The 72,089-nt window shown below is 42.7% G+C and overlaps 3 protein-coding genes and 1 long non-coding RNA gene across 6 annotated transcripts; 3 read left to right on the top strand and 1 right to left on the bottom strand.

Annotated features, from left to right (window-relative positions):
• Positions 1-11,617: 11,617 nt before the first annotated feature.
• Positions 11,618-23,276, bottom strand: rpa3 (replication protein A3). The gene is made up of 4 exons (XM_034234008.1): positions 23,080-23,276; positions 22,918-22,992; positions 15,213-15,324; positions 11,618-11,785 (listed from the first exon to the last, which is right to left on the bottom strand). The coding sequence occupies exons 1-4, from the start codon at positions 23,176-23,178 to the stop codon at positions 11,703-11,705; spliced, it is 369 nt and encodes a 122-aa protein (XP_034089899.1). The 5' UTR covers positions 23,179-23,276; the 3' UTR covers positions 11,618-11,702.
• A 472-nt stretch (positions 23,277-23,748) lies between these two features.
• Positions 23,749-35,852, top strand: umad1 (UBAP1-MVB12-associated (UMA) domain containing 1). 3 transcript variants are annotated; one of them, XM_034234009.1, is made up of 6 exons: positions 23,749-23,910; positions 28,764-28,854; positions 33,144-33,232; positions 33,417-33,449; positions 33,606-33,638; positions 33,973-35,852. In XM_034234009.1, exons 2-6 carry the CDS (start codon positions 28,773-28,775, stop codon positions 34,240-34,242), a joined length of 507 nt encoding a protein of 168 aa, XP_034089900.1. In that variant the 5' UTR covers positions 23,749-23,910; positions 28,764-28,772; the 3' UTR covers positions 34,243-35,852. The 3 variants fall into 3 exon arrangements, with proteins under 3 accessions (XP_034089900.1, XP_034089901.1, XP_034089902.1); XM_034234010.1 differs by lacking the exon at positions 33,606-33,638; XM_034234011.1 differs by lacking the exons at positions 33,417-33,449; positions 33,606-33,638.
• Positions 35,853-44,293: 8,441 nt separating this feature from the next.
• Positions 44,294-53,804, top strand: LOC117558047 (glucocorticoid-induced transcript 1 protein-like). The gene is made up of 6 exons (XM_034234007.1): positions 44,294-44,380; positions 44,579-44,631; positions 46,779-46,919; positions 47,813-47,969; positions 48,368-48,488; positions 49,242-53,804. The coding sequence occupies exons 3-6, from the start codon at positions 46,791-46,793 to the stop codon at positions 49,462-49,464; spliced, it is 630 nt and encodes a 209-aa protein (XP_034089898.1). The 5' UTR covers positions 44,294-44,380; positions 44,579-44,631; positions 46,779-46,790; the 3' UTR covers positions 49,465-53,804.
• A 16,895-nt stretch (positions 53,805-70,699) lies between these two features.
• On the top strand, positions 70,700-71,306 carry LOC117558050. Its single transcript, XR_004570791.1, has 2 exons — positions 70,700-70,969; positions 71,078-71,306. It is a non-coding gene; the product is annotated as an uncharacterized LOC117558050 (long non-coding RNA).
• The last annotated feature ends 783 nt before the right edge of the window (positions 71,307-72,089 follow it).

The following is a 72,089-nucleotide window of genomic DNA, read 5'->3' as shown; positions in this document are numbered from 1 at the left end:
AATCATTCAATAAATAATGCCTGGAAAACATTCCTGCACAGATGATCTGCTTTATAAGAAACTGGATGGCCACCGCTGACCTTAAACACATTTTTAAACACACTTGACGGTATGTGATCTGGAGAAATGAAAGGTTAGATGGATTCTAGCTTCCTATTAAGACCCTGAGATATTCCTGTTGAGTGAAAGAACTGGAAACTGAAGAGAAACAAACCTTTAAGAGGTTTTTTTCTGAGCCTTCTTAACAAATGTCCCTCCTGTTATTCACGCCTCGCTATCCTTATTGTTAAAGAGCCATGTCAGCAAACAGTGCACACGTCTCTTTAAAAGCTGCATTTACACATTTACTTTGAGCTGTTAGCGCAACATTAGCATTCATTAGCAGATGTATTTGTATCAAAGGAACATTTTAAAGGTCATTATACCTGCATTCTCTCTGGTGTCCCGCAGGGGGCAGCAACACGAGAATACATTGTGTAGAAGTCTATGAGAAAATGTTCCTACTTCCTGCAGTTCCCTCTTTTCCTGATCAGTGTATGGTCTCAATCTCCAGCTTGAGGAGAGTGGAAGCTGTCAGAGCCGAAAGGACCAACTTCATATTAATGCCGAGTCATTGGAATGGGACGTCATTAAAGCTCCAGTCGGTGTAATGTGTCGGGTGGTAAAAGTGTGACAATGACTGTAGAGAGCATCCTAGATCCCTGCTGCTGCCCTCAGTCTGCAGACACACACACACACACACACACACACACACACACACACACACACACACACACACACACACACACACACACACACACACACACACACACACACACACACACACACACACACACACACACACACACACACACACACACACACACAGATCTGTACTAACACACACACAGATCTGTACTAACACACACACACAGATCTGTACTAACACACACACACACACACACACACACACACACATCTGTACTAACACACACACACACACACATCTGTACTAACACACACACACAGATCTGTACTAACACACACACACACACACACACACAGATCTGCAATAACACACACACACACACACACAGATCTGCACTAACACACACACACACACACACAGATATGCACTAACACACACACACACATATCTGCACTAACACACACACACAGATCTGCACTAACACACACACACATATGGGCTCAGAACAGTCTCATAATACACACATGCGCACAGAAAGATTCACACTTGTATTTCATGATCTGCAAAAGGATTCAAACTTGTATTTCCGGATCCACACTTGTGTTTTTCAATGCATACACAAATGTATTCCGTTTCATATACATGTAAATAAAATCCAAATACAGAAAAAAGTTTTACATGTGTATTTTTGATCCTCACTTATTAGTTTCCCGTTTAAAACCTCTGAACCTGCAACACAACCCGCTTTCTGTGCACGGATCGCTGTGCATTCGTGTGTGGGTTTTTTGAGACTCCCCTGACGGTCAGCCGATTCCTACTTGTAATTATTTCTATCTATAGCCAATCAGATGTCTCCTCAATTCTAAGCCAATCACATGAGCGCGCCCCCACGAGGGTAGATTTCTTGCGTTCATGACGTAGCGCTTCATGTACGCATTTTGCGCAGTCCGGAGCTGACAGCTCCATGGAGCCTGCAGGCGCTAATCTCAGGACACCTCCACTCTCAGTACAGCGCCATTTTCCGAACAGGAAATGCACGCAAATACAAGCCTTTATATTATTAAGGTACAGCGCCACTTTCCGAACCATTGATGAATGCTTGTGTACACAAAAACGGCAGGCAAACCCGTTTTAAATGTGTGTTTCCTGTGTGGCGAATACAGCTGCTTTATTTATATATGTATGAAGTTGTTGTGAGTGTGGAGGGAGCAGCTACAGGTTAGCTTAGCCTAATCGATCAGTGCACTACGAAGCCAGTGCTAGACAGTGACCTGTTAACGGGGGGGAGCCCCGCCGGTCATTATCGGCCGATATTCACTCTTAATAGTTTGATCGGTGCTCTCTATAAAGGCCGATCAGGAGAGCTGGATCTGATCGATATGGACATAAACGCGAGTGAAGTGTAACCGGACGCGAGAGAGATCAGATCAGCTGCTGAGTGAGTCTGATGGAGACACACTGCTCTGCATGATCACCTGATGCTCCGCCCTCTGTTTAGCAAGCTGACCGGACTGCGCAAAATGCGTATATGAAGTAATCTTACCCTCGTGGGGGTGCGCTCATGTGATTGGCTTAGAATGAAGGAGACATCTGATTGGCTATAGATAGAAATAATTACAAGTACGAATCGGCTGACCGTCAGGGGAGTCTCAAAAAACCCACACACGAATGCAAAGCGATCCGTGCACAGAAAGCTGTTTGTGTTTGCAGGTTCAGGGGATTTAAACGGGAAACTAATAAGTGAGGATCAAAAATACATATATAAAACTTTTTTCTGTATTTGGATTTTATTTACATGTATATGAAACGGAATACATTTGTGTGTGCTTTGAAAAACACAAGTATGGATCCGGAAATACAAGTTTGAATCCTTCTGTGTGCATGTGTGTATTATGAGACTGTTCTGAGCCCATAAACACACACAGATCTGCACTAACACACACACAGAGATATGCACTAACACACAGAGATATGCACTAACACACACAGACACACACACACACACAGACACACACAGATCTGCTCTAACACAACACAGCCGACGGTCAGCTTCCTGTCGTAGGTCAACATATGTTCATAAGAGCTTTCTCCAGCAGGAGCACGGCTGCCAGAGACTCTCCGAAAACACACAAAATAAGAGGGAATTCATTCAGAAAGAGAGACAGAGCCTGGGAACAGCTGACCCCCACCGACACATTCCTCCCTCTCTTCTCTGTTGCATGTTTAGCTCTTGAGCCTTTTGATTGGTCCACAGAAATGTCCCCACTCTTTGGCGGCAACAGCTTTTGCCCTCATCGAGAACCCCCATCATTTGAGTGGTTCAGGAATGAGTCCTGAAACCAGGAAGTGAGTCAGCATGTTACCACTTCCTGTTCCCTGGTCTCTGAGCCAATGGGATCTCTCCATAGGGTTTGAGGAACTATCTGAACTAAGGTCTGCGGTTGAGACGCATTGAAGAGACGGATCACGTTTTGTTCTACATTAAATCATCAGCAGTGACCCCACTGGTGATTTCTGAAGAGTGGACGTGTCTGAGAAACGATGGTTGTTACCAAGTGGCTGAACAGGACTACAGAAGTCGTGGAGGCCGTTGTACGTCATTACGCCGAACACGTGAACACTCCTCTAAGTTAGTTTCTGTTCTGCTTGAAAGCAAGTCCCTGCCTCCTGCAGACTGTTCAAACAAACGCTTCAACTTGTTCCATCTAGAATCTGTGTGTTTGAATATGGATCTGAAGTCGGCGTGACGTTGAAGTCGTGCTGCTGGACTCGCCTGTAGCTCCTTTATAGCATCACGTTAGCATTTAGCTTCTGGACATTCGATTTATGATTGGAACATTATAAAAGTAGACATGTGGAGATTATCCTGAACAAAACGTGCATTCATCAAACAGGTTCGTTTCCACAGACCTTATTTTTTACAATATTCCAAAATCCTATGGAGAAATCCCATTGGCTCTGACACGAGGGAACAGGAAGTGGAGAAATGCTGACTCACTTCCTGGTTTTAGCACCTCTCTATATGCAAACACTGTTGATGCTCAGCATGCCAGCATTTGATAGCTGTGAGCCGCACCGCTAAGCACATATTACGATGACGCAATACAAAAGCCTTCCTCAAGTCTAAAACATGTTATTTCATTTCTCACATAGTATTTTGTTCAGCCTCCATTGCAGCAAGGCTTTCTGATTCCTCTCCCAACACGACACCATCAGTCTGATGTCTCTGATGTGACGAATGTCTCCAGCAGATCTGCTTTGTGCTCGAGGCCCACATGGATCTGAACCCTATCCTTCAGAGAGAGATCATTGTTTTAATGTAACTTCAAAGTGCCTCTCTGCTATATATCCTCCACAGAGCGTGTGCAGACAGCTTTAGAGGGTGTGGAGTCTGCGTGACCCCGATCCTCTGCAGCAGATCCCCAGGTGCTTCAGACTGAGCAGAGGAGAGAAGAAGACTGGCCTGGGAGATGACAGGAGACATGTTGGATCACATTGCACCAGGGCGGGAAAAGTCACATCAACTTTATGTCAATCTTTCAGTTTGTGTACAGACAGAGATCGAAATACCGTTTCCCACAATCCAGAGGAATACAGAATACAAATATATATATAAATATGTAGATCCATATGGAGGTGGGAAGTAGTGGAGTACAAATACGTTGTTACTGTATAAGTACATGTTTCTGGTATCAGTACTTTACTCCACTACGTACTTTCTACTTCTTACATGTTGAACTCAAATACCTGTACTTTCTACTTCTTACATGTTGAACCCAAATACCTGTACTTTCTACTTCTTACATGTTGAACTCAAATACCTGTACTTTCTACTTCTTCCATGTTGAACTCAAATACCTGTACTTTCTACTTCTTACATGTTGAACTCAAATACCTGTACTTTCTACTTCTTACATGTTGAACTCAAATACCTGTACTTTCTACTTCTTACATGTTGAACTCAAATACCTGTACTTTCTACTTCTCACATGTTGAACTCAAATACCTGTACTTTCTACTTCTTACATGTTGAACTCAAATACCTGTACTTTCTACTTCTTACATGTTGAACTCAAATACCTGTACTTTCTACTTCTTACATGTTGAACACAAATACCTGTACTTTCTACTTCTTACATGTTGAACTCAAATACCTGTACTTTCTACTTCTCACATGTTGAACACAAATACCTGTACTTTCTACTTCTTACATGTTGAACTCAAATACCTGTACTTTCTACTTCTTACATGTTGAACTCAAATACCTGTACTTTCTACTTCTTACATGTTGAACTCAAATACCTGTACTTTCTACTTCTTACATGTTGAACACAAATACCTGTACTTTCTACTTCTTACATGTTGAACACAAATACCTGTACTTTCTACTTCTTACATGTTGAACACAAATACCTGTACTTTCTACTTCTTACATGTTGAACACAAATACCTGTACTTTCTACTTCTCACATGTTGAACTCAAATACCTGTACTTTCTACTTCTTACATGTTGAACTCAAATACCTGTACTTTCTACTTCTTACATGTTGAACACAAATACCTGTACTTTCTACTTCTTACATGTTGAACCCAAATACCTGTACTTTCTACTTCTCACATGTTGAACTCAAATACCTGTACTTTCTACTTCTTACATGTTGAACCCAAATACCTGTACTTTCTACTTCTTACATGTTGAACTCTAATACCTGTACTTTCTACTTCTCACATGTTGAACTCAAATACCTGTACTTTCTACTTCTCACATGTTGAACTCAAATACCTGTACTTTCTACTTCTTACATGTTGAACTCTAATACCTGTACTTTCTACTTCTCACATGTTGAACTCAAATACCTGTACTTTCTACTTCTCACATGTTGAACTCAAATACCTGTACTTTCTACTTCTTACATGTTGAACTCAAATACCTGTACTTTCTACTTCTTACATGTTGAACTCAAATACTTGTACTTTCTACTTCTCTCATTTTCCAAACAGCTGGTTCCTTTAGTCTGAATGTGTGTTTGATGCGTGATCATTATTCTTTAGAGTCATTGCGTGCCTATTGATTTGAACACGATCCGTGTATCCATCATTTCCTGGTCTTCTCTAAAGAAGAGGGACCAATGGAAACGTTGTCATGTTGCCGTTGTTCAGCATGGAAACATTCATTAGCTAACAATGACATTATTGTTCTATTAATATAAAGGGAGGTCAGGTACTCTTTAAAGCAGCTGCTAGTTATGGGTACTTTTTACTGAAGTACATTTCAAAGTTCTTTACTTTTACTTGAGTAAAGAAGTTTAGTCAGTACTTCTACTTTCACCAGAGTATTTTTAAACAGGAGTATGTACTTCTACTTGAGTGAAGGAAGTGTGTACTTTTGCCGTCTCAGTATATATAAACACAGACACTGAGTTTTAAAGAGCTCGGTATGTGGGGTATGAACTAATAACCTCCAGAAGTACTCAGTACTTAGTTACTTCCCACCTCTGCTCCTGAGGTATGATAATGGCTCATAAACTCAGGGAGCTTCTGTGGTCATCGACCGGTTAACAAGCAGAACCATAAACATCCAGACCTGCAGACAAAGACTCAACGTGAAGAAGAGAAGAGACGTTATTCTGACGGATGACGAGAATATAAATAAATGTATGCTTCTCAGTTAACATTGAGCTGTGTGGCTCGTTGCTGCTGTAACAATGTGCATGTCTCCTCCGTGGGACGGATGAAGGGATTCTGATTCTGCTTTTTAAAGGGTTTGTTTTCGGCCTAAAGAGGATTCATGTGTTGGACAGTTTGAGGGTGGGCTCTCTGCAACGTGCCTCACTTCGCCCAGAGCCGTTAACTCACCAAAGAATTTCACCTAATAGTTTAGAAATCCCATTAAAGAGTCAATCACACGACGTGACGTTTAGATAATAATATAAAGCATTTATTATCAGAATATACGGGAGAGGAGATGAGGAAAGTCTGATTTCATTTTTTACTTTCAAATTGTTTCAGAGTTCTGAGTTTAATAAAAAAAAAAAAACGACAACAAAAAATCAACAAAATGTTTTCTCATAATTCTGAGAAGCAGATTTTTTGTATTTCTGAATTTTGTTCTCAAAATTCAGTGAAAAAAATCTGACATATTTTCTGAACTTATTGTTGGGGAATCTTCTGAAGCAATGGGAGTCAGGACTCAGAGACACGAGGAGAGCTGGAGCTCTGATGGAGTCAGGACTCAGAGAGACACGAGGAGAGCTGGAGCTTTGATGGAGTCAGGACTCAGAGACACGAGGAGAGCTGGAGCTCTGATGGAGTCAGGACTCAGAGACACGAGGAGAGCTGGAGCTCTGATGGAGTCAGGACTCAGAGAGACACGAGGAGAGCTGGAGCTTTGATGGAGTCAGGACTCAGAGACACGAGGAGAGCTGGAGCTCTGATGGAGTCAGGACTCAGAGAGACGAGGAGAGCTGGAGCTCTGATGGAGTCAGGACTCAGAGACACGAGGAGAGCTGGAGCTTTGATGGAGTCAGGACTCAGAGTACACGAGGAGAGCTGAGAGCTCTGATGGAGTCAGGACTCAGAGAGACACGAGGAGAGCTGGAGCTCTGATGGAGTCAGGACTCAGCGAACACGAGGAGAGCTGGAGCTCTGATGGAGTCAGGACTCAGAGAGACACGAGGAGAGCTGGAGCTTCTGATGGAGTCAGGACTCAGAGACACGAGGAGAGCTGGAGCTCTGATGGCGTCAGGACTCAGAGAGACACGAGGAGAGCTGGAGCTTTGATGGAGTCAGGGACTCAGAGACACGAGGAGAGCTGAGCTCTTGATGGAGTCAGGACTCAGAGGAGACACGAGGAGAGCTGGAGCTCTGATGGAGTCAGGACTCAGAGAGACACGAGGAGAGCTGGAGCTTTGATGGAGTCAGGACTCAGAGACGACGAGGAGAGCTGGAGCTCTGATGGAGTCAGGACTCAGAGAAGACGAGGAGAGCCTTGGAGTCCCCGAGGAGAGCTGGAGCTTTGATGGAGTCAAGAGACACAGAGGAGAGCTGGAGCTCTGATGGAGTCAGGACTCAGAGAGACACGAGGAGAAGCTGGAGCTCTGATGAGAGTCAGGACTCAGAGAGACACGAGGAGAGCTGGAGCTTTGATGGAGTCAGGACTCAGAGAGACACGAGGAGAGCTGGAGCTCTGATGGAGTCATGGACTCAGAGAGACACGAGGAGAGCTGGAGCTCTGATGGAGTCAGGACTCAGAGAGACACGAGGAGAGGCTGGAGCTCTGATGGAGTCAGGACTCACCCGAGAGACACGAGGAGAGCTGGAGCTCTGATGGAGTCAGGAACTCAGAGAGCACGAGGAGAGCTGGAGCTCTGATGGAGTCAGGACTCAGAGAGACACGAGGGAGAGCTGGAGCTCTGATGGAGTCAGGACTCAGAGACACGAGGAGAGCTGGAGCTCTGATGGAGTCAGGACCTCAGAGAGACGAGGAGAGCTGGAGCTTGATGGAGTCAGGACTCAGAGAGACACGAGGAGAGCTGGAGCTCTGATGGAGTCAGGACTCAGAGAGACACGAGGAGAGCTGGAGCTTTGATGGAGTCAGGACTCAGAGAGACACGAGGAGAGCTGGAGCTCTGATGGAGTCAGGACTCAGAGAGACGAGGAGAGCTGGAGCTCTGATGGAGTCAGGACTCAGAGAGACACGAGGAGAGCGGGAGCTTCTGATGGAGTCAGGACTCAGAGAGACACGAGGAGAGCTGGAGCTCTGATGGAGTCAGGACTCAGAGAGACACGAGGAGAGCTGGAGCTTTGATGGAGTCAGGACTCAGAGAGACGAGGAGAGCTGGAGCTGTGATGGAGTCAGGACTCAGAGAGACACGAGGAGAGCTGGAGCTCTTGATGGAGTCAGGACTCAGAGAGACACGAGGAGAGCTGGAGCTTTGATGGAGTCAGGACTCAGAGAGACACGAGGAGAGCTGGAGCTCTGATGGAGTCAGGACTCAGAGAGACACGAGGAGAGCTGGAGCTCTGATGGAGTCAGGACTCAGAGAGACACGAGGAGAGCTGGAGCTCTGATGGAGTCAGGACTCAGAGACACGAGGAGAGCTGGAGCTCTTGATGGAGTCAGGACTCAGAGACACGAGGAGAGCTGGAGCTTTGATGGAGTCAGGACTCAGAGAGACACGAGGAGAGCTGGAGCTCTGATGGAGTCAGGACTCAGAGAGACACGAGGAGAGCTGGAGCTCTGATGGAGTCAGGACTCAGAGAGACACGAGGAGAGCTGGAGCTTTGATGGAGTCAGGACTCAGAGAGACACGAGGAGAGCTGGAGCTCTGATGGAGTCAGGACTCAGAGAGACGAGGAGAGCTGGAGCTCTGATGGAGTCAGGACTCAGAGACACGAGGAGAGCTGGAGCTTTGATGGAGTCAGGACTCAGAGACACGAGGAGAGCTGGAGCTTTGATGGAGTCAGGACTCAGAGAGACGAGGAGAGCTGGAGCTTTGATGGAGTCAGGACTCAGAGACACGAGGAGAGCTGGAGCTCTGATGGAGTCAGGACTCAGAGAGACACGAGGAGAGCTGGAGCTCTGATGGAGTCAGGACTCAGAGAGACACGAGGAGCGCTGGAGCTTTGATGGAGTCAGGACTCAGAGAGACACGAGGAGAGCTGGAGCTTTGATGGAGTCAGGACTCAGAGAGACACGAGGAGAGCTGGAGCTTTGATGGAGTCAGGACTCAGAGAGACACGAGGAGAGCTGGAGCTCTGATGGAGTCAGGACTCAGAGAGACACGAGGAGAGCTGGAGCTTTGATGGAGTCAGGACTCAGAGAGACACGAGGAGAGCTGGAGCTTTGATGGAGTCAGGACTCAGAGAGACACGAGGAGAGCTGGAGCTTTGATGGAGTCAGGACTCAGAGACACGAGGAGAGCTGGAGCTCTGATGGAGTCAGGACTCAGAGAGACATGAGGAGAGCTGGAGCTTTGATGGCAAACACTGACGGTTTATTTGGAGCTTCGGCCGGAGAATTCACAAAACATGTCACGGGTTGACCACAGGTTGAGATGCCACATCACATCTGAAGAACTCTACCCCAGCCCGTGTGTTCAGCTAGTTCAGAGAGAATAATCCACATTGTGCAGAACAAGATAGAACCATAACACCTCTATCACAGGGAGACAGAGCACTGAGAGCACAGCAGCCCAGGTGCCTGAGCTCAGTGAGGAGAGCATGAGCTGATACACTCGGTCACAGTTAGGGGAACAACTAAAACCTCTGAGATTAGATTTTACAATTCTGAGAAAAAGTTAAATAGAAACTTCAACAACAAAAATATCTTGACTTTTTTTTAAAATCATAATTCTTTGTGCTGTTCTTTTCTGAACAGCAAACATTAAATACACTTTTGGACATTTTGTGCAAAACATTTTTTTTTTACTTTCCTCGATAATCAGTTCTTTTTTCTATTTTTCCCAAACATCTTTTTAAATGTATTTTTCTCAAGATTATGAGAAAAAAGTCAGAATTCGGGAAAAAGTTACATTTTTCTGAGAAAAAATATATTTGTATGATATTTTTAGACTTTTCTCAAAACTCAGATGAAATCTTAGGATTCTGAGAAAAACAAAAAATGATCCGTCTTTTAAAATGTTTTAAATTCTTTGTCCTATTCTTCTCTGAACATTAAACATGACATTTATTTCCCCCCCCGATGTTTTCCACACATATTTTTCTTTTAATGAGTTTTTTCTGACTTGTTTCTGAATAACGAGAAAAAATAAGACTTTTCAGGAAACATTTTGAATTTTTTTCAGATTCCTTGGAAAAAAAGCAAGAAAATATTAATCTTTTGGGATTTAATGATAAGAATGAGTTTATATGAGAGTGAGTGTGAGCAGATATCTGGGCTTGCAGCAACATGCCCCCCCCAGGCTATATAGAGGCTTCTTGTACCCCCTGACAGTAACCCCCCCCCTCTCTCTAATGATATACAGTCGGTTTGCCGAACAGTGATATTTTCTCACAGCATCATTTCCTCTTTGATCAAATCTAATGTCAGAGTAGAGGTCATCAATCATCCTGATGGACGAGCAGATTGAAGCCTCACATCGTTCACACGGCTCGGGAACATTTGGGGAAATCGTGTTGCATCCAGACTCAATATATCCATACATTCATAGACTCAAACTGTGGAAGAGGATTAAAGCCACACGAAAAACCTTCTGGGGGGATTTTCTTTTTTTTGGAGAGAAAAGTCAGAATTCTGGCTTTTTTTCTCAGAACTACAAAAAATAAATGTTTTTTTTATATATGTGTTATAGAAGGAAAACCTCATTCACTTCCTGAAACGGCTGCAGCGCCAGGAACTGCCCGATTACTGGTTTTATGAAGGAGATGTCCGGTCACCAGAGTGCATGATGTGAGTCTGTTAGTGCTCAGCTCGCTCAGTGTGTGTGTGTGTGTGTGTGTGTGTGTGTGTTCAGAGTGTTTGTTTTCCTTCTATAAACAGCTGCGGGCAGCAGAGACTCTCAGAGTCACGGACATGAATTCATAGATCAAGGCAGACTGGTTCAGACTCTCCTGTTTTCCGGTGCTTGAACAAACCGCTCTACACCGCTGGCCGACATGTCCCTAAAATGAAGTCCGAATGCATGCGCTGTCATCTCCCCACACAAACACAACAGCCTGCAATGCAACGGCTCTCTCCTGTGGGCTCCACTTCCTACTTAGCGCACCGGTGACTTTCTCAAACTAAAATGAATAAAAAAGGAAAAAAAAAATATATATTTTAGTTCTGATCAAAATGAAATGTTTTATTCTGAGAGAAAAAAAATCAGAATTTTGACTTTTTTTCTCCAAAAATTATTTTCTCAGAACAAAAATTAAAAAGAAAAATTAAGAATTTCCTGCAAAATGAAATGAAACCGTGCGACTGGATGTTCTGGTCTTTACACATTTTAATTTGAATGACAGAAGTTATTTAATAAAACACATTTTGTACAACAGAAGAACAGGACAGAACTCATCCGCTGAGAGCCATCTGGAACGGGTAGTGCTGCGGGAAGTCATGGATCACTTTCAGAGCCTCAGTGTACAGCTCCAGATCTGAAGAGGACAGAAGACACGATGAGGACACGAGGAAGACATTAAGAAGACATGAGGAAGACACGATGAAGACATTAAGAAGACACGATGAAGACAAGAAGACATGAGGAAGACATGAGGAAGACACGATGAAGACAAGAAGACATGATGAAGACACGATGAAGACAATAAGACATGATGAAGACACGATGAGGACATGAGGAAGACACGAGGAAGACACGATGAAGACATGAGGAAGACATTAAGAAGACACGATGAAGACAAGAAGACATGAGGAAGACATGAGGAAGACACGATGAAGACAAGAAGACATGATGAAGACACGATGAGGACATGAGGAAGACACGAGGAAGACATTAAGAAGACATGAGGAAGACATGAAGAAGACATTGAGGAAGACATGAAGAAGACATGAAGAAGACACGATGAAGACAAGAAGACATGAAGAAGACATGAGGAAGACATGAGGAAGACATTAAGAAGACACGATGAAGACAAGAAGACACGATGAAGACAAGAAGACACGATGAAGAAGACATGATGAAGACATGATGAAGACAAGAAGAAGACACGATGAGGACATGATGAAGACATTAAGAAGACATGAGGAAGACATGATGAAGACAAGAAGAAGACACGATGAGGACATGAGGAAGACATTAAGAAGACATGAAGACACGATGAAGACAAGAAGACATGAGGAAGACATGAGGAAGACATTAAGAAGACACGATGAAGACAAGAAGACATGAGGAAGACATGAGGAAGACACGATGAAGACAAGAAGACATGATGAAGACACGATGAGGACATGAGGAAGACACGAGGAAGACACGATGAAGACACGATGAAGACATGAGGAAGACATTAAGAAGACACGATGAAGACAAGAAGACATGAGGAAGACATGAGGAAGACACGATGAAGACAAGAAGACATGATGAAGACACGATGAGGACATGAGGAAGACACGAGGAAGACATTAAGAAGACATGAGGAAGACATGAAGAAGACATTGAGGAAGACATGAAGAAGACATGAAGAAGACACGATGAAGACAAGAAGACATGAAGAAGACATGAGGAAGACATGAGGAAGACATTAAGAAGACACGAGGAAGACACGATGAAGACAAAAAGACACGATGAAGACAAGAAGACACGATGAAGAAGACATGATGAAGACATGATGAAGACAAGAAGAAGACACGATGAAGACATGATGAAGACAAGAATAAGACATGAGGAAGACATGAAGAAGACAAGACACGATGAAGAGAAGACATGATGAAGACATGATGAAGACAAGAAGAAGACACGATGAAGACACGATGAAGAAGACATGATGAAGACATGATGAAGACAAGAAGAAGACATGAGGAAGACATGAAGAAGACAAGAAGAAGACATGATGAAGACATGAAGAAGACATGATGAAGACAAAAAGAAGACAAGATGAAGACAAAAAGACACGATGAAGACACGATGAAGACAAGACATGATGAAGACATGAAGAAGACAAGACATGATGAAGACATGAAGAAGACATGATGAAGACACGATGAAGACAAGAAGAAGACACGATGAAGACAAGACATGATGAAGACATGAAGAAGACATGATGAAGACACGATGAAGACAAGAAGAAGAAACGATGAAGACAAGACATGATGAAGACATGAAGAAGACATGAAGAAGACACGATGAAGACAAGACATGATGAAGACATGAAGAAGACATGAAGAAGACACGATGAAGACAAGAAGAAGACACGATGAAGACATGAAGAAGACATGATGAAGACACGATGAAGACAAAAAGACACGATGAAGACACGATGAAGACATGAAGAAGACACGAAGAAGACACGATGAAGACATGAAGACATGAAGAAGACACGAAGAAGACATGAAGAAGACATGAAGAAGACATAAAGACACGAAGAAGACATGAAGAAGACACGAAGAAGACAAAAAGACACGATGAAGACACGATGAAGACATGAAGAAGACACGAAGAAGACACAAAGAAGACATGAAGAAGACACGAAGAAGACATGAAGACACGAAGACATGAAGAAGACACGAAGAAGACAAAAAGACACGATGAAGACACGAAGAAGACATGAAGAAGACACGAAGAAGACATGAAGACATGAAGAAGACATGATGAAGACACGATGAAGACAAGAAGACACGATGAAGACACGAAGAAGACATGAAGAAGACACGAAGAAGACATGAAGACACGAAGACATGAAGAAGACACGAAGAAGACAAAAAGACACGATGAAGACACGAAGAAGACATGAAGAAGACACGAAGAAGACATGAAGACATGAAGAAGACATGATGAAGACACGATGAAGACAAAAAGACACGATGAAGACACGATGAAGACATGAAGAAGACACGAAGAAGACATGAAGACACGAAGAAGACACGAAGAAGACATGAAGAAGACACGAAGAAGACATGAAGACATGAAGAAGACATGATGAAGACACGATGAAGACAAAAAGACACGATGAAGACACGATGAAGACAAAAAGACACGATGAAGACACGATGAAGACATGAAGAAGACACGATGAAGACATGAAGACATGAAGAAGACACGAAGAAGACATGAAGAAGACACGAAGAGGACATGATGAAGACACGATCAAGACATGATGAAGACAAAAAGAAGACACGAAGAAGACATGAAGAAGACATTAAGACATGATGAAGACACAAGGAAGACATTAAGACATGATGAAGACACGAAGAAGACACGATGAAGACATGATGAAGACACGATGAAGACATGATGAAGACATGAAGAAGACACGAAGAAGACACGATGAAGACATTAAGACATGATGAAGACACAAGGAAGACATTAAGACATGATGAAGACACAAGGAAGACATTAAGACATGATGAAGACATGATGAAGACATGAAGAAGACACGATGAAGACATGATGAAGACATGAAGACACGATGAAGACACGATGAAGACACAAAGACACGATGAAGACACGATGATCCACGTTAATGTCTCTTAAGAATATAGATCTGTTTTAACCTGAATTAAAAATCGTGTCCTTTGATGTAATGTGTGCTTTGTTGTTAATGCAAACTAAAATAATTCCAAGTTCTGAGTTCATTTTTAAAACTTCAAAAGTCAAATGTTCTATTTCTGAAAATGTTTTTTTCAGACTTTCTTTTCTCATAAATCTGTGAAAAAACACTGATATCTTTTCCAACATCCAACATGTTGATGTTTTAGTAAATAACATCCAGAGTTGATCCTTCAATTAATTCAGAAACAAGAAGAACCATTTCCACGTCAACATGTTTAACATTTGGCTTCTTCTCAAAACTCTGAGAAAAAGTCTAAATGAATAAAAGCTTCAACAAAGAACTGAATATGAAAGCTCACCGAAAGGAACGCCCTTGTCGTCTCGCAGCAGGTTGTAAGTCGTGGCCATGATGACTCCTTTATTGGAAACCATCCCGATCACCTCCACGACTCCACTCAGCTCCTCGTCCAGCTGCGGGATCGATAACACGTTTTATTGACTGGATAAAAGGTATTTGTACCATTTGCATTATGTATAAAGATGAGATACACTTCGTTAAGCCCGTATACACAAGTACTGGATATAAAATGCACTGTTTTCACACAGACATCTAAACAGTGTTTCCCATACATTGATTTGTACAAGTAAATATCGTCCGCCACAATTGGATCTCATTTAATTTTTATTTTGGTGGTCTACTGCAGTGGTTCCCAACTTGGGGGCGCCCAGTAGTCTTCAATAGGAATGTGTCTTCTGCCGTAAAGTGTCCACACCGGGCTTTTCTGCATGTTTAAAACACCGTCATTGTCCATGCCGGTTTCAGTTGGATTATTTGTCAGTTGCTCCGATCAGATCGGTCTCCTCCATTTTGTAGATTATTTACGACTTTTGAATCCACAGAAACACATCGGCAAAATCCGGCTTACTTTGAGCACGTGTTTTAAACAGTTTAATCCCTTTGTGAATTGTTTCCACTTGCGCCGTCCTTTAATGTCTTCATACAGCGGGAATCCAAATGAATGAATCCTGAGTCCAATAACCATCAAAGTCGCTCCAATAGTGCTCCTTGATTACGCTTTCATCCTCCTTTAACAACATACTTCACATTCATCCAGTTTGAGACAGCAGTTGATGCATTTTGAGACTTTGAAACTTTAATTACCGCTGTTGCGATTGGGATTTTTGGATGGGGGTGCATTTGTGTTAATTTTTTAATGAGTGGGGTTTGGGGGGGATGAGTAATATTTAACTCAACATTCCTGTTTTCGTTCTTCAATTAAACAAATAATTGTTCAATTAAATAATTAAAACTTGTTCTGTTCTACAAAATCTGTTGAAATGTCATGTTTTTTTGTTTAATCTTGCATCGAATATTTCCAAAATTCCCAGGAAACCGGAAACTTTCCGAAAAGCTCAATCCAAAATATAACAAACAGGAAATATAAAAGTACACTATTGGATCATTTTCTATTTGTTTATTATCTAACCTTTTTTACCTCCTTCCTAGAATTGTAATATTACGTTCAGAAGCTGCATGTGTGCAAAAAGTTTTTTTTTTTTTTTTTTTTTAATTCTTTATTTATTTGGGGTCACATTATTTTATAATACAAGTACAGTTTTTCAAATCATATATCTTTAGAGACCCAAAAGTGACAAATGAAATAGCAAACAAAATTAGTCAAAATAAAATAAAAACGAAAAAGTACACAGGGGTTGTTTGAAATAGCAAATGTCTACACATGCATTCATATCAACATGCATATATGCATACAATACACACACACATACATGTGTCCATACATACACATCTATATACATTCAATCGGTGTATAGGAACAGTCAAACAAGGGATGGTCGTCTTTGGGATATGTCAATTCTCCACTTTTTCCATATTTCCTCAAATGTGTTTTCCTGTAGCCTCATTGAGAATGTGATTCTTTCCATGATATAGATTTCGTGGATTTTGTCATACCAGTTGTCAAGAGAGGGGATGTCTGCTTTGAGCCATTTTCTAGTTATTGCTTTTTTTTGCTGCAACAGTAAGAATTCCAAATAATTGTTTGTTTTTAAGTTTGAGGGGATTGAATGTACGAGCCCAAATAGAAATTCATCCCAGTTTAATGGGATTTTTTCCTGTAGTATTATTTCAATTTCTACATGGATCTTTTGCCAAAAAGTTACTATTAAAGGGCAAGTCCAAAACAAATGGTAGTGATGTGCTAACTGAGAACCACATTTCCTCCAGCAGCTGGGGGGCCCTAGCTGATGTGATGACTGGGCAGGGCTGAAAAAATACCTGCTCAGCATCTTCCAACTAAACATTCTGTAGGTGCCTGAGCTAGAGATCTTCCATTGAAAAGTACAGTAGCTTGTCCAAACTTCGTCAGGGATGGTTTTTTATGTTTCGTTTTCCCATTTGTGTTTTATATAGAAAGTATTTTCCTTTTTAATATCTTGAAGAGCTTGGTAAAGTTTGGAGATTACTTTCATCCCTGTGTCTGATGTGTATGCACTGGTGAAAACTATTAATAAAGGGTTTTCAAGGGCCTTCTGGCTGTCTGACAGGGAACTATTTAAGTAATGGCGTACCTGTAGAAATCTAAAAAAATCACCGTTATTCAACCCATATCGTTTTTTTAATGTTTGAAAATCAAACATAGTTCCTTTGCTGAAAAATGTGCAATATGAAGTAAGTCCATGTTTGGCCCAGCCTTTAAATGTTGTATCTAGCTTGCTTGGGGTGAAATCAAGATCATGTGAGCACCATCTTAATATCTTCATTTCCTCCAGCAAGTCACTCCTGGTGATGGCCCTCAGCCATAGTTTTAAAGAGAGGTTGATCCAGCGGTTATCTTTTTCCAGTAAGTTTTTAATATGTTTTTTATCCCCTAACCTTGCCTCGATTGGTACTTCTCCTGATACATTATTCTCAATTTCTTTCCATCTAGCTCTGTAGTCTGGCTTGCACCAGCAGAACAAGCTTCTTAATTGGGCTGATATATAGTAGTCCTTCAAGCAGGGGAGCGCTACTCCTCCCTTGTTTTTTGCTAGTTGAAGAGTACAGAATCTAATCCTTGGTTTCTTCCCTTGCCAAATGTACCTTGATATGGTTTTATCCCATTCGTTAAACTGCTTGTCTGTGATTTCAATTGGTAGATTCTGGAAAAGGTATAAAAGTCTAGGTAGGATGTTCATTTTCACTGATTCTATTCGAGATTCAAAGCTCAGCACTGGGATCAAGTTCCATCTATTTATGTCTTCTTTTATTTTCTGATTTAGAGGGTTGAAGTTTAGTGTATACAAGTCCTCTGAATCTTTAGAGATGTTTACTCCCAGATATTTTAAGTGGTCCAGTTCCCAATTAAGAACAATGGTCGAGTTTATATGTTGGCTTGGCTTGTAATTAAAGCTCAGTATTTGGGTTTTTGTTATATTGAGTTTGTACCCTGAGACAGAACTATAAGTATCCAAAAAGGTCAGTAAACTCAAGAATGATTCATCTGGGTTTGACAGGTATATTAATATATCATCAGCAAATAATGATAATTTATGTTCCTGGCCATATACTTTTATGCCGGTAATATTGTTATTTTGAGTAACCCCCAAACTCAGAGCTTCGATATAAATTGCGAATAACAGAGGGCTAATTGGACATCCCTGTCGTGTCCCTCTCTCAAGGTTGAAAGAATTTGATATGGCTCCATTTATTTGTATTCTTGCATAAGGGTTGTCGTACAATGCTTGAACAGTATTAATAAATGTCTTGTGAAAGCCAAACTTTTCAAGAACTTGGTATAGGAATTTCCAATTAACTCGATCGAAGGCTTTTTCTGCATCAAGGCTCAAAAGTACTGCCTGGAGTTTGTTTTTGGATATATGTTCAACTATATGTAGAGTTCTGCGGATATTATCTTGAGTTTGCCGTTGTTTGATAAATCCTGTCTGATCTAGATTTATTATCCGAGGGAGGATTTCTTCGAGTCTTTTTGCCAAAATGTGGGTAAAGATCTTATAGTCTTGATTTAGCACACTTATTGGACGATAACTTCCACAGTCACATTTGTCTTTCCCTTCCTTTGGTATCAGGGAGATTACTGCTTCGCCCCATGAGGGGGGAGCTATACCTGTCTGAAGCACGTGGTTAAAAGCATCCCTCATTGTTGGGATCAGTAGATCCATCATTTCCCTGTACCATTCAGAAGGGAAACCGTCTGGGCCTGGGGCTTTATTGGGTTTTAAATCAGCGATTGCCTTTTCTATTTCTTTTCCCGTAATTTCTCTAATTAAATTGTGATTTTGCTCATCCCTCACTTTAGGGAAAGTGATCAAGTCAAGGAAACTCCTGATGTTGGTTTTATCTATTTTAGGCTGTGTGTATAGGTTTTTATAGAAACAGACAAACGTTTGTTGTATGTCTTTTAGATTACTATGTATAATACTTGTTTCAGGGTCTTTTATTTTGTAAATTGTGTTTTCTACCTGTTGTTTTTTTTAGTTTGTAAGCCAATAGTTTTGCTGATTTACCTCCTACCTCATAGTAACTTTGTTTTAGAAAGATCATTTTATTTTTTATGTCGTTAGAGAGGATTTCATGGAGTTCGTTCTTTTTTTTATCTATTTCCATTTTAGTTTTTGTATTTAGGGTTTTCTTATGTATATTTTCTAGATGTTTTAGTTCTGTTTGAAGCAGATTTGTTTTCTCTTTTCTTTGCTTATTTATGTTTGAGGAATAGCCAATTATTTTTCCTCTTAGGACAGCTTTGCATGCATCCCACAAGATTATTGGGGACACTTCTCCATTGTCATTGTCGTTCAGATAATCTTTTATATCGGTCCTGATTTGAGGCCTAATTTGGTTAAGAATTCCTGTGTTCAATCTCCAGATTGTGCTTTTCCTTTCTAGTCCTAGATTTAGTGCCATGGAGACCGGGGCATGGTCTGATAAGTCCATGGTCCCTATACTGCAATTTTGGACCCTGTAAAAATCTTTCTGATACATAAACAGATAATCGAGCCTTGAATATACTGAGTGTGGGTGTGAGTAAAAGGTAAAATCTTTCGTAGACGGATTTAGGTCTCGCCATATATCTGAGAGCCCTAGGTCTCCCAAGATCAATGTAATGTTCTTGGTGATTTTTTTCCCTCCTGAGGGAAGGGGTTTTGATGTATCTAAAGTTGGGTTAAGTCTAACATTGAAATCTCCCCCACAAATTAGAATTCCTTGGGCCTCCAATGTTATTATTTCAAAAATGTGTTTGTAAAATGACCATTCAGATCCCGGGGGGGCATATACATTCAGGAGGGTAACTAAAGTACCCTCCAAATTTCCCCGAATCAGTACATATCTCCCATCTTTGTCCTTTTTTTCACATGTGCATTCAAAGTTTAATTTACTGGAGATTAAGATTGTTACGCCCCTCCTGGATCCCTTTCTGTATGAGGATGAATATGAACTGAAGTTCCACTTTTTAAGTTTTTGGTGTTCCTGTTCTGTTAGATGAGTCTCCTGAAGGAGGGCTATTTCAACTCCATCTCTTTTTAATTTTGACATGACTTTATTCCTTTTAATTGGGTTTCCCAGACCGTTCACATTGTATGTAATTACTTTAATTGACCCTTTACTCTGCATGCTGATTATTTGCCTTTATTTTAAATCCATGAGTTCCTACATTTAAATCATTTCCAACATCCCCTGTTGTATATATAACATTAATAAAATACAAAACTATAACCAAAAAAAATGTAACAGAATAATATCCACAAACATAAATGACATTGACTTCCAGATTTAAGGCCACATATTGTGCCTTGGAGTGTTGGAATGTGGAGGGAAAGTCTCTTCCTCTTAGTGATGGAAGGGGGCCCTCTTCAGCCCTTAAGCTGATACATAGGTCCATAAAATACAGAGGGTAGCAAACCGACCCAAAATGTGCCCACATGTGCCCGTGGTATAAGCGTTCTATTCAGTTTGATCTCAACCTTTGGGTAGAGAGGAAAATAATAATAGTAAAGGCAAGGAGGAAGGAAGAAAAAAGAAAATAGTCTCAGTGCTACTTATCAGGTATCCCGATGTCGAAAGCTTCGAAGCCGTTCCTTGAAGTGTAACTTGGAGCTCGGGTGCAGTTGATCTCCTCGCTTTCTGCTGGGTTCCCAGGTCAGCCGGTTAATCTGGTCCATTAACGAGCTTGGGTTCTGCAGGACAGTCACTGGTATCCCTCTCTTCACCATGTCTGCTGTTGCCTCCTCAGCCGAGTTGTAGACCACTGGATTGTCCTCATAGAACACTTTAATCTGGCCGGGAATGGGCTCTGGAATCTTATGTTTCTTTCCTTAAGTGCCGATTTGGCTTCCGCATACTGCCTTCTCCTTCTCTGCAATTCAGGTGCGTAATCGTGGTCCACGTTGACCTTTTTTTCTTTGAAATAAAAACCCTTTTTCTGCCAGGCTTTTTTGATTACGTCTTCTTTCATTTTAAAATTTGAGAATTTCACCACCAGTGATCTCGGTGAGGCCTCTGCCGGAGGTTTGGGGCCGAGCGCACGGTGCGCCCTCTCGATCTGTAGCGTAGAGGGGGTCAGTTCCAGGCCTTTAACTAGTAGCTCTTCCACAAAAGCGATCACAGATGTCGACATGGCTTCTGCACCTTCCTCTACTCCGTAGATCCTTATGTTCTCGCGCCGTGTTCGTCCCTCCAGGTCCGTCAGTTTAGCCTCGGTCTGTACCTGTAGCTTCACTAGGCCTGTCACCACCTCTTCCCATGACTGGATCCTGGTCTCCGCTGCGTCAATTCGTTCCTCTGCTTCCTCCATTCTTTTGTTAATTTGATTGATGTCTTCCTTTATTCCATTGAGTTGTTGGCAGGAGTCTTTTCTAAAGTCTCGCAGCTCTTTTAGAATTAAACTCATATTAGCCTCCCCGCTGTGATCTGCGTCATCTGGCTGCTTGTCATCATCCATGCTGTTGCTTGCTTGAGACAGCTGATCGATTTCTTCCTCGTCGTGCTTTTTACTTTGGGTATTGATTTTCTTTCCCTTTCTGGACATTTTTCGTTAGTCCGATATTTCCCCGTTGATTTAAATGCTCTCAGAGAGTTGGATTGCGTTGTTCGGACAGTGTTTTTAGATATTTTGGGTCGGGAGCGTGTTGCTCTATGCTTCCATCTCTGTGTCGGACCGGAAGTCTCGCAAAAAGGTTTTAACCTGAATATCTTAACTCAGATTTTATTTTTCAAATTTTTTCTCAGTTTAATTTAAAAAAACTTTGACAGCGAATAAAAAAAAAAGTTCTCATAATTCTGAAGGAAGTTCCTTTCTGAAAACATTGATCATTTTTTTTGTTTACAAATCTGAGAAATCTGAGATTTTCTCTGAACAATTTTGTATTTATGGAGAAAATTCAAATTTTAAACGAAAAGGATCCGAAAAAAAGTCAAATTAATTTAGACTTTTTCTCAAAATATTAATTCGGAAATCTGAGAAAAAGTCTAAATTAAACATTCAGACTTATTTTTAAATCTGAATTATTTGTACTATTATTTTCCTCCTATCTTTTCCAAACACATATACATATATTTGAATTCCTCATTTGTGTTGCACTTTGCACCTATTGTATACAAAGTGCAATACAAATAAATCTTTATTAATATTATCAATATAAAATAGGAGGATATCCATTGCATCTTAAATAATGTCAAATAACAGGAACTTCTAGCCAAATAAAATCATTAGATCGCTTCTGTACACATGTGTTGTTCAGTGTTATCAATGGTCATACTGTTCTGACAGAGACACGACACTAACTTCTAAAAAAACACTTTATTGTAAGAGGTTTTAACGATTAAATGTTGTTAAAACGTCCAAAAGATCAAGACATGACATCAATATGCTAGATATGAAAACATAGGATGTAGTTTTAGGTAAATTACAGCTTTCACAATATAAGAATACACTGGTGTTTTTTATGGGCTAAAGAGTAGCTCCTAATGATGTAGAAAGGCCTGTAAATATACTATGTAACACCTGATAGTGACACTAGTTAAAGTAAAGTAATAATAGGAGTACTCACAGGATCATTCAGCTCCACAGTGGCCGTTTTCCCTTCTCCATCACAGACTGTGAACGTCTTCCCCGACGGGTGGACCTAACATGGCGGGAAAACCAACACGTTAATCCATGTTTTAACCGTTAAAACAACCTTTTAACTCCACTTTTATAAACTCATACTGACCTTTTCCACACGACCGACGAAGCAGACGGGTTTGTTGATGTTCTGCGACAACATAGAGCAGATTATTCTGGGTTTCGGGACGTCATATATTCCTGCCATTTTGAAGCTGTTCACTGAAGGAGCCAAGACGAGACAATACTGCGCGGGAAATGTGACGTACGTTCGGTTTGTTGTCACGTGTTATTCTACCCGGGCGGGGTTTAAATATGTACGTTCGAAAACGGTTTGCTTGTAATGACGGGAAACGCTGGAGTTAAAATCGATCGTCTTTTGACGACATATCCGCTGTGCTCTTACATGTTGTTCCCCGGGATCACCAATCATTAGTTCCGCTGTATTATTGTGATAATAATAACATTAATACATTTTATTTATCATGTGTTCAAAGACTCTTAACAAAGGTAAACAAATCAGATAACACATCCAATTAAACACAAGCAATAAAGCCACGTTTATCACAAGGACACAGCATTAATAGGGTTATTTAATTTGTTTTATCATACTGATTTGCACCATTAGAACTGACTGAAATAAAGGGCATTAAAGGTTTGTAAATGACTCTTGGTTAATACAGTTTATAAATAATAATAATAATAAAGTTGCGCTTCTTGTAACATAAAGCTGGGGTTGTAAGCGGAACTGTGTGTGGCGTTGTTGTTTCTACACGAACACGGAAGGTCAGGCACGTCGGTGTCATAACAACAACTTCCCTGTAAAAAGAAACAACGGAAAATATATCAGGTTTTATTTTGGCTAAAATAACTCTTCTGAACTTCGTGGACTCAAAGAAACAGAAACATGAGATCCTGAAGTTAGAGAGAAGAACTGAAAGTAAGACGTTTTGACTTTAAGAGGAATTCATTTGACTTTGTTGTTAAAACTAGTTTCGATAACTAGAAAGATTTGCTCAAATACTTCAGTACAATTTAGAGGTACTTGTACTTTACTTGAGTATTTCCATTGTCTGCTACTGTGTACTTTTCCTCCACTACATGTATTTATACCTTTAGTTACTTCTCAGATGTGGATGAATGATGTGAAATCTAATCAAGTGTTGAATCAGACTTTAGTTCCACCTGGAGTAAATCCACCAGCTACCCTGCAGTATACAAAGTACTTCAAACTAGCTGCACCTTCACCAGCTTTGAGAACACTTTCATGATCAATCATTATAAAACATATCATATATATTATTCTGAAATGGACCAATCTGCACAACGAATACTTTTACTGTCCTTCACTATATTTTGATGAGAATACTTTCCTACTTTCACTTGAGGGACATTTTGAATGCAGGACTTTTACTGTAACAGAGTATTCCTACACTCTGGTACTTCTACTTTGACTCAAGTACAAGATCTGAGTACTTCTACTTTGACTCAAGAACAAGATCTGAGTACTTCTACTTTTACTCAAGAACAAGATCTGAGTACTTCTACTTTTACTCAAGTACAAGATCTGAGTACTTCTAGTTTTACTCAAGTACAAGACCTGAGTACTTCTACTATTACTCAAGAACAAGATCTGAGTACTTCTACTTTAACTAAAGTACAAGATCTGAGTACTTCTACTTTTACTCAAGTACAAGATCTGAGTACTTCTACTTTTACTCAAGTACAAGACCTGAGTACTTCTACTATTACTCAAGAACAAGATCTGAGTACTTCTACTTTAACTAAAGTACAAGATCTGAGTACTTCTACTTTTACTCAAGTACAAGACCTGAGTACTTCTACTTTTACTAAGTACAAGATCTGAGTACTTCTACTTTTACTCAAGCACAAGATCTGAGTACTTCTACTTTTACTCACAAGATCTGAGTACTTCTACTTTGATTTATGAAATCAATCATATCTCCTGAAGAAGAGCCTTTCTGTCTTCAGACCTGAACCTGATGAATACGTTTCACACTGACCTCCATGCTGTGTTTCAGACTAACCTCCATGCTGTGTTTCAGACTAACCTCCATGCTGTGTTTCAGACTAACCTCCATGTTGAGTTTCAGACTAACCTCCATGCTGTGTTTCAGACTAACCTCCATGTTGAGTTTCAGACTAACCTCCATGCTGTGTTTCAGACTAACCTCCATGTTGAGTTTCAGACTAACCTCCATGCTGTGTTTCAGTCTAACCTCCATGTTGAGTTTCAGACTAACCTCCATGCTGTGTTTCAGACTAACCTCCATGTTGAGTTTCAGACTAACCTCCATGTTGAGTTTCAGACTAACCTCCATGTTGTGTTTCAGGCTAACCTCCATGTTGTGTTTCAGACTAACCTCCATGTTGAGTTTCAGACTAACCTCCATGTTGAGTTTCAGACTAACCTCCATGTTGTGTTTCAGACTAACCTCCATGTTGAGTTTCAGACTAACCTCCATGTTGAGTTTCAGTCTAACCTCCATGCTGTGTTTCAGACTAACCTCCATGTTGTGTTTCAGACTAACCTCCATGTTGAGTTTCAGACTAACCTCCATGTTGTGTTTCAGACTAACCTCCATGTTGAGTTTCAGACTAACCTCCATGTTGAGTTTCAGACTAACCTCCATGTTGAGTTTCAGAGGAGAACCATGTTGAGTTTCAGACTAACCTCCATGTTGAGTTTCAGACTAACCTCCATGTTGAGTTTCAGACTAACCTCCATGTTGTGTTTCAGACTAACCTCCATGTTGAGTTTCAGATAACCTCCATGCTTGAAGTGTTCAAGACTAACCTCCATGTTGAGTTTCATACTAACCTCCATGTTGTGTTTCAGACTAACCTCCATGTTGAGTTTTCAGACTAACCTCCATGTTGAGTTTCGACTAACCTGCCATGTTGAGTTTTCAGACTAACCTCCATGTTGAGTTTTTCAGACTAACCTCCATGTTGAGTTCAGACTAACCTCCATGTTGAGTTTCAGACTAACCTCCATGTTGAGTTTCAGACTAACCTCCATGTTGTGTTTCAGACTAACCCTCCATGTTTGTGTTTCAGGGACTAACCTCCATGTGAGTGTTCAGACTAACCTCCATGTTGAGTTTCAGACTAACCTCCATGCTGTGTTTCAGACTAACCTCCATGCTGTGTTTCAGACTAACCTCCATGTTGTGTTTCAGACTAACCTCCATGTTGAGTTTCAGACTAACCTCCATGTTGAGTTTCAGACTAACCTCCATGTTGAGTTTCAGAGGAGAACCATGTTGAGTTTCAGACTAACCTCCATGTTGAGTTTCAGACTAACCTCCATGCTGTGTTTCAGACTAACCTCCATGTTGAGTTTCAGACTAACCTCCATGCTGTGTTTCAGACTAACCTCCATGTTGAGTTTCAGACTAACCTCCATGTTGAGTTTCAGACTAACCTCCATGTTGAGTTTCAGACTAACCTCCATGGTTGCAGATTTCAGACTAACCTCCATGTTGAGTTTCAGACTAACCTCCATGTTGTGTTTCAGACTAACCTCCATGTTGAGTTTCAGACTAACCTCCATGTTGAGTTTCAGACTAACCTCCATGCTGTGTTTCAGACTAACCTCCATGTTGAGTTTCAGACTAACCTCCATGTTGAGTTTCAGACTAACCTCCATGTTGAGTTTCAGACTAACCTCCATGTTGAGTTTCAGACTAACCTCCATGTTGAGTTTCAGACTAACCTCCATGTTGTGTTTCAGACTAACCTCCATGTTGTGTTTCAGACTAACCTCCATGTTGAGTTTCAGACTAACCTCCATGTTGAGTTCAGACTAACCTCCATGCTGTGTTTCAGACTAACCTCCATGCTGTGTTTCAGACTAACCTCCATGTTGTGTTTCAGACTAACCTCCATGTTGAGTTTCAGACTAACCTCCATGTTGAGTTTCAGAGGAGAACCATGTTGAGTTTCAGACTAACCTCCATGTTGAGTTTCAGACTAACCTCCATGTTGTGTTTCAGACTAACCTCCATGTTGTGTTTCAGACTAACCTCCATGTTGAGTTTCAGACTAACCTCCATGTTGTGTTTCAGACTAACCTCCATGCTGTGTTTCAGACTAACCTCCATGTTGTGTTTCAGACTAACCTCCATGTTGTGTTTCAGACTAACCTCCATGTTGAGTTTCAGACTGACCTCCATGTTGAGTTTCAGACTAACCTCCATGTTGTGTTTCAGACTAACCTCCATGTTGAGTTTCAGACTAACCTCCATGTTGTGTTTCAGACTAACCTCCATGTTGTGTTTCAGACTAACCTCCATGTTGAGTTTCAGACTGACCTCCATGTTGAGTTTCAGACTAACCTCCATGTTGAGTTTCAGACTAACCTCCATGTTGTGTTTCAGAGGAGAACCATGTTGAGTTTCAGACTAACCTCCATGCTGTGTTTCAGACTAACCTCCATGTTGTGTTTCAGACTAACCTCCATGTTGAGTTTCAGACTAACCTCCATGTTGTGTTTCAGACTAACCTCCATGTGTGTTTTCAGACTAACCTCCATGTTGAGTTTCAGACTAACCTCCATGTTGTGTTTCAGACTAACCTCCATGTTGTGTTTCAGACTAACCTCCATGTTGTGTTTCAGACTAACCTCCATGTTGTGTTTCAGACTAACCTCCATGTTGTGTTTCAGACTAACCTCCATGTTGAGTTTCAGACTAACCTCCATGTTGTGTTTCAGACTAACCTCCATGTTGAGTTTCAGACTAACCTCCATGTTGAGTTTCAGACTAACCTCCATGTTGTGTTTCAGAGGAGAACCATGTTGAGTTTCAGACTAACCTCCATGCTGTGTTTCAGACTAACCTCCATGTTGAGTTTCAGACTAACCTCCATGTTGTGTTTCAGACTAACCTCCATGTTGTGTTTCAGACTAACCTCCATGTTGAGTTTCAGACTAACCTCCATGTTGAGTTTCAGTCTAACCTCCATGTTGAGTTTCAGACTAACCTCCATGTTGAGTTTCAGACTAACCTCCATGTTGTGTTTCAGACTAACCTCCATGTTGTGTTTCAGACTAACCTCCATGTTGTGTTTCAGACTAACCTCCATGTTGACTTTCAGTCTAACCTCCATGTTGAGTTTCAGACTAACCTCCATGTTGAGTTTCAGACTAACCTCCATGTTGTGTTTCAGACTAACCTCCATGTTGTGTTTCAGACTAACCTCCATGTTGAGTTTCAGACTAACCTCCATGTTGAGTTTCAGACTAACCTCCATGTTGCGTTTCAGGCTAACCTCCATGTTGAGTTTCAGTCTAACCTCCATGTTGAGTTTCAGACTAACCTCCATGTTGAGTTTCAGACTAACCTCCATGTTGTGTTTCAGACTAACCTCCATGTTGAGTTTCAGACTAACCTCCATGTTGAGTTTCAGACTAACCTCCATGTTGAGTTTCAGTCTAACCTCCATGTTGCGTTTCAGACTAACCTCCATGTTGCGTTTCAGACTGACCTCCATGTTGTGTTTCAGACTGACCTCCATGTTGCGTTTCAGACTAACCTCCATGTTGTGTTTCAGTCTAACCTCCATGTTGTGTTTCAGACTAACCTCCATGTTGTGTTTCAGACTAACCTCCATGTTGTGTTTCAGACTAACCTCCATGTTGAGTTTCAGACTAACCTCCATGTTGTGTTTCAGACTAACCTCCATGTTGTGTTTCAGTCTAACCTCCATGCTGTGTTTCAGACTAACCTCCATGTTGAGTTTCAGTCTAACCTCCATGTTGTGTTTCAGAGGAGCATCATGCTGAGTTTCTTGGGACTCCGTAAAGAGTCGAAGAAATCTCCGTCAGAGAAGGAAGCCGACGGAGGCTTCGTCATCGTTGGTGAGAACATCTGTCTATTCTGATATTGAATTAAATATTCCTGTCTGTACATCAGTTTGTAGACAGCACATCTGAAGAGGGGGAACCTGTATTTAAATCCAGTCTTTTTATTTAACCATTTTCAAAGCTGACCTGGCCAAGAAGGCAGCAACGCTACACACAACACAGACCTATACAACACAGAGAACACAACTAAGAAAACAAAAGAGGAAAAAGCAGTCCCTACATTGAGCACATTAGGACAGTAAGAAAGGTACGAGTTATTACTGCAAGAGCAGCTGGTGGGAAGGACTTCAGACAACTTCAATTTAAAACATGCTATTGAGACAAGTGCCCTCAGTTTGAGGCGTGATTGAAGGTCATTCCAAGACCAAGGACCGTAATGAAAAAGACTCCTTTTCCCAGCCTCAGTCCGCACGGCAGGAACCTGGACCCGTACCCAGGCTCTGGGTCTGAGGCTGTGAGAGTCACAAACTGGAGCAGATCTGGCTCATATGTAGAGTGGAAGCTTTCCTAAAATGGCTTTATACATGAATAACAACCAATGCTGCATCCTACGCACACTAAGTGAGGACCATCCAGTTAGGCTACAGTGTGCAATGATGAGTCCTATAGGGTGTGTATATGTAACGCAGTGCAGCATGGTAGAGTAGGGATGTAACGATATACCAAATATCGCGGTAAATAAACGTCCCAATACCGTCGTGAGACTGACAAAATCTACCGCGATTTAAAAATGATGTATTTTATTTTTAAAAACACTTTTTTTTGTTTTAAACCTTTATTGAACCAGATGGTCCCGTTGAGATCATCGATCTCTTTTTCAAGAGAGACCTGTCCAACATGGCAGCAAGTAGGTTACAACATGAACATAAAACAACAGATAAAACAAAAGGACATGGTATTTACAGAGCTACATGTACACACCTAGAGACATTGACAAGTACCAACAGTATATCTATATCTCTGTCAATAAGCCTCACCTTCTTGGCAACAACTGTATTGTTTTTGAAGTGGTGGAGAGACAATGCACAGTTTGACCCACTGCTGGCACCCATGGCCAAAGCATGTCTCTCCGTCCCACTGAGGTGGCGTTAGACTTTTTCGCTGTCCGTCATTTTGACAGACAGGATCGTAAATATCCGTCATAATCCCTTATTACCCGTCGGGTCTGAACAGTTCACAAGAGAGCACGCTCGTGAACTGTCAACGGGGGGGGGGGGGCGCTGTTATGCCGTGGGTGCATGCACCTCGCGGGAGCGCACACAGCGTAAAGCAAAACCTCCCAGACATGTGTTGATCTGTACGGCAAAGTACGGTTTGGAAACTATATCACTTCCTTTTGGAGGGCATGCATAACACGGCATAACACCATGACACTTTAAAATACTGCTATCCTACTAACATGCTGTACAAATCAGATTTATTATTTAATAAAGAAACATTTTCCGAGTAAATTTTTTTGTATTTTTCCCTTTATTATTCAATATCGCGATAAATACTGTACCGTGAGTTTTTGGTATCGTTGCATCCCTATGGTAGAGTGGGTCAAGTGTGGCCCAAACAGAGGGACAGGCACATCTATAAATGGTATCACCGTAGTCCAGCTGGGACAGCAATAAGCCAGAGACCAACCTTTTACGGGAAGAAGTTGAAAAACAACATTTAAGTCTGTAAAGGAAGCCAAGAGTGAATTTCAATTTCTTAGTTGGAGGTGTGTTTTATAAAAAATGCATTCCAAAAAAAAAAAAAAGCTCTCCTCGTGTCTCTCTGAGTCCTGACTCCATCAGAGCTCCAGCTCTCCTCGTGTCTCTGAGTCCTGACTCCATCAGAGCTCCAGCTCTCCTCGTGTCTCTGAGTCCTGACTCCATCAGAGCTCCAGCTCTCCTCGTGTCTCTGAGTCCTGACTCCATCAGAGCTCCAGCTCTCCTCGTGTCTCTCTGAGTCCTGACTCCATCAGAGCTCCAGCTCTCCTCGTGTCTCTCTGAGTCCTGACTCCATCAGAGCTCCAGCTCTCCTCGTGTCTCTCTGAGTCCTGACTCCATCAGAGCTCCAGCTCTCCTCGTGTCTCTCTGAGTCCTGACTCCATCAGAGCTCCAGCTCTCCTCGTGTCTCTCTGAGTCCTGACTCCATCAAAGCTCCAGCTCTCCTCGTGTCTCTCTGAGTCCTGACTCCATCAGAGCTCCAGCTCTCCTCGTGTCTCTCTGAGTCCTGACTCCATCAGAGCTCCAGCTCTCCTCGTGTCTCTGAGTCCTGACTCCATCAGAGCTCCAGCTCTCCTCGTCTCTCTGAGTCCTGACTCCATCAGAGCTCCAGCTCTCCTCGTGTCTCTCTGAGTCCTGACTCCATCAGAGCTCCAGCTCTCCTCGTCTCTCTGAGTCCTGACTCCATCAGAGCTCCAGCTCTCCTCGTGTCTCTCTGAGTCCTGACTCCATCAGAGCTCCAGCGCTCCTCGTCTCTCTGAGTCCTGACTCCATCAGAGCTCCAGCTCTCCTCGTGTCTCTGAGTCCTGACTCCATCAAAGCTCCAGCTCTCCTCGTGTCTCTCTGAGTCCTGACTCCATCAGAGCTCCAGCGCTCCTCGTGTCTCTCTGAGTCCTGACTCCATCAAAGCTCCAGCTCTCCTCGTGTCTCTCTGAGTCCTGACTCCATCAAAGCTCCAGCTCTCCTCGTGTCTCTGAGTCCTGACTCCATCAGAGCTCCAGCTCTCCTCGTCTCTCTGAGTCCTGACTCCATCATAGCTCCAGCTCTCCTCGTGTCTCTCTGAGTCCTGACTCCATCAAAGCTCCAGCTCTCCTCGTGTCTCTCTGAGTCCTGACTCCATCAGAACTCCAGCTCTCCTCGTGTCTCTCTGAGTCCTGACTCCATCAGAGCTCCAGCTCTCCTTGTGTCTCTCTGAGTCCTGACTCCATCAAAGCTCCAGCTCTCCTCGTGTCTCTGAGTCCTGACTCCATCAGAGCTCCAGCTCTCCTCGTGTCTCTCTGAGTCCTGACTCCATCAGAGCTCCAGCTCTCCTCGTCTCTCTGAGTCCTGACTCCATCAGAGCTCCAGCTCTCCTCGTGTCTCTCTGAGTCCTGACTCCATCAGAACTCCAGCTCTCCTCGTGTCTCTCTGAGTCCTGACTCCATCAGAGCTCCAGCTCTCCTCGTGTCTCTCTGAGTCCTGACTCCATCAAAGCTCCAGCTCTCCTCGTGTCTCTCTGAGTCCTGACTCCATCAAAGCTCCAGCTCTCCTCGTGTCTCTCTGAGTCCTGACTCCATCAGAGCTCCATCTCTCCTCGTGTCTCTCTGAGTCCTGACTCCATCAAAGCTCCAGCTCTCCTCGTGTCTCTCTGAGTCCTGACTCCATCAAAGCTCCAGCTCTCCTCGTGTCTCTGAGTCCTGACTCCATCAAAGCTCCAGCTCTCCTCGTGTCTCTCTGAGTCCTGACTCCATCAAAGCTCCAGCTCTCCTCGTGTCTCTCTGAGTCCTGACTCCATCAAAGCTCCAGCTCTCCTCGTGTCTCTCTGAGTCCTGACTCCATCAAAGCTCCAGCTCTCCTCGTCTCTCTGAGTCCTGACTCCATCAGAGCTCCAGCTCTCCTCGTGTCTCTCTGAGTCCTGACTCCATCAGAGCTCCAGCTCTCCTCGTGTCTCTCTGAGTCCTGACTCCATCAGAGCTCCATCTCTCCTCGTGTCTCTCTGAGTCCTGACTCCATCAGAGCTCCAGCTCTCCTCGTGTCTCTCTGAGTCCTGACTCCATCAGAGCTCCAGCTCTCCTCGTGTCTCTGAGTCCTGACTCCATCAAAGCTCCAGCTCTCCTCGTGTCTCTGAGTCCTGACTCCATCAGAGCTCCAGCTCTCCTCGTGTCTCTCTGAGTCCTGACTCCATCAGAGCTCCAGCTCTCCTCGTGTCTCTGAGTCCTGACTCCATCAAAGCTCCAGCTCTCCTCGTGTCTCTGAGTCCTGACTCCATCAAAGCTCCAGCTCTCCTCGTGTCTCTGAGTCCTGACTCCATCAGAGCTCCAGCTCTCCTCGTGTCTCTCTGAGTCCTGACTCCATCAGAGCTCCAGCTCTCCTCGTGTCTCTGAGTCCTGACTCCATCAAAGCTCCAGCTCTCCTCGTGTCTCTGAGTCCTGACTCCATCAGAGCTCCAGCTCTCCTCGTGTCTCTGAGTCCTGACTCCATCAAAGCTCCAGCTCTCCTCGTGTCTCTGAGTCCTGACTCCATCAGAGCTCCATCTCTCCTCGTGTCTCTCTGAGTCCTGATATTGATTGTCGTCCCTTGTGATTAACGCTGTCCTCTGGTCTCCAGGAGAGACGCTGGAGGAGCAGAGGGGGAAGACTCAGAGTCTGAACGTCGCTCAGCCGTCTTCAGGGTACGTCATCGTGCAGCCGCCCAAGGTGAGGTCTCAATAAAGAGTTCATATTCATCTCATGTGGAGATTTCTAAGTGTTCAATATTTAACAAACTATCCATCAAATATTATGTGTTGTACATTTTATTTTATATTTCTCTTTTTATTGAGTAACTTTCACAGTTCCTTCGTGATAATGAAATCCTTCTCTCTCTCCTCTTCCTCCTCAGGCCTCCTGTCCGTACCCCTCTCTCCCCTCTGAGGTAAAGCGTCCCGCCCCTCCTCTTTCTTTTCCTCCTCTTCGTCCTCCTCCTCATCTTCCTCCTCTTCCTCTTCAGGCTTCTTGTCCGTACCCCTCTCTCCCCTCTGAGGTAAAGCGTCCCGCCCCTCCTCTTCCTCCTCCTCCTCTTCCTCCTCAGGCCTCCTGTCCGTACCCCTCTCTCCCCTCTGAGGTAAAGCGTCCCGCCCCTCCTCTTCCTCCTCTTCGTCCTCCTCCTCTTCCTCCTGCCCCTGAACCCTCTCTCTCAGTGAGACATTTTCACATTCCCATGTTTCTAAACATATTATTCGTTTCTGTATTTTATTTTATTTAACCTCAAATACTTTTTATGTTTGTATAAATATTTGTATTTAATGTTTATCTTTTTACTCTAACTTGTGCTTTTATAAAAACATACATATATTTATTTGTATCATTCTTTAATTATAAAATGGAGCGACTCTCCCCGTTTCCCCCGTGATAATGAAACCCCTCTCTCTCCTCTTCCTCCTCCTCTTCCTCCTCAGGCCTCCTGTCCGTACCCCTCTCTCGCCTCTGATATAAAGCGTCCCGCCCCCCTTCCTCCCCCCTCCTCCTCTTCCTCAGTGGGGGAGTCTTCCTCCGTCCTGCCGGACCTCCTGGAGGACGTCCCCTTCTCTCTGTCTCCTCACGTCCTCACAGTGATGTCCAGCCTGCAGCTGATCCCAGACCTGCTGCTGAACCCAGAGCTGAGCTACAACCTGAGCAGCTTCCAGTACGACTTCAGCCTGGAGAACTCCGTGCTGCGCAACGCCTAGTCTGCTCACTATGTCAGGGAAGAGTCTTTCTGCTGTCCCTTTTCCTCCAGTGTCCTATAGCTGTTAGTGCATGTAAATGGTCTGCAGAGGCTCAAATCCGCTGTTCCTGAGCCTATAGTGACATCGATAGCTCTCCAACACATGGTACGTGATAGGCTAAGGGGCGGGACATCTCTAAGCTGTTGACCAATCACCAGAGAGCCGGCCAGCTAACTTAAAAAAATAGAGAAATTGATACAAAAAAGAAATTCTGACTTTAAAAAAAGACTTAGAATAAGTGTCTTTCCCTGGTTTGAGGGTCTGCTTTCTGTTATTAACCACATAGCAAAGGGTTATCTATTTTGTTTTGTGGAAGCACCAATATTTGCAGTATCTGGGATCCAGACGTCGTGATAACTCGCAGTGCTGGAGGTGGAAGTTTAAACAAGACGCTGGTCTACAAACTACGGACGAATTTAAGAGATGATTTTGCAAAGACCACGAAATAAAAGCCTTTATTGGAATAAACTGCAAAGTCATCAGGTCATTTAAGGACGTTGCACTTAAAGCAATGACTGTAATTACATCTTAGTGACAACAATCTCCTTCCCACGTCATTAAACACAGTCTGCAGTAAATAAGGGACAGAAATAATAATATCTATTCATGTGCAGCATGTCGGGAACTGCTTTTACTGACGAGCTCTTGTGCAATTTATATATATTTGACATTTTAGGAAATACTTTTTGACTCAAACCCTCTCCATGTTTGAGTTCGGCTTCCTTTCATTTGTCGTTGCTTTATCCATTAGTTCACCTGGGTTCACGGCACTCGCTTATATCAAACCATCAAATCGTTTAGTTTCTGCACGTGTGACTCCTGTAGACATCGCCCGTCAGAGAGGATCCATGTTTACATTTAATCAAAGATGTGTGTGTGTGTGAGGTGTGTTTTGCTTTTGGTTGTGTTTTAAGTGTCTGGGGAAAATCACTTATTGTAATTCTTTAAGAGCTGAGACTTTAATCACCTTAATAGAAACAAGTACATGTTTACCTGCTGTCTTGATAAATTAACGCAGTAAAACAACAAACATACGGACCCTCGTGATGCCCTAGCTTTAATGGTCAAAGCCCAACCTGTCCTCTTGTAAGCCACTGAAATAATGAAGTCAAACTAGTATTGCGTAACTCTGTTGTTACTGATGGAGTGACTGCAGGTAAACCACATTATCCTGACTTTAGAAGAGCAGTTATAGTGAAAGTAGCTCAAGTGTCTGCGGGCGTTGTTATTGCACAGCCTCTGTGTTCTAATCATTTGATTCTTTGAGAAATGATGGTACTTTCATCAACCAAGTAACAATCTGTTGTATTGCTGTGAAAACACAGGACACATCACTTCCTCATGTGTGTATGTGCAGTACATGAATACCACGGGTGTTTTCTTTTGAATAAGTGTGTACATATGAGCGTTTAAAACCAAGTAGAAGAATGCATAAGGTGAGGATTTAACCCAGGACTTGTCTGTACCTTTGGATTGTTTGTACCTGAACAAACCTGATGTGCCTTTAATAAACAGCCAGTCTGATGGTCTTTTAGGATGAAGTACTAATAAAAAAAAAAGGTTGAACCGTCTTTGATGTGTGTTTTTAATCTGTTCAGTGGACACAACCTTACTATTTACACTTGTGTCTTACCGGTCTTACATGTATAACATCTTAAGTATACACTTCATGTTACAGTTAAATATGTAAGCAAAACATACACAAGTACACAATCTGAGTACTTCTACTTTTACTCAAGTACAAGATCTGAGTACTTCTACTTTTACTCAAGTGGCCTACAAGATCTGAGTACAAGTACTTTTACTCAAGTACAAGACCTGAATACTTGTACTCAAGTATAAGATCTGAGTAGTTATACTTTAACTACAATATCTGAGTACTTCTACTTTTACTCAAGTACAAGATCTGAGTACAAGTAATTTTACTCAAGTACAAGATCTGAGTACTTCTACTTTTACTCAAACAAGATCTGAGTACTTCTCCTTTTATTACACGGTCTGAGTAGGCTACTTATACTTTACTTCATGATCTGAGTACTTGTACTTTACTACCTGAGTACTTCTCCCTCCTCTTCCTGGATCCTCCGCTGCTGTTATCGGCTCTGACAGCAGGCTGGTGCCCGGGCAGAGGCTCTCTCCGCCGGATAGCTGCATCGCCTGAACACCCCCCCCCCCCCCCCCCCTGCTCTTCTGATCGCAAAGGTAACTTTATGCACATTCATCTAAAAATGCAACCATCGTGGTTTAAATAGCTTGGTGCTAATTTAGTGTCGTATGTGTTGTATGTAGCAAAGCTTCACCAAACTACCTTAACACATGTGACAATTTCACCATTTTGCAATAATTTAACACTATAGGTGCTTTAAAAATAGACTTTACTTATTGTTTATGATCAAATACAAGTTTTTCTTAAATTCGGGGTGTGTTTAGTTTACTATAAAACATTATAATAATATAAAATCCCATATTTAGCCGTTTCCCCACCATCCGTCATCAGGCGCCACGTTGTGTTTTGGTCAGAGGAAGCTAGTGGAAATAAGGGCTGAAGCAGCTCAAAAAACGACATTTAATAAAAAGTAGTGCATGTTTGGAAATATAATGCACGCCGAATTGTAAAGTAGAGTGTATTCATTCACATAAAGGATGTGCTCTTTTTATTAAGTTTATATAACTTTTACAATTACCAAGTCCACCTTAAAACGAAGTTTTCCGGAGCAGTATTCAATTTAGCGAGCATTTGGATATCTCCTCCCATGTCGTGTTAGGCTAATTGTCTTTCCTTTATAATTAGGTCATAATACATCAGGGATCTGACCAGTGGACCATCAATAACACTGAGAATGAATATTATAATCATGCATTACATAATATCATAGCCCGCAACCATGTTTCAGTTTCCATCATAATATCTGCAAAATATTATTTAGCACACCTCAATTCAGGGTGTTTTGGGTGTTTTATTGATGCTATAATGGCGATTCGAGCAGGATAAGTGCATGCATTACGTTGCACTATCCTAGCCCAGGTACATATAAGGGTATGGATGCCTGATGATGCAGCTCCTCTGTCGGATACTGACAGGGCTCAGTGATCCGGATCATTATCCTGATGTGCAGAATCTGCCATGAAAACACTGACAGGTTGTTGGTAATTCGTTGATTTGGGGCTCTTTACCTCCATTAAAGGGGGATATGTCGTCAGCTGGCAGCTCTATGGCAACACTGAGGCCTAGCAGAGATCAACACAGCAGGCCATTCCCTGCAACTGCATGTACAATACTACCTACTATACATAGAATATACATCTCCCTGTACAAATACAACAAATACCATGTGTCTGCCTGCTAGTCATTACTGCATGTTTTTATTAAACCTTTAAATATATATAATATGCACGAAGGCTTTGGGAGTAATAGATTACATGTGATTATATAATCAGGGTACATAAGAAAGGTAACTGTATTCAATTACAATTACATACAAAAATAAGTAATCAGATTACCGTGTAATTGAGATTACTATCAGGATTACAATGTTAGAATACATTTAGAAATATAGATGGATGTATTAAAGGTACTGATTTAATGGTTTAGTTCTTTAATTATTCTTTATTTTAATTAATGGGCGACGAGTGATTTATTAATGAAAATAGATTTGATTTTATTGGATGATTTTTCTTTTTACTGTTACTACATTTTGAATATGAAACATCTTGGTTTCTACTTTTCTAAGGTTACGTTGTTTCACACACTTCAGTAAAAAACATCCTATTGTTTTACTTTCTCTTGTTCTCTTGTTGTGATATTGAGGTAATCCAAAAGTAACAGAGAGGCATCAGGTGATAGGGCTGAAGCACCTGATCAGTGGGGGCCCTCATGAGTAACACATAACAACACAACAACAACAACAACAACAACTCAACAACAAATCCCCCTCTCCCTGAAACTATAGAGTGCACATTTAAATACCTCCCCAGGGGACTCCTTTCACTGTCGCACTGCCAGGTTACATTACATTTCTATTTTGGGTTTCTATTGGGTCACTGATTACTTTTTTTGATGTAACTAGTTATTGTAACATGAATACACAACATTATCTGTTCTGTTTCCGCAACAAGCAACATGTGTGTGTCTGCTACGTCACTACTGCATGTTTCTGTGAATGATAATAAGCCTTTTAGTTCATTTAATATATAATAATATGCATGTTTAGGGATCATTGCTGTTGTGTGTTCAGGGTGTTTTAATCAGGGTGCTCAAGGTGGAGCATGAATCAGGCGAGGGTGGCACAGAGCAGGGTGTTCTGGACACATGCCAATACCAATAAACACACACACACACACACACACACACACACACACACACACACGCACAGGCAGATAGATGCACTAGCCGTCTCGGACATTACGGATCAAATCTACTAAAATGGATCTTCTTATTTACTGTTTTCATCTCACAGCTAGTTCAGTCTTTCTGAGGGAATCGCTGGTGTTTAACTTTAACCCAAATCTGTGACTCAGGAGAACCAGCACCTTACCGTGGTAGAGAGGTTTGTGTGCCCTGATGAACCTGGGGGCTGTGTTGTCTGGAACCTTGTGTTCCTGGTAGGGTCTCCCATGGCAAATTGGTCTCAGGCAAGGGGCCAGACTAAGATTGGTTCAAAAGACCTCATGAAAGACGACACAAGAAGTGAGGATACCCGGCCCGGAGGAAGCCCGGGGTCCCCTTCTGGAGCCAGGCCCAGAAGGAGGACTCGTCGGCGAGTGTCTGGTGGCCGGGCTTGCCACGGAGCCCGGCCGGGCAGAGCCCGAAAAGGCAACGTGGGCAACACCTCCGCTTCTCCGTCCCGCGGGCCCACCACCTACGGGAAACAGCGATGGGGTTGGGTGCGCTGCCAGAAGGGTGGCAGTGAAAGCGGAGGGTCTCGACGGACCAGACCCGGGCGACAGAAGCTGGCTTTGGGGACGTGGAACGTCACCTCTCTGGGGGGGAAGGAGCCGGAGCTTGTGCGGGAGGTGGAGCGTTACCAGTTGGATCTGGTTGGGCTCACCTCTACGCACAGCGTCGGCTCTGGAACCTTACTTCTGGATAGGGGTTGGACTCTATTCTTCTCCGGGTTTGCTCAATGTGTAAGTGCCGGGCGGGGGTGGGGATACTCACAAGTCCCCGGTTGGGTGCTTCGTTGTTGGAGTTTACCCCAGTGGACGCCTCCCTACGCCTGCGGGTTATGGGGGGGAAAACTCTGACTGTTGTATGTGTTTATGCTCCAAACAGCAGTTTAGAGTATACGGCCTTCTTGGAGACCCTGGAAAGAGTCCTGTATGGGGCTCCTGAAGGGGACTCTTTAATCTGGCTGGGAGACTTCAACGCACATGTGGGCGATGGTGGAGACACTTGGAGGGGCGTGATTGGGAGGAACGGCCCCCCTGATGTAAACCGGAGTGGTGGTTTGTTACTGGACTTCTGTGCTAGTCATGGATTGGCCATAACAAACACCATGTTCGAACATAAGGATGCTCATAAGTGTACGTGGTACCAGAGCACCCTAGGCAGAAGGTCCATGATCGATTTCGTTATCGTATCATCGGACCTGAGGCCGTATGTTTTGGACACTCGGGTAAAGAGAGGGGCGGAGTTGTCAACTGATCACCATCTGGTGGTGAGTTGGGTCGAGTGGCGGGGGAAGCCTCTGGATAGACCTGGTAAGCCCAAACGTGTAGTTCGGGTGAACTGGGAACATCTGGAGGAGGCCCAAGTTCAGGAGGCCTTCAACTCACACCTCCGGCGGAGCTTTTCGGGCATTCCTGTGGAGGTTGGGGACATTGAACCAGAGTGGTCGGTGTACAAAGCCTCTATTGCCGAAGCCGCGGCGGGGAGCTGTGGTCTCAAGGTCCTAGGTGCCTCAAGGGGCGGTAACCCTCGAACCTCCTGGTGGACACCGGTGGTCAGGGAAGCCGTCCGACTGAAGAAGGAGGCCTTCAGGGATTTGTTATCCCGGGGGACTCCCGAGGCAGTTGCAAGGTACCGACAGGCCCGAAGGGCAGCAGCCTCATCCGTGGCCGAGGCAAAGCAGCGGGTGTGGGAGAAGTTCGGAGAAGACATGGAGAAGGACTTTCGGGCGGCACCAAAGTTGTTCTGGAAAACTGTCCGACACCTCAGGAGGGGGAAGCAGGGAACCATTCAAGCTGTGTACAGTAAGGATGGGACGTTGTTGACCTCAACTGATGGAGTGTTAGGGCGTTGGAAGGAACACTTTGAGGAACTCCTGAACCCGACAACTCCGCCCTCTATGTTAGAGGCAGAGCTGGAGTATGACGGGGGATCAACACCAATCTCCCGGGGGGAGGTCACTGAGGTCGTCAAACAACTCCACAGTGGCAAAGCCCCGGGGGTGGATGAGATCCGCCCGGAAATGCTGAAGGCTCTGGGTGTTGAGGGACTGTCAGGAGAATAAATGCAGTGTAACATAAAGCGCCCCCAGTGACTCTGAATGAGAGGCTCAAATGTGTGAAAAGCTCCTTTAAATAGCGCCGGGTGAATTATGTATGAGTGTTTCTGTGTGGTTTGAGGAGGTCACATGACAGCCGGGTGACCTTGGTATCCCACAGAGGTTTCTCAGCATCAATCAAATGTAGAAAATATACAGAAACTCAGATCTGAGTGACTTTAACACACACACACACACACACACACACACACACACACACACACACACACACACACACTGCGGTTACATAATTCACACACGATGCTATTCAAGGGGAGGAAACGCTGCAGAGGTTTTATATCATATTGTTAGTTATTGTAAATCATAGAAGGGTCCTTCTGGGCTTCTGCACTCAACATCCACACATATTCAAACTGAATACTTGTTTGGGATGTGGAGTGACGCGGCGAGGAAATCAATCACAAAGAAATGTCTGAACCCAAACGGCTCATCTATAGAGGATCGGTACGATATCATTTATGAAACCTTTGTAATGGAAAGAATAGCCATCTCTCTTGCCCCTTTCACACCAACGCGTTTTCAGCTCCGGCTCGGAGCTGGAGCCTGAAAAGTACCGTTTTTTCCTGTTCACACCGCAGAGGCGCCGCCTCTTAGCTCCGGAATCCGGTTCACTTCCAGCTCCAAAAAATTGTCGGTCTAGAGGCAAGAGCTTCGGAGCTAAGAGGCGGCGGCGCTTACGTCTCTCTTACGTCGAGGCGGGGGCAGGGGCAGAGAAGTAGATGCTGAAGACCACAAAGAAGTCTTGCATTTCGCATGTGATGTTTGTAAAGTTCCAAGTAAAGTCGTCCCTTGTAAAGTCGTCCGATGCCTTCCATGTCGTTTCGTAAGAGGATAACCAAAGTGAACAGCGCTTCAATACAATCGGCCATTGTTGTTGTTGTCGATGTGAGAGATTTCCGCGGTTTGGATTTTATGAAGCAGGCACGTAAACGGTGACGTCATGACGCAGCAGCGGCAGCTCTGGCCGGTGTGAACAGAGCGGGAGCAGAAAAGGGAAACTGGAGCTGAACCAGAAAAGCTCCCGCTCGGAGCTAGAAAGGGGAAAGCGCTGGTGTGAAAGCCGCATTTGAGGCTCCGGGAACTCACATTTGAGGACGTTTGGGAGAAATGGAAAGCGTATGTTATCCCGACACGCCCCTCTGTTGTTTAACTGTTTGAATTTTTTATTTAATCTATACTGTCAATGTTTTATATTGAAAAGAAAACACCTCATGTTCTCTACTATTTAACTACATATGGATTCAAAGATTCAAAGGTGTTATCATCAGATTCTCAGCAGCTAAAGTGTAGAAAAGGCAATGACATTCTTCTGACCTGAGCTCCTCCAACAACATAGGTACAGTGGGGCAAAAAAGTATTTAGTCAGCCACCAATTGTGCAAGTTCTCCCACTTAAAAAGATGAGAGAGGCCTGTAATTTTCATCCTAGGTACACTTCAACTATGAGAGACAGAATGGGGGAAAGAATCCAGGAAATCACATTGTAGGATTTTTAATGAATTAATTGGTAAATTCCTCGGTAAAATAAGTATTTGGTCACCTACAAACAAACAAGATTTCTGGCTCTCACAGACCTGTAACTTCTTCTTTAAGAGCCTCCTCTGTCCTCCACTCGTTAACTGTATTAATGGCACCTGTTTGAACTCGTTATCAGTATAAAAGACACCTGTCCACAACCTCAAACAGTCACACTCCAAACTCCACTATGGCCAAGACCAAAGAGCTGTCAAAGGACACCAGAAACAAAATGGTAGACCTGCACCAGGCTGGGAAGACTGCATCTGCAATAGGTAAGCAGCTTGGTGTGAAGAAATCAACTGTGGGAGCAATTATTAGAAAATGGAAGACATTCAAGACCACTGATAATCTCCCTCGATCTGGGGCTCCACGCGAGATCTCACCCCGTGGGGTCAAAATGATCACAAGAACGGTGAGCAAACATCCCAGAACCACACGGGGGGACCTAGCCAATGACCTGCAGAGAGCTGGGACCAAAGTAACAAAGGCTACCATCAGTAACACACTAAGCCGCCAGGGACTCAAATCCTGCAGTGCCAGACATGTCCCCCTGCTTAAGCCAGTACATGTCCAGGCCCGTCTGAAGTTTGCTAGAGAGCATTTAGATGATCCAGAAGAGGATTGGGAGAATGTCATATGGTCAGATGAAACCAAAATAGAACTTTTTGGTAAAAACTCAACTAGACGTGTTTGGAGGAGAAAGAATGCTGAGTCACATCCAAAGAACACCTACTGTGAAACATGGGGGTGGAAACATCATGCTTTGGGGCTGTGTTTCTGCAAAGGGACCAGGACCACTGATCCGTGTAAAGGAAAGAATGAATGGGGCCATGCATCGTGAGATTTTGAGTGACAACCTCCTTCCATCAGCAAGGGCATTGAAGATGAAACGTGGCTGGGTCTTTCAGCATGACAATGATCCCAAACACACCGCCCGGGCAACGAAGGAGTGGCTTCGTAAGAAGCATTTCAAGGTCCTGGAGTGGCCTAGCCAGTCTCCAGATCTCAACCCCATAGAAAATCTTTGGAGGGAGTTGAAAGTCCGTGTTGCCCAGCGACAGCCCCAAAACATCACTGCTCTAGAGGAGATCTGCATGGAGGAATGGGCCAGAATACCAGCAACAGTGTTTGAACACCTTGTGAAGACTTACAGGAAACCTTTGACCTCTGTCATTGCCAACAAAGGGTTTATAACAAAGTATTGAGATGAACTTTTGTTATTGACCAAATACTTATTTTCCACCATCATTTGCAAATAAATTATTTAAAAATCCTACAATGTGATTTCCTGGATTCTTTCCCTCCATTCTGTCTCTCATAGTTGAGGTGTACCTAGGATGAACATTACAGGCCTCTCTCATCTTTTTAAGTAGGAGAACTTGCACAATTGGTGGCTGACTAAATACTTTTTTGCCCCACTGTATATCTGTGATACATGAATACATATATCTGTAATACATGAATACATATATCTGTAATACAATACAAAAATAAAAAATGTAAATAGACACACACACACACACACACACACACACACACACACACACACAGATTGTTTTGTTTTGTTTTTTAACACAAATGAAAGTGTCTAACCAGACGATGGTGGAGACAGTTACGGCAAATTAAATAAACATCTTGAACTCATAATTTCCCTGCAGTGCTGCGGTTAAAAACATTTGGCTTCACATCCAAAATGAACTCAGAGTATCTTCAGCTAGACTCTTTTGTACCAGCTGAGGCACAGTAACAATTCATTGACATTAATTAACAACCTATTCCATTACGTAACCAATGTTCAATATTTTACGCAAATTAAACGATTAAATAATCAAATGGTAAATCAACATTTTGGCTCCTACAGCTTAGTGCAGTTTGAAGCTTGAAATGAACCAGAGCGTACAGCGGCAGGTTCAGAGGCTAACTCTCTGTCGCTAACACTCCGAGCTAACGTCTCTTCCTGGTCTCTCCTCCGCAGCTGAAAGGACTGAATCCCTGAATCCCTGCATCTCTTCTGGGCTCTGAAGCCGGGCCGTGGCCTCCGGACCCCCATCGTGTCTGAGAGAGGAATCCACACAGGTAACACACTCACCTTTGTACAAATTGGGATCAATAAAGTATCTTATCTAACCTTATGTTTACATACAGTAAGCTGCAGGTGGCTATGAAGTCACAGAAAGACAAAGAGTTTGCTCTGCAGAGGCCTGGTGGGGTCATGCTGACGTATCGGTAGAAATATTACATGGGTGTTGATTCCTTCCTTATTTCTTCTCTCAGTGCATTATGTTATCATTCTAGCAGGAGGGGCGTGCGTGGACCCTGACCCTCAGGTGAGGGTGGGCTTCATTGATGTTCAATACATTTTGTGTGCTGTATACAGTATGTACATATATTTTCTATGTTTCATATTTTTTGAATTATCTGTTTATTATTATTATTAAATATTCAATATTTGTTTTAATATTTGAATCTTATTTTTATTTTATCCTTATTTTTTATTTATATATAGTTTAAATCAGTTATAATCAGTTTGTATTCAGTTGAATAGATCTGGTTGTTTTTCGAGGAGATGTTTCACAGCAGTATAAATAGATTTGAGACGTCAGGAATTGTTTTTAACTTCCTAAGAAAATCCAGTCCGGTCACATTGCTTCAGAATTTTGGCATCGACTTATCGCTTCTAGTGACATCTTTACACACACTCTTTAACATTACATTTAACAGCTGTGCCACCACACACACACACACACACACACACACACACACACACACACACACACACACACACACACACACACACACACACACACACACACATACATAATTACACACACACACACCATGTATACATCACTTCAGGGGACATTACATTGACTTACATGCATTTCCTGGAGACTTATCCTAACCTTAACCATAACCAACACATGCCTAACCCTAACCCTTACCTTTAACCTAACGATAACCCTAATCCTAACCAAGTCTTCACCCTAAAATTAATGATTCCCCTTATGGTGACCTCCAATTTGTCCCCATAAGGGAGGCGAGTCCCCACACGTGACTGTGTAAACAGATGTAGGTCCCCACAAGTATAGTAATGCTAGGCCACACACACACACACACACACACACACACACACACACACACACACACACACACACACACATACACACACACACACACACACACACACACACACACTGGTTGATGTCAGAGGTGTGTGTCTGCTGCAGAATGAGTGTGTGAGGGAAACAGGAACTGGTTCAGAGAGATTACGTAACGAGAGTGTGTGTGAGACAGAGCGGGCATTCATGTGTTCCTGAGGAGTGTGTGAGTGAACATGTTGGGACATGTTCTCCAGTGTACAGTATTAGTCTGGGAACTCCTTCATCTCTCTGCACACCCCACACACCTGCACAGCCTGACACACACAGGTAAGAGTTAACATTTACTGAAACACACAGCTGAGGGAGGAGAGGAGTTTCATCTGTTTGTAGAAAAGCGATTTAGAGGATGCCGTTTGTGTGCGGTTGAACAAATGTTTGAATAGCATTGCAATCATTAAAGTGTGTATACAAGTAAAAGGTGTATCTGTAGCTATGTTGAAAATAGAAACAGTGAAAGTTAATTAGGAGACGGTCAATAATTAGATTGCCAGTTAGTCTTCTATATTTTAGTGGTCTCTTTTTGAGGCGTTGGCAAAAAACGTTATAGCGCCCCCTATAGAGTTGCTAAAGTTCAGCCCCTTGTTGTGGTTTCACCTACAGGTCTGACATTTGGCGGGTCTATGTAGAATGGGGAGACGCACAGAAAAGCCTCTCAGGGTCATATCATAAACCCAACAGGAAGTCGGGCATTTTGGTTTTCTGTGCACGTTTTGGCTATTTTTAACACTTTTCACGTGCCGTACTTTAACAAACTCCTCCTACAGATTTCACCCGATCAACTCCACATTTTTTCTCAACCATTAGAAGACTTTAAGGGGCAACATTTATTAAAGGCTTTAGTCTACATTGAACACTCTCAATGTGGCGTGGTGGAGAGAAAAACGTATTTCTGCTTTATGCTATAAATGCCATCTGATTCACATGCAAATGATGAGTTATGGTTTACAGAAGATGGCATTGCAACCTCTTACTCAAAGGGGTTGGTATGTCATGGTTACTATAGGAGCCAACATGTTGATTTACCATTTGATTATTTAATCGTTTAATTATGCGTAAAATATTGAACATTGGTTACGTAATGGAATAGGTTGTAAATTGATGTCAATGAATTGTCACTGTGCTTCAGCTGGTACAAAAGAGTCCAGCTGACGATACTCTGAGTTCATTTTGGTTGTGTCTTTTTTAACCGCTGCACTGCAGAGAAGTTATGAGTTTAAGTTGTTTATTTTATTCGACGTAACTGTCTCCATCATCGTCTGGTTAGACACTGTTATTTGTGTTCAAATAAGTGTGTGTGTGTGTGTGTGTTGCAGCAGCAGGTCTCCATGGCCCAGATGCCGCTCTCCACCGTGCCGAAGCCCTCGATCTCCAGAGTCCCCAGCAGCATGGAGGGGATCAACCACGAGCTGGAGAAGGTCTTCATCCGGGAGAGCGGGGACAAAGAGGAGCTCAAGGTGGGGCTCTGCTTCATTATTACATATTAAATAACATCAGGGCAACAGGACTGACTGCGGGGAGCGGGGGTCCTTCGTATATTAAAGGTCTCCTATTATACTATTTTTAGGCATATTATCGGTCTCAGATATATACAAAACATGTCTATGATGTGTTTTGCTCAAAATACCAATCAGATCATTGTAGCCTCACCCCCTCTCTTTCAGCTGTTACTAAAGTGATGATTATGGGTCAGTAGCTTTAATAAAAAAGAGAGGAGAGCTCATCAGGAGAACTCTCTGACCTCCATGGACTGATAATTGTTTTAAAATAATGTAATATACATAAGAAATACCCACGCTCCCTGCAGCGTCAGTCTTCTTGCGCTGATGTTATTTAGTACAGGCATGTCCAAAGTCCGACCCGTAGCTTGGGTCTTATAACGTATTATTTATGGCCACTGTCAAACAGAATACATGTTTTAAATGTAATTCCTGCTTTCACCACATGGCGGCAGCACCCGCTCTAAGTTAGCTCTGAGTGTTAGCATGCTAATGGAAACACAGACCATATTACTTCCAGAACACGTCTCATTGTTTCTGACAGCAACGTTTCTGATTGGCCCGTGGGTTTAAAGCCCGCCCACATTTTAGTAATGTCGTCATGACGCAGCAAATCTGGATCAGCTCCGTTGTTCCCCGTTTTTAGAGATGTGGGTACGGAGGAGAAGAGAGAGGGTTTTATTTCCTGACACTTTGAGAGTCTCCTGAAACACCGGACACACACCGGACACACACCGGACACACACCGGGGACACACCGGGGACACATAGTGATGTAGAGAAGACATCACAAAGTGCATTTTGCATGATAGGAGACCTCTAACACAGTAACTTCCTCTCTCTCTCTCTCAGTCCCTGGAGGTCCCTGACGGGCGGCGCGCCCCCTTCCCCCCCCAGCAGCGCAGCAGCACGGACCCTCAGACCCCCGGACTCCCCCACGGGTCACATGACGGGTCACATGACGGCAGCCCCTACTCCACCGAGGAGCTGCTGTACGACCGAGACAAAGGTAAGTCAACGGATCACTGGGTCAACTTTTCTTTTCTTTTTCAGGTGAAGGCAAAGTATGGATAGATCGATACTTTATTAATCCCAAAGGTATGGAGCAGGGAGAGGAAGTCAACGGGTCACTGGGTCACCTTTTCCACTCAAATGATTTCTGTTAGATTTCTGTGTTGTTTTAGAAGTTGGTTCCACTTGTGAACCTGTTGCTTTTCCACCAGTTAGAGCCAGGTTGCTCTTTAAGAACTCTCCACTCTTTTCTGACTTATAGCTCGTATTTAAAAACTTCCCCTTCTTCCTGATCACGTTTCTCCTCTTCAGACGGTCTGATACCGGGGAGTGTTGGTCCAAACTGGTCCAGGAGTGTCTCTATATTGTGTTAACGTTGTCTCTCTGTGTCCTCAGACGGAGGCAGCAGTTCTCCTCTTCCGAAGTTCGCCTCCTCTCCCAAACCCAACAACAGCTACATGTTCAAGAGGGAACCACCGGAGGGCTGCGAAAAGATCAAGGCCTTCGAGGAGAGCAGGTAAACGCTGAGGAAACTTCAGATCCTTTATGAACCACAGCAGCCAAATCAAAAGTCAAATCTTTCAGTTTGTGTGAACAGAGATAGATTGAAATACCGTTTCCCACAATCCAGAGGAATACAGAATACAGATATACAAATATGTATATACCTATATATACACAGTAAACAGACACATTCATACATAAATAGATTTTTTTCTTCTTTTCCTGAAAATCTCTGAATTTTTAAGATTTTTAAAAAAGATTTTTCCTGAAAATCTCAGACACACACAACACAGCAAACATTACACACATGTTCTAAAGCCTCACGGTACGTCCACACGGCAGCGTCGCGTGCTTCAACGGAGACGCTGCCCATTCACTTTGAATGGGGTGACGTCACGCTTTGCCGGTTCCGTCGTGTCGCTTTGCCTCCGTTGAGAAAAGTTCAACTTTTGAAGCTTCAACGGAAGCGTCAGCCAATCAAATCATTCCAAACCGCGTGCTTGTGTGTCTGGGGCGGGAGATTCATGTGATTGGTTGTTGGTCGCGCTTCAGACACGCCCACCGGCAAGCTTCAACGTTACGCTGCCGTGTGGACGCACCGTCAGAGTTAAACACATCAAAACATATTTTGTAAACATATTTATCAGTATGTTTAGTTTTCTTTGTTCTGTTTCTGATTCTGATTTGATGTAAAGCGTCTTTGAGCGCGAGGAAAAGTAAAAATAAATATATTATTATTAATATTGTTATCATTGTTTCCCCCCAGCTCCTCCCGGCCCCCCCCCTCAGCAGCGACCCCCCTCTTCTCCTGCCCCGATAAGAACAAAGTGAACTTCATCTCCACGGGTTCTGCTTTCTGTCCGGTTCGCCTCCCGCTGCACCCCCCAGCCCCCCAGGAGGAGGGGGCGGGGCTACAGGGGGCCAATCAGGTGTCAGAAGAGCTGGAGGAAACCCCCTCAGAGACTGATGACCCCCCCACTGACAGCTGAGAAAGGCCTCTGAGACTCTAGTGTCCGCCCCCCCTCTATCTCTGCATGACACCAACGAAGAAGAAGAGACACCATCGAAGAAGAAGAAAGGCAGTGGTTCCCAACCGGGGGTTTCTTTATGGGGACGTAGAAAGATTAGGGATTTATTTACACACAAAAACATTTAGACGTGAATTTTCTCTCTTTCTCACACTCTCTCTCCTGTTCACACACTTTCTCGCTCTCTCCCTTTCACACACACACACACTTGCTCTCTCTATCACCCTCACACACAGATTTAATTCAAATGACCACATCATCCTGAACTCCGATGTAAAAAAAACACAATCACAAAGCGTTAAACACACGAGTGACAGCAGGTGAATCCTCACAGGTGAGTGGGGTTTAACGATACTAAGAAAGGTTGGGAACCACTGTGTTAAAGTGGGATGGACGGAGTGGGGGGGGGGCATGCATTTTAAACTGGTAGTATATTTCTAATTTAAATTATGTGTTGTGTTCAGTTTCCACATTCACAGTATGAATAAGCTCTCTATACATATACACATATATATAATATATATACACATATTATATCTCTATGGGAAGTCATGCTTGTTTTTAACCCCCTGAATATCAGGACTCTGTTTCCAGGTCATATTATGGTCTGTTTGCCAAGTTGTATGATAGAAATGTAGAGTAGGGGGAGTGGTAGCAACCTGCATGTGTTGGGTAATCAGCGTTAAATCGTTAAATACCGTTAAATTGCATCATAGAGAGAATGTCTCGGCTGATTTGGACAGTTTTTGAGTGTTTTTGGGGTTATTGAGTCTCATTTCTGACATTTTCAGGATAAAAAAAGACAGTTTGAGCCAGAGAGACGTATCTGTACTCTCTCTGGACTGACTTTGATGAGTTTTGGGTATATTTGGAAGATTTTTGGGACTCTGGATCATTTGGATTGCACAGATTGCTTATTAATTAGCATTAAATTGCATTTTAGCCAAAATGTCGTGGCTGATTTGGACAGTGTTGGAGTGTTTCTGGGGGTCATTGAGGATGCTGAACCCATTTCTTACTATTTAAGGATCCAAAATGACAGTTTGAACTAGAAAATGCCAGGATTTGTGCTCCTGGAGGACTGATGTTGATGAATTGTGGGTGAAGATTGAAGGGATTATTTGGACAGATTGCTTATTTAATTGAAAAAGAAAGTCCACAGTTGAGATGATAAGTCAGAATCAGCCCGCAGAGAGGACAGATATACAGACATGTCGTTCTATTTCAGGATCCAAAATGACAGTTTTAACCAGAAAGGCCATATTTGTACTCTTTGTTGGCCGATTCTGATGCATTTTGAGTCGATTTGGAAGATTTAGGGGACTCTGGATCCTGAAAACGTCAGAAACGGCTTCAATAACCTCCAAAATCAAAATGTCTTAATCTGCCGTGCCATGTTGTAGCTGTTGTCTGCATAACACAACTTATGTTAACTGTGCAAATCGCCCAACACATGCACGTCATTATCCTGCTGCTTGTAAAGACTGTCGACCTGTACTCGACATGTCTGTGTTCACCATCCTGGCCACTGACTGTCTAAAGAAAGGGATGTGTGCAGAGGCTCGCTTCAGGTATTCTACAATCAGAGCGTACTCAGGTAATCTGGAATCAATGTCCAATCAGATATCTGCAGCTCCACCATGCAGAACACATCCAATCGTCATCGTTCCTCTTCCTCTCGCTCTCACATTGATAATCCTTCCTGTTTCCCCGCAGAGGAAAAGCTGTGCAAAGCTCAGATGGATCAGCCAGAGGAGACGCTTTAATGAGCAGAAAACTATTCAAACGATATGTTATAAACAAAGTCAACAGGTTCACGTTGAGGGGAAGACAACACGGTGTATTTGTCTAATTCCTAGTCAGAATTTCAAACCCAGTCTCACAGAAAAACGTGTAATAGCTACGTTTGTCCACTGGGCAAAACGTGGTATATTCACAAATAACCCTCTCAGGACGTTGTGGAGGAAACTTCTGTGTAGCAATGCAGTGGGAGTCACCGACTCATGAAGGAGACACGGGACGAGCAGGAGTTCTGATGCCAAACACTGAGATTTAATACAAGCATCGGCCGGAGAAATTCACATCACAAGTCACACAGTCAAAGGTTCTGACTGCACGGGTGGGTTGCCATGTCAAATCTCATCAGCCTCGCATCTTGGTAGACCTTTTAACTAGTTTACAGAGAGTCAAATCCACATATTAGGGATGGGCGTAAACCATGTCGTAAACACATCTGCAGACACAGGAGATGTCTCTCCCATCTCTGGAGCTTAGAAGCTAGCGTTCTCACAGTCGCAAACCCTCCCTATGCCCTGTAGGTCAAGCTGTAAACCCTAGTATCAACATACGACTGCATCAACACATTCCTTACGGGAGATTAGAAGCAGGGATTGTCGTAATAAATGTCAACACACAGAATAAGGTTAAATGTCTAGGAGTAAAGACAAAATTAATCCCTAACAGACGTGACATGGATTCAACATGTGTTCCTATTCATCTCTAATGACCGGTGTCCAAACTTTCCCAGCGTGAGAGAACATGGCGGGCACCCGATTTATTTTTAGTGGACAATCCTAAATTGAAGGAGAGTTTGATTAAAATGCTTTTTGATTACATTTCTAGCGAGAAGCTTACATTGTACTTTCAGAATCTACGTCCACTGGATTTGTAGGATCCATAGTTTGATAGATATTACCAAGATGATTTGAGCTCCATGTTTTTTTTACAAAATATTGAATCCATGTCACGTCTTGAGAGGTTATTTGTGGATATACTACGTCTTGCCTTGCGGACCAACGAAGCTATTACACGTTCTTCTGTGAGACTGTTACACTAACTTAAGAGGTGACAATGCAGCGAGATAAAGGCTGCATCTTAAGTATCCTCAAGACTCTTAAAACATCTTATGTTGAGTATTTCTAAAAGAAGGATAATCTTTTCTCAAGAAATACATTTTACTTGATTTTAGAAAACACACTTTTATTCTAAAATCACTAAACAGAAAACTTTTGAGCGTTTGTGGCTTAATTTGTAACATAAATAACATCAATATAGTTCACAATAAGATTTCCCAGCTCTTAAGACCTGATTTATCTAAATATCACATCTTATTTGAAGACTCGTTTTAGTGGCAGATTTTAAGCGAAAAACACCTTGTTTTTATTGATCTTTTAAGTCGAATTGGATTTGAAAGTCACAGACGTGATCATGCTTAAGGCCTTTTTCACCTGTGTCTAAAAACTAAACGGTATGACTTATGATTAAAGTTGTTTCCGCAGCTACAGCTATAATACTGTCTGAGAGGGATAAACCGTCAGGCCTTCATGAAGACAGGATTCTGGTCATTTTTCTGACTTAAATATCTGACAGCGAGGGGGACAGACGACTGGTTCTTTTTAGAGTTTTTTAAAGATATGTAAATAGCATTTATCACCTTTTGAATATATAGCATTATTATTGCTAAACACACATTTCTGTCAGTAGCCGTGTTGAGGTTGGATTCCCAGCGGACGTAAAGATATCATCTCAGATTGAATGTGAAAATAAATGCTTATATTCCGACCGATGCATCAGATAATCAGTCAAATCTGCGTCTGCTTTTCTGCACAGTTTTAGCAGGATTAGCATGTAGCCACAGTTAGCACGAGCTAAATGCTAACCGTAGCCACAGAGATGAGTGTTTGCACAGCTTCTCCCTCCAGTCTGCAGCTCTCACGTCCGGCACATTAAAGCATTCACAAAGAGCCGCTACATTCCTCAAATATCTCTCAGCCTTTTGATTCGCTGTCAGCTAGAGAGGTGTGTGATGCACAGATAAAAGTGTGTGTGTGTGTGTGTGTGTGTGTGTGTGTGTGTGTGTGTGTGTGTGTGTGTGTGTGTGTGTGTGTGTGTGTGTGTGTGTGTGTGTGTGTGTGTGTGTGTGTGTGTGTGTGTGTGTGTGCTGCGAACAGGTCATGTATAGTGGTTGTATTGTGTCTCTCGGCCTCCCTGCATCGATCCCTCTCATGTTTGTTTGTATATAGCCTACGTAGCTTCAGAAGAGGCTAAATGCTACGTCGTGGTTTAGGGAGACCTGTCTGCACCTTAAAGAGCTTTGGCTTCCCCAATGTTCCCAGTATACTCGCCACTGGTCCCTCTCAATGTGTGCAATAACAGGAAGCATCTTGCATTCCTAAAGTTTTTAAATATGGAAGATGCATTTTGTTGGTAAAGTCATGAGTCAAGAGGTGAGAGTGACATCCCTTCCTGTGCACCTGCAGTGTCATCGTTCATGCACAACGGCAATAAAATACATATTTGTCCACGTTTGTCTTTGTGGAGTTTATTTAATGGCAAAAATGTGAAAATGAAATACATGTACTTCATAAATGATCACAATGATCTTGACAGACATTAGTTATAGGAATTGTATAAATATTGGGAATAATAATAATTTTAACCAGTTTAGCCCTGAGCCTGTTTTTCAGGTCTCAGGCTCGAAAACGACATTCCCAGAACAAATGACCATATCTTCTAAAAGGGTTACATTAATAATCTTTTTCCTCAAAGCAATGATAAACCTGTGAGTTGGATGTAGAAAAGTCAGAATCAATATAGATGTTTTTTATTTTAAAGAAAATTCAGATTGAACATAGTAAAAAACTGTAAATTATAGTGTCCGTCTTTTTTACTTATAGTGAAAACTACCCTTGGATGATGGTAAGGAATCCAAAAGTACAACATATAATAAGTACCTTGTATCAAGATTGATGCAAAACAAGTGACATTTGACCTTTTTAGAGAGGTTTAGAAAAACAAACTCCACCTCTGGAGTGATTTGGGTGGAAATGGGGGTTTTACCGTTTCTCTGGAACCCATTGGTCGATTGTGTTGATTGACATCTCTTTCTGACCGTTAGAGCCAATAGAATCGAAGGGAAATCTCCCCACTCACACACATGGTAAAACAAAAAGGTGCGGGCTTCTCGTACAGCTTTTTTTCCAGAGTGACATCTCTAGCTCTGACATCTGGAAACCGAAAAGCAGGTTTATTTCTCATGGATTATCAGAAATCATTCAAAGGGGCACAGACACATTGGATTAACCTATGGATTAACTTCAGCAGCGTTTTCATCGTTTTAATGCCATTGAACACCAGACTACCACACAGGTGAGCCATGTTAGCGTTTTTAGCTAACTAGCTCCATATATTTTGACGTGTGTTCTTGTTATTATCTCAGAGAGTTCGTATCATTGAGTGATAATGAGGGGTACCCATCGATTCTGTGTCTCCTCACGATGTGAAACGATGAGTTGGATGTGCAGCAAAGATAAATAATAAGGTTTTGTGAGTGAATTTCGGTGCAGTCATCTGTTAGCATTTTTCGCTCGTTGCTAATTCAGAGACTCAGCGTTAGCATTGTGGTTGTTTTTTTTTAAATACATTTAAAATGATCAGTTCGATGAGTTTCTTCCCGTTACATGGATATAACACATTCATAGTTTATTAAATGACCATGCCCTCAGACACTGTTTCCTGCAAGATGTTGCAGGAGGGCCCCGGGTCTCTCGGGCGAAGGGGAATTTAAACAATCCCTGTTCTGCTTTTGGGGTTTCCCTCTCCTGCTGTGTGTTGTTTATGTTTTATCGAACTCCTTTGTTTACTTCCGGAACATAGTGACATCACTATAGAACACTCGCGCTCCGATTGGCTAGAGCTCCAACACATTACCTATGTTGCAAATGTATTATCTTTTCAATTTACACACGGCATCTATTGCACGTCTGTCCGTCCTGGGAGAGGGATCCCTCCTCTGTTGCTCTCCCTGAGGTTTCTCCCATTTTTCCCTTTAAACTGTGGGTTTTCTTTGGAAGTTTTTCCTTGTACGATGTGAGGGTCTAAGAACAGAGGGTCTAAGGACAGAGGGTCTGAGGACAGAGGGTCTAAGGACAGAGGGTGTCGTATTGTCATACTGATATTTTGTACAAACTGTAAAGTCCACTGAGACAAATGTAACATTTGTGATATTGGGCTATATAAATAAACATTGATTGATTGATTGATTTTACGTGATAGGCTAAACCCTGTGAAAAAATGTTTGAAGGTGCTTCTCAATGTCGAGGAAGGATCCTCCAGAGCCACTATTCCAAGGATGCTACGTCATCGAATCCCTCCGAAGGACTGTTCCAATGTCCAGGATGCTTGGAATTCTACCGAGGACTGAATCCTTCGTTGCGGGAAATTTCCAGGATGCACCAGTGTATCCTCCGCGGTCTTAAAATCCCCACAATGCTTTGCACACGGACCCATTTCTCCAAATCTTTGGTGGAAAATGTAAGGCGGGCCTCTCATATGACGCACACCTGCACACTTGCTAGCCTGTTCCATTCTTCTTTCTCCGAATGCCAGGAAGGATTCTTGCCTAGCCTCTGATGGACCTGACTCGGAAGACATGTCCTACCGAGGAAGTGTCCTCGACATCGAGAAACACCCTGAGAACCGAACAGAAAAAGTTAAATTTTTGTGTTCTGGGATTTAGGTCAAAATCCTGAGGAAAATCCTGAAAACAAAAATTATTATTTATTATCTCCGAATTTTTCTCCGAATTTTTATTATTCTTTTCTCAAAATGTTCAAAATGTTCTTATTTTCTTAAACTCTTTTCACTCCGAATTGTGTGTTTTCTCAGACTTTAATCTGAACTAAGGGGCAACATCTCCAACAGTGTACTGATTTCACACAAATACCTACAAGAAGAGATGCGATGTAGTACATACGTACATAAATAAATACATTTACTCATACTGTCTCTAAAAACAGCTAATAAAGAAAATCAATATAAAGATCTCAGCACTGACATATAGAGTATCTACACACAATATATTTACACAATTAGTTTAAATACACTCCTAATATACTAATCTACTACTAGAAACATTTCAACACAGGTTACTTTACATATTAAATGTGCAATGTAGTTTTAGAAAATACTAATTTAAATGCAATTAACGCCTCGTTAAAGCTGCGCTCTGTCTCCCCCCGGTGGCGGTGAGAGGTATTACAGGAGAAACCACAGAGAGGGATTATTGAAGAGGTTTATTCAATTATAATGTCATTTAAACATATGTTGCATTATTATTATTTGTGATGATTTTGTATTATTATTATATATATTTATTAATGAAAACTTAAGGTTTTGTTTATTGTTTACCTGTGTTTTTATCCTTGCTTTAATGCTTTAGGGTCATAAGCGAAAAGATATGTACCTTTTGTTTGTTTACTTAAACTGCTTGTAAAGACATTTAGATTAGAGCAAAGTATGGCCAAACAAAGTCAATACAAAGCAAATGACAGATGTTTTCTCTGGGCGGGGACAGGTTGTATTTATGTGACCATATATAGCCTTGTTATGCTTTGTGTGGTGTTCAACTCCTTACAGGCAGCTGCATGAGAACAATACAAAGGGTTTAATTTTGTTTAACTTGCCAACACAATCCTCCAAAGAATTTTGCCTTTTTCTACAAATGTTGTATTTCTTTTTCAGAATCTTTTTTTCTGAATTCTGACCTTTTTTTTGGAGTTTTTTTCCAGAATTTTTGACTTTTTTCAGAATGTTGACCTAATTCTCAGAATTGTTTTTAATCATTTTGTTATCTGTGTTAATGGAGGGAGGATGCAGCTCACCTGCAGGTTCACTTTGAACCACTGAGGGCTCAATCAGAAGTGTGTTTGAAAGGTTTAGTCAATGGTTTAAATGTAACCGACGTTGTTGAAGGCACGTGTGAAGATAATAACAAATACAATCGTTTTTATTACTTTTTATTTAATTATAAATATATATATATGTATTTGTTTTACTGCACAATCTTACTTTAGCTTCTTATGTTTATACACATATTTATATTCTATATGTATTGTATTCTAATCTAAGATAGAGCAGCTGTCACAAACCTCAATGTCCATTGTGTTCCTGCTTGATGCATCCTCCTCCAGCAGAGGGCAGTAGATGACCACAGCACAGCAAATTCAATAACTAAAACTAAACACTTTAACATGATTGTAACATTAAACACGTTACAGCTGCGGCTCACGGTAGAAAATACAATCCTTTAAATTCACACATCTGGCGTGATGTTTAAAAGGAAACGCGGACATGTGTTTCCTGGCAGGAGGAACGCTCTGAAATGCAGATTCTGTGTTTGAGAAGAAAATGATTGTTGGCCGTGTTTCAGCTGCTAATCGGCTTTGTCTCAGACTGTATTCTCTCTGAGCGTATCTGCAGCTCGCAGCGCCTCCTCACCGCACACACAACAAACAACAATAACAACAATAACAACAAAGGTACGACTCTTTAAAAATCAAATTAGAGAGCAGCAACACTCGTGTAATCCTCCAGCGCCGCCGCTGCTTCATGCTAATCCCTATTCATCAAAGACAGAAGCACACAATGCAACACATTCAATCAGTGTGTGTGTGTGTGTGTGTGTGAAGACATTTAAAGATCACACACTATCACACATGTTGCCCTTCACTCTGAATACACCCCGGACCACACAGGCCTTTTAAATGAGCGGTTCGTTAGCGACAGGCCCAATCAGAGCCTCTCATTCAGCCAATCAGTGCTGACCTGTAGATCACACGGACACACACACACACACACACACACACACACACACACACACACACACACACACACACACACACACACACACACACACACACACACACACACACACACACACACACACACACACACTTTATAACTATAGCTAATAACACAGATAAGAGGCTGAAAGCTACAAACTGTGTCGTAGACAGAAATATTTTTCGAAAGACTTCTATCTCTCTCTTGTTAATATATATATATTTAGTTGGTTTCTTTGTAATTTTAATTCATGTGTAATGTCTTTCTTTACATGCTCTGAACAAAAATTCCCAATTTGGGATCAATAAAGTGTATTTAATTAAGTCTAAGAAGGAGTCACATATTTGATAATGTAGCCCAACATTAGCCACCTTTAGCTTAGCGGTGGTGACGTGAAGTCATGTGACCGTGCTGTAGTTCCTTTATAGCCCGACATTATCCACCTTTAGCTTAGCGGTGGTGACGTGAAGTCATGTGACCGTGCTGTAATTCCTTTATAGCCCAACATTAGCCTCCTTTAGCTTAGCGGTGGTGACGTGAAGTCATGTGACCGTGCTGTAGTTCCTTTATAGCCCAAAATTAGCCACCTTTAGCTTAGCGGTGGTGACGTGAAGTCATGTGACCGTGCTGTAATTCCTTTATAGCCCAACATTAGCCTCCTTTAGCTTAGCGGTGGTGACGTGAAGTCATGTGACCGTGCTGTAGTTCCTTTATAGCCCAAAATTAGCCACCTTTAGCTTAGCGGTGGTGACGTGAAGTCATGTGACCGTGCTGTAGTTCCTTTATAGCCCGACATTATCCACTTTTAGCTTAGCGGTGGTGACGTGAAGTCATGTGACCGTGCTGTAATTCCTTTATAGCCCAACATTAGCCTCCTTTAGCTTAGCGGTGGTGACGTGAAGTCATGTGACCGTGCTGTAGTTCCTTTATAGCCCAACATTAGCCACCTTTAGCTTAGCGGTGGTGACGTGAAGTCATGTGACCGTGCTGTAGTTCCTTTATAGCCCGACATTATCCACCTTTAGCTTAGCGGTGGTGACGTGAAGTCATGTGACCGTGTTGTAATTCCTTTATAGCCCAACATTAGCCTCCTTTAGCTTAGCGGTGGTGACGTGAAGTCATGTGACCGTGCTGTAGTTCCTTTATAGCCCAAAATTAGCCACCTTTAGCTTAGCGGTGGTGACGTGAAGTCATGTGACCGTGCTGTAGTTCCTTTATAGCCCGACATTAGCCACCTTTAGCTTAGCGGTGGTGACGTGAAGTCATGTGACCGTGCTGTAATTCCTTTATAGCCCAACATTAGCCTCCTTTAGCTTAGCGGTGGTGACGTGAAGTCATGTGACCGTGCTGTAGTTCCTTTATAGCCCAAAATTAGCCACCTTTAGCTTAGCGGTGGTGACGTGAAGTCATGTGACCGTGCTGTAGTTCCTTTATAGCCCGACATTATCCACCTTTAGCTTAGCGGTGGTGACGTGAAGTCATGTGACCGTGCTGTAATTCCTTTATAGCCCAACATTAGCCTCCTTTAGCTTAGCGGTGGTGACGTGAAGTCATGTGACCGTGCTGTAGTTCCTTTATAGCCCAAAATTAGCCACCTTTAGCTTAGCGGTGGTGACGTGAAGTCATGTGACCGTGCTGTAGTTCCTTTATAGCCCGACATTATCCACTTTTAGCTTAGCGGTGGTGACGTGAAGTCATGTGACCGTGCTGTAATTCCTTTATAGCCCAACATTAGCCTCCTTTAGCTTAGCGGTGGTGACGTGAAGTCATGTGACCGTGCTGTAGTTCCTTTATAGCCCAAAATTAGCCACCTTTAGCTTAGCGGTGGTGACGTGAAGTCATGTGACCGTGCTGTAGTTCCTTTATAGCCCGACATTATCCACCTTTAGCTTAGCGGTGGTGACGTGAAGTCATGTGACCGTGTTGTAATTCCTTTATAGCCCAACATTAGCCTCCTTTAGCTTAGCGGTGGTGACGTGAAGTCATGTGACCGTGCTGTAGTTCCTTTATAGCCCAAAATTAGCCACCTTTAGCTTAGCGGTGGTGACGTGAAGTCATGTGACCGTGCTGTAGTTCCTTTATAGCCCGACATTATCCACCTTTAGCTTAGCGGTGGTGACGTGAAGTCATGTGACCGTGCTGTAATTCCTTTATAGCCCAACATTAGCCTCCTTTAGCTTAGCGGTGGTGACGTGAAGTCATGTGACCGTGCTGTAGTTCCTTTATAGCCCATCATTAGCCACCTTTAGCTTAGCGGTGGTGACGTGAAGTCATGTGACCGTGCTGTAGTTCCTTTATAGCCCAAAATTAGCCACCTTTAGCTTAGCGGTGGTGACGTGAAGTCATGTGACCGTGCTGTAGTTCCTTTATAGCCCGACATTATCCACCTTTAGCTTAGCGGTGGTGACGTGAAGTCATGTGACCGTGCTGTAATTCCTTTATAGCCCAACATTAGCCTCCTTTAGCTTAGCGGTGGTGACGTGAAGTCATGTGACCGTGCTGTAGTTCCTTTATAGCCCATCATTAGCCACCTTTAGCTTAGCGGTGGTGACGTGAAGTCATGTGACCGTGCTGTAGTTCCTTTATAGCCCAACATTAGCCTCCTTAGAGGAGATTATCCTGCTGAACTAAACGTGTAAGTATCATAAACCTTAACATTAATTTCTGCAATAATCCATTGGATCATGGAGATGCTGCCTTCAGGAAGTTCTACTTGTGGGTTATTTTGGAAAACCTGCTTCTTCTTTTTCCTGCACGTCTGTCCAGCTAAACCTCCGTCACAAACAAAGCCTAAAAAGCCCCCTTCCTATTTGAATGAGTGTATTCCTGTGTGGCTCTGAGTGTCAGAACTGTCAGATTTTCTGCACAAAGCTGCAGAAGCTTTTGTGATCGTCCTCTAGAGACGCTGCTGTCACACTCAGCGCTTTGTGAGTCCGTCTCCTGTCGGGGGGAGGTTATTATGGGATGGACAGGCCGAATCCAGTCTGTACAATAAACTCTCCATCAGGGATTTCACCTCCTCCCACCCCGAAAAAACTCTCAATCAGACGCCTTGAATGCAACACTGATCAAGGAAAAATAATCAACTGCCCTTTTGTTTAAGCAGACGCTGCTACAGGATAAAATGAGCGTATGTTAATGAAGCGTTATCGTGAGGTTCAGATGTTAGGGGGGGGGGGAGAAGTCCAGACAGAAAAACATCCCCAAATTCTGCTGCCAGCTGACGGAGATCCAGAACATTCTTCTGCTGCTTCTCCAAGAAACTCCACCTGCAGAACTGCTCAGTGAAAAACCAGGTACATTTACTCATTACTGCACATTAATATACATCACTTAAAGAGTCCCTATGATGATGTTCAGGTGTATATCAGTATGTAGTGTCTCTACTTTAAAGAGTCCTCTCCTGCTGATGTTCAGGTGTATATCAGTATGTAGTGTCTCTACTTTAAAGAGTCCTCTCCTGCTGATGTTCAGGTGTATATCAGTATGTAGTGTCTCTACTTTAAAGAGTCCTCTCCTGCTGATGTTCAGGTGTATATCAGTATGTAGTGTCTCTACTTTAAAGAGTCCTCTCCTGCTGATGTGCAGGTGTATATCAGGATGTAGTGTCTCTACTTTAAAGAGTCCTCTCCTGCTGATGTTCAGGTGTATATCAGTATGTAGTGTCTCTACTTTAAAGAGTCCTCTCCTGCTGATGTTCAGGTGTATATCAGTATGTAGTGTCTCTACTTTAAAGAGTCCTCTCCTGCTGATGTTCAGGTGTATATCAGTATGTAGTGTCTCTACTTTAAAGAGTCCTCTCCTGCTGATGTTCAGGTGTATATCAGTATGTAGTGTCTCTACTTTAAAGAGTCCTCTCCTGCTGATGTTCAGGTGTATATCAGTATGTAGTGTCTCTACTTTAAAGAGTCCTCTCCTGCTGATGATCAGGTGTATATCAGTATGTAGTGTCTCTACTTTAAAGAGTCCTCTCCTGCTGATGTTCAGGTGTATATCAGTATGTAGTGTCTCTACTTTAAAGAGTCCTCTCCTGCTGATGTTCAGGTGTATATCAGTATGTAGTGTCTCTACTTTAAAGAGTCCTCTCCTGCTGATGATCAGGTGTATATCAGTATGTAGTGTCTCTACTTTAAAGAGTCCTCTCCTGCTGATGATCAGGTGTATATCAGTATGTAGTGTCTCTACTTTAAAGAGTCCTCTCCTGCTGATGATCAGGTGTATATCAGTATGTAGTGTCTCTACTTTAAAGAGTCCTCTCCTGCTGATGATCAGGTGTATATCGGTATGCAGTGTCTCTACTTTAAAGAGTCCTACTTTAAAAAGCATTAAATCATCAATAAAACTCCCTTTTTTAAATATTTGAATCCCCAAATCCACTTTATGCTCGTCACACTGTCGGCAGGAAGTACCCTGACCTCGGGTCCAGCTTTGATTTCCCAGTGTCCCTGAACGCAGCATCTTGAAGTGTGCTGTGGTGCATTAACCAAAACCCCCCACACACACAGAATTTGAAATAGTGTGTGTGTGTGTGTGTGTGTGTGTGTGTGTGTGTGTGTGTGTGTGTGTGTGTGTGTGTGTGTGTGTTATATCAGTGTGTGTGCAGGCCCTCGAGTAGAGGAGGGAGGGTGTTGACCCCCAGTAGAGCCTGATTTAAATGAAGCTGCTTCACAGTGAGATTACACTCGGGGTGTGTGTAGGAACCAGAAGAGATACAGATGAGCACACGCAGAAATGACAGAGCTGCAGGTAGAGATAGACGAGCAGCAGAAGAAGAACGACCTCAGTGTAAAACAGCTCCTTCTCCTCAATGTCAGACATCGAGAGCAGCTGGGAAGTCAACACCTTCAATATTATTACAGCCATCGTGTGTAAAAACAAGATTTGATTTCCCCCCTCGATGGCTTTGAAGACAATGATTTTTTTTAAAGCAAGAATGAGACGAAGCTGCTATTTTTAACAATAATAATTACTGCATATATTATCATTAATTCCAGGGGAAATTCCAGTAAATGTCCTCGCTGATTCTGGTCTCTAAATCTGAGACCAGGGGACACTAAAGAGTGACGCACACACAGCTGGGAGACCAGGGGACACTAAAGAGTGACGCACACAGCTGGGAGACCAGGGGACACTAAAGAGTGACGCACACAGCTGGGAGACCAGGGGACACTAAAGAGTGACGCACACAGCTGGGAGACCAGGGGACACTAAAGAGTGACGCACACAGCTGGAGACCAGGGGACACTAAAGTGTGATGCACACAGCTGGGAGACCAGGGGACACTAAAGAGTGACGCACACAGCTGGGAGACCAGGGGACACTAAAGAGTGACGCACACAGCTGGGAGACCAGGGGACACTAAAGAGTGACGCACACAGCTGGGAGACCGGGGGACACTAAAGAGTGACACACACAGCTGGGAGACCGGGGGACACTAAAGAGTGACGCACACAGCTGGGAGACCAGGGGACACTAAAGAGTGACGCACACAGCTGGGAGACCGGGGGACACTAAAGAGTGACGCACACAGCTGAGAGACCAGGGGACACTAAAAAGTGACGCACACAGCTGAGAGACCAGGGGACACTAAAAAGTGACGCACACAGCTGGGAGACGAGGGGACACTAAAGAGTGACACAAAAATATTATTGAATTATATATAAACAAATGATTTACTTAATTACACCTCCGAAAAGTCTGCAGGTTAACATCCGGCAGGTTCTATGAGCTGGAGAGCCTACTCTACATTTCTATCATTAAACTTTGGGGTCTCAACATGTCCGGGTTCACACTGATGACAAGTAGAATATTTACAATCAATAACAACAAGTCCTCCAACTCATACGGCCAAATAGATCGTTTGTTCAATCGCTTATTACGACCTATAATCACGTTTAAAGTTATCGACCTCTCGTGCTCCCGTTGACTGCAAACGCTCCGGAGAGTCGTATATCACAAATAACCCTCTCTGTAAAATCCTAAATTGTAGGATAGTTTGGCCATTAAATGCTTTTTGATTACATTTCTAGCGAGAAGCGTATATGGTACTTTTAGAATCTACGTCCAGTGGATATGTAGGATCTATAGTTTGATAGATATTACGAAGATGATTTGAGGTCTCGCCAGGAGAACGTGTATATGCGGCAGCGTCCATGTAAAGTTAGCGTTAACCCTCACGGGGTGAAAACAGTACTTCCGGTCTCGAAGTTTTCAAAGTAAAACCGTATTCCCCTCAGTGTCAAATGATGACAGTGATATATCTGCAGTACTCATCCACATTACACAACATTGATTGGGTTAAATGGTGTGCAATGCTTCTGTGCTTTCCCCTTCGATTCTGAGACATATTTCTTTTTTCAGAGGTTTTGATAGGCATCTAACTACCCATAATCCTCAGCTATCGTTGAAGCTCGGTGATTGGATGTTTTAGCCGCAATGCACGCTGGGATATGGTGTTTAATGTGAAATCCGAAAAATGTAATAATAATAATACTTTATTCCGAGTGTTCTTGCTTTTCTCTTTGGAAGTCATAACGGCATTGTAATACACGGTTCGGCTGCATTACATATTACACATCTGCCGTAGTTCTTTATTTATAGAGCCCTGATGAGAAGACTTCTGGACAAACTGGAAGAACTGCCACGGAAACTGAATACGTGACGTGGATCATAAACATATCAACAATTAAACAACATCTTCAATTTCTCTTCACACAATACGACCCGTTCGAGTCCAGTCTTGGAAAGTCTGCCGTGGTTTCATTCCATTTCAAAGAGCTGTTTGATGCTCGGCGTAACCTTGGCGCACTGCCACTCCAACATCCAATCACAGAGCTTGAGGACTAATCACAGGGTTTGTCAAGCAAAGCGGATGTTGTAGTCCCAAACGATTGCTGAGGATTATGGGTAGTGTAGTGTCTTCGGCCATCCTAAACTCCGAAAAAACTATTTGTTTCTCCGAATCGAAGGGGAAAACACAAAAGCAGTGTACTCAATTTAAACCAAATACTGTCGTGTAATCAACAAGGATAAACTGATGTTTTTTAGTGGATGAGTAATGCAGATATCACTGTGGAATACTTCCGGTTTTATTATGAAAACTTTGAAACCGGAAATACTGTTTTCACCCTGTGAGGGTTGACGTTAACTTTATATAGACACTGAGGGGAAAGATACACGTTCTCCTGACGAGACCTCAAATCATCTTCGTAATATCTATCAAACTATAGATCCTACATATCCACTGGACGTACAAAAAGTACAATATACACTTCTTGCTAGAAATCTAATCAAAAAGCATTTTAATGGCCAAACTATCCTAACATTTAGGATTTTCCAGAGAGGGTTAATCGTAATAAGCTGCTGAACAATCGACCTATTTGGTAGTTTTTTGGAGGAGGACAGGCTGATCAATAAACTTTGGGGTCTCAGCATGTCCGGTTTCACACTGATGACAAGTAGAATATTTACAATCAATAACTAAGGAGGTGTGGTGAAAACAGTGTGAGAATGTGCTCTGGTTCTGAGTCTAAAACCCTCTTCTGTCCCCTGCTGTGATGAAGCTTCTCTTCCTCTGGACCTGAACCACACACTGGAGACATAAAGGTCTGCACACGTCTTTGTTGTTTAAGTTCCAGTTGTTCCCACTAGATGGCGCTCAGGAGCAGTGGATTCACCCATGGATGTATTTCACCTCCTGCTGGTGGGACTGTTTACAGGAAATCACGTGACTGCTGGGAACAGTTCCGAACTCAACCAGCAGGGGAGCTGTTGCTCAGACTCAGACTGTGAACTGCGCAGCAGGAAATAAATAGTGCGCTGTCACTCTCAGGGGAAATGAGGGGAGTCCCGGAGAGACAGCGGGGGTTCACCTGAAGAGAGAACAGCATACACATCTACTGATCAATACACATACCTGATCAATACAAATACCTGATCACTACACATACCTGATCAATACACATACCTGATCACTACACATACCTGATCAATACACATACCTGATCAATACACATACCTGATCAATACAAATACCTGATCAATACACATACCTGATCAATACACATACCTGATCAATACACATACCTGATCAATACAAATACCTGATCACTACACATACCTGATCAATACACATACCTGATCAATACATCTACCTGATCAATACACATACCTGATCAATACAAATACCTGATCAATACACATACCTGATCAATACACATCTACTGATCAATACACATACCTGATCAATACACATACCTGATCAATACATATACCTGATCAATACACATACCTGATCAATACACATACCTGATCAATACATATACCTGATCAATACACATCTACTGATCAATACACATACCTGATCAATACACATACCTGATCAATACATATACCTGATCAATACATATGCCTGATCAATACACATACCTGATCAATACACATCTACTGATCAATACACATACCTGATCAGTACACATACCTGATCAATACACATCTACCTGATCAATACAAATACCTGATCAATACACATACCTGATCAATACACATCTACTGATCAATACACATCTACTGATCAATACACATACCTGATCAATACACATACCTGATCAATACACATCTACTGATCAATACACATACCTGATCAATACACATACCTGATCAATACATATACCTGATCAATACACATACCTGATCAATACAAATACCTGATCAATACACATACCTGATCAATACACATACCTGATCAATACAAATACCTGATCAATACACATACCTGATCAATACACATACCTGATCAATACACATCTACAGATCAATACAAATACCTGATCAATACACATACCTGATCAATACACATACCTGATCACTACAAATACCTGATCACTACACATACCTGATCAATACACATCTACTGATCAATACACATACCTGATCAATACAAATACCTGATCAATACACATACATGATCAATACACATACCTGATCAATACACATACCTGATCAATACACATACCTGATCAATACATCTACCTGATCAATACACATACCTGATCAATACACATACCTGATCAATACAAATACCTGATCAATACAAATACCTGATCAATACACATACCTGATCAATACACATACCTGATCAATACAAATACCCGATCAATACACATACCCGATCAATACACATACCTGATCAATACACATACCCGATCAATACAAATACCTGATCAATACACATACCTGATCAATACAAATACCTGATCACTACAAATACCTGATCAATACACATACCTGATCAATACACATACCTGATCAATACACATACCTGATCAATACAAATACCTGATCAATACAAATACCTGATCAATACAAATACCTGATCAATACAAATACCTGATCAATACACATACCTGATCAATACAAATACCTGATCAATACACATCTACTGATCAATACACATACCTGATCAATACACATCTACTGATCAATACAAATACCTGATCAATACACATACCTGATCAATACAAATACCTGATCAATACACATCTACTGATCAATACATATACCTGATCAATACACATACCTGATCAATACAAATACCTGATCAATACACATACCTGATCAATACACATACCTGATCAATACACATACCTGATCAATACACATACCTGATCAATACACATACCTGATCAATACAAATACCTGATCACTACAAATACCTGATCAATACAAATACCTGATCAATACACATACCTGATCAATACACATACCTGATCAATACACATACCTGATCACTACACATACCTGATCAATACAAATACCTGATCAATACACATACCTGATCAATACACATACCTGATCAATACAAATACCTGATCACTACAAATACCTGATCAATACACATACCTGATCAATACACATACCTGATCAATACACATCTACAGATCAATACACATACCTGATCAATACACATAACTGATCAATACACATACCTGATCAATACACATACCTGATCAATACACATACCTGATCAATACACATACCTGATCAATACACATCTACTGATCAATACACATACCTGATCAATACAAATACCTGATCAATACACATACCTGATCAATACACATCTACTGATCAATACAAATACCTGATCAATACGAATACCTGATCAATACACATCTACTGATCAATACAAATACCTGATCAATACAAATACCTGATCAATACACATCTACTGATCAATACACATACCTGATCAATACACATCTACTGATCAATACAAATACCTGATCAATACACATACCTGATCAATACACATACCTGATCAATACAAATACCTGATCCATACACATACCTGATCAATACAAATACCTGATCCATACACATACCTGATCACTACACATACCTGATCAATACACATACCCGATCAATACAAATACCTGATCACTACACATACCTGATCACTACACATACCTGATCAATACACATACCTGATCAATACACATACCTGATCAATACACATACCCGATCAATACAAATACCTGATCAATACACATACCTGATCAATACACATACCTGATCAATACACATACCCGATCAATACACATACCCGATCAATACACATACCTGATCAATACACATACCTGATCACTACAAATACCTGATCACTACAAATACCTGATCAATACACATACCTGATCAATACAAATACCTGATCAATACAAATACCTGATCAATAGAAATATCTGATCAATACACATACCTGATCACTACAAATACCTGATCAATACAAATGCCTGATCAATACAAATACCTGATCAATACACATACCTGATCAATACAAATACCTGATCAATACACATACCTGATCAATACACATCTACTGATCAATACAAATACCTGATCAATACACATACCTGATCAATACAAATACCTGATCAATACACATATACCTGATCAATACACATACCTGATCACTACAAATACCTGATCAATACATATACCTGATCAATACACATACCTGATCAATACAAATACCTGATCAATACACATACCTGATCAATACACATACCTGATCACTACAAATACCTGATCAATACAAATGCCTGATCAATACAAATACCTGATCAATACACATACCTGATCAATACAAATACCTGATCAATACACATCTACTGATCAATACACATACCTGATCAATACACATACCTGATCAATACACATACCTGATCAATACACATACCTGATCAATACACATCTACTGATCAATACACATACCTGATCAATACACATCTACTGATCACTACAAATACCTGATCAATACACATACCTGATCAATACACATACCTGATCAATACATATACCGACGCTGCAAAGCAAAGGAGACGAGGTGAGGAAGCGACGCTGCAAAGCAAAGGAGACGAGGTGAGGAAGCGAGGCTGCAAAGGAGACGAGGCGAGGAAGCGACGCTGCAAAGCAAAGGAGACGAGGCGAGGAAGCGACGCTGCAAAGGAGACGAGGTGAGGAAGCGAGGCTGCAGAGCAAAGGAGACGAGGCGAGGAAGCGACGCTGCAGAGCAAAGGAGTCGAGGCGAGGAAGCGACGCTGCAGAGCAAAGGAGTCGAGGTGAGGAAGCGACGCTGCAGAGCAAAGGAGTCGAGGTGAGGAAGCGACGCTGCAGAGCAAAGGAGTCGAGGTGAGGAAGCGACGCTGCAGAGCAAAGGAGTCGAGGTGAGGAAGCGACGCTGCAGAGCAAAGGAGTCGAGGTGAGGAAGCGACACTGCAGAGCAAAGGAGACGAGGCGAGGAAGCGACGCTGCAAAGCAAAGGAGACGAGGCGAGGAAGCGACGCTGCAAAGGAGACGAGGTGAGGAAGCGAGGCTGCAGAGCAAAGGAGTCGAGGTGAGGAAGCGACGCTGCAAAGCAAAGGAGTCGAGGTGAGGAAGCGACGCTGCAGAGCAAAGGAGACGAGGCGAGGAAGCGACGCTGCAGAGCAAAGGAGTCGAGGCGAGGAAGCGACGCTGCAGAGCAAAGGAGTCGAGGTGAGGAAGCGACGCTGCAGAGCAAAGGAGTCGAGGTGAGGAAGCGACGCTGCAGAGCAAAGGAGTCGAGGTGAGGAAGCGACGCTGCAGAGCAAAGGAGTCGAGGTGAGGAAGCGAAGGTGCAAAGCAAATGAGACGAGGTGAGGAAGCGACGCTGCAAAGGAGTCGAGGTGAGGAAGCGACGCTGCAGAGCAAAGGAGACGAGGTGAGGAAGTGACACTGCAGAGCAAAGGAGTCGAGGTGAGGAAGCGACGCTGCAGAGCAAAGTAGTCGAGGTGAGGAAGCGACGCTGCAGAGCAAAGGAGTCGAGGTGAGGAAGCGACGCTGCAGAGCAAAGGAGTCGAGGTGAGGAAGCGACGCTGCAGAGCAAAGGAGTCGAGGCGAGGAAGCGACGCTGCAGAGCAAAGGAGACGAGGTGAGGAAGCGACGCTGCAGAGCAAAGGAGTGGTTGTGCTGCTGCTGCCTCAGAGTCTCAGGTTACAGGGAAGCTAACCTCAAAGCCTCGCGGACCTCCTGGAAGGAGTCTGTCTGCACGTGTTGCTGTATCTCAGAGACAGGAAACACAACATGAGATATCTGGAGCAGAACAGCTGAGTCACGAGGCAGAAAGGGAAGGAGAGCAGGGACTTTCCAGCTGCTGGAGAACGGGTTAGGCAGAAGCTGCTCGGCACAGAGAAACATGCAATGACCCAAAACAAACACCATCAGTTTATAACCAGGTGAGGAGCGACAGGTTCCTCAGTCAGGGTGCGGAGAGAGAGCTGAGTCACACGGAGAAACACACTTTCTGACAACGGACACGAGCACTTTGGTTTGTTCTGAAGGATCTCATTGCTTCTTTAAATCACACCGTACATTTTACATTTATATTCAATCTGATATTTAATATTCCATTCCTCACATACTTTACTCTCTACAGATCACTCTCTACAGATCACTCTCTCAAACCTCCAGTCTCCATTTTGTGGATTCAAACACCTGTTGACAAAATGGCGATGGATTTGGTCGCTGTGTCACCCGATGATGACATCATGGTTTGGATGTTTCCGGTTGCTGGTGAGATGTGAGCCCGGAGACGCAGGATGTGCCAAACCTCATTTCCTGCTTCCTGTTATCTCAGAAATAAAAACATATTTATGAGCAATATATTTAATAGACGTGAACTTTGATCTGCTTGATTCTCATTGCATTTAGCTGACGCTTTTATCCAAAGAGACTTACAATAAGTGCGTTCGACCAACAAGACACAACCGTGAAGAAAACAGAATCATAAAGTACATCAGGTTTCATAGAGCCAAACATTTCAAGTGCTACTCAACTGGCTTTAGGTAAGCCAGCCCTTTATTAGTATATAAGTGCTTTGTTAATAATTCTATCGCTCGAAGTGGAGTCGAAAGAGATGAGTTTTCAGTCTGGAAGGTGTGTAAGCTTTCTGCTGTCCTGATGTCAATGGGGAGCTCATTCCACCATCTTGGAGCCAGGACAGCAAACCCACGTGTTTCTGCTGATGGGAACTTGGGTCCCCTTCGCAGCGAGGGTGCAACGAGTCGTTTGGCTGATGCAGAGCGGAGTGCACGCGCTGGTGTGTACGGTTTAACCATGTCCTGGATGTAGGAAGGGCCAGATCCATGGTAAGCAAGTACCAGTGTCTTGAAGTGGATTCTAGCAGTTACCGGAAGCCAGTGAAGGCAGCGGAGGAGCGGAGTGGGAACATTTAGGAAGGTTGAAGACCAGACGAGCCGCTGCATTCTGGATGAGCTGCAGAGGTCGGATGGCACATGCAGGTAGACCAGCCAGGAGGGAGTTGCAGTAGTCTAGGCGTGAGATGACGAGAGCCTGGACCAGAACCTGAGTCGCTTTCTGAGTCAGCTGGGGTCGTATCCTCCTGATGTTGTAAAGTGTGTATCTGCAGCAACGGGTTGTAGCAGCTA

Source organism: Gymnodraco acuticeps, unplaced genomic scaffold, assembly GCF_902827175.1.
Source record: "Gymnodraco acuticeps unplaced genomic scaffold, fGymAcu1.1, whole genome shotgun sequence".
Classification (NCBI taxonomy): Eukaryota; Metazoa; Chordata; class Actinopteri; order Perciformes; family Bathydraconidae; genus Gymnodraco; species Gymnodraco acuticeps.
Note: the sequence above shows the minus strand (reverse complement) of the source record. Positions and strands in the feature narration are given on the sequence as shown.

What these genes read in the sequence shown, in the direction of transcription:
- LOC117558047 (XM_034234007.1), top strand. Translation starts at nt 46,791, where the DNA reads ATGGCCCAGATGCCGCTCTCCACCGTGCCGAAGCCCTCGATCTCCAGA. An exon ending in GGGACAAAGAGGAGCTCAAG is followed by an intron (nt 46,920 to 47,812) that starts GTGGGGCTCTGC and finishes TCTCTCTCTCAG; the next exon opens with TCCCTGGAGGTCCCTGACGG. An exon ending in AAGGCCTTCGAGGAGAGCAG is followed by an intron (nt 48,489 to 49,241) that starts GTAAACGCTGAG and finishes GTTTCCCCCCAG; the next exon opens with CTCCTCCCGGCCCCCCCCCT.
- umad1 (XM_034234009.1), top strand. Translation starts at nt 28,773, where the DNA reads ATGCTGAGTTTCTTGGGACTCCGTAAAGAGTCGAAGAAATCTCCGTCA. An exon ending in CGGAGGCTTCGTCATCGTTG is followed by an intron (nt 28,855 to 33,143) that starts GTGAGAACATCT and finishes TCTGGTCTCCAG; the next exon opens with GAGAGACGCTGGAGGAGCAG. An exon ending in ACCCCTCTCTCCCCTCTGAG is followed by an intron (nt 33,450 to 33,605) that starts GTAAAGCGTCCC and finishes CTTCCTCCTCAG; the next exon opens with GCCTCCTGTCCGTACCCCTC.
- rpa3 (XM_034234008.1), bottom strand. Translation starts at nt 23,178, where the DNA reads ATGGCAGGAATATATGACGTCCCGAAACCCAGAATAATCTGCTCTATG. An exon ending in TCGTCGGTCGTGTGGAAAAG is followed by an intron (nt 22,993 to 23,079) that starts GTCAGTATGAGT and finishes CCGCCATGTTAG; the next exon opens with GTCCACCCGTCGGGGAAGAC. An exon ending in CGACAAGGGCGTTCCTTTCG is followed by an intron (nt 11,786 to 15,212) that starts GTGAGCTTTCAT and finishes TGTCCTCTTCAG; the next exon opens with ATCTGGAGCTGTACACTGAG.